The 72,089-nt window shown below is 37.8% G+C and overlaps 4 protein-coding genes and 1 non-coding gene across 5 annotated transcripts in view; 3 read left to right on the top strand and 2 right to left on the bottom strand.

The window, feature by feature from the left end:
* Positions 1-17,731: 17,731 nt before the first annotated feature.
* Positions 17,732-18,649, bottom strand: LOC138890551 (uncharacterized). Its single transcript, XM_070173946.1, has 2 exons — positions 18,254-18,649; positions 17,732-17,875 (listed from the first exon to the last, which is right to left on the bottom strand). The coding sequence occupies exons 1-2, from the start codon at positions 18,647-18,649 to the stop codon at positions 17,732-17,734; spliced, it is 540 nt and encodes a 179-aa protein (XP_070030047.1).
* Positions 18,650-35,786: 17,137 nt separating this feature from the next.
* Positions 35,787-39,036, top strand: LOC104231684 (protein SPA, chloroplastic). The gene is made up of 5 exons (XM_009784720.2): positions 35,787-36,070; positions 36,177-36,260; positions 36,642-36,693; positions 38,385-38,541; positions 38,715-39,036. The coding sequence occupies exons 1-5, from the start codon at positions 35,906-35,908 to the stop codon at positions 38,734-38,736; spliced, it is 480 nt and encodes a 159-aa protein (XP_009783022.1). The 5' UTR covers positions 35,787-35,905; the 3' UTR covers positions 38,737-39,036.
* A 4,936-nt stretch (positions 39,037-43,972) lies between these two features.
* On the bottom strand, positions 43,973-44,054 carry TRNAS-UGA (transfer RNA serine (anticodon UGA)). The gene has a single exon. It is a non-coding gene; the product is annotated as a tRNA-Ser (tRNA).
* Positions 44,055-44,148: 94 nt separating this feature from the next.
* LOC104231683 (probable diphthine methyl ester synthase) lies at positions 44,149-47,446 on the top strand. The gene is made up of 6 exons (XM_009784719.2): positions 44,149-44,370; positions 44,476-44,600; positions 45,406-45,635; positions 46,205-46,244; positions 46,331-46,422; positions 47,066-47,446. Exons 1-6 carry the CDS (start codon positions 44,221-44,223, stop codon positions 47,245-47,247), a joined length of 819 nt encoding a protein of 272 aa, XP_009783021.1. The 5' UTR covers positions 44,149-44,220; the 3' UTR covers positions 47,248-47,446.
* A 19,536-nt stretch (positions 47,447-66,982) lies between these two features.
* Positions 66,983-72,089, top strand: part of LOC138890550 (uncharacterized) — a 6,455-nt gene continuing 1,348 nt past the window's right edge. Inside the window, exons 1-2 of the mRNA XM_070173945.1 lie at positions 66,983-67,324; positions 67,423-67,602. Coding sequence (XP_070030046.1) covers positions 66,983-67,324; positions 67,423-67,602 — 522 coding nt within the window. The remainder of the gene's footprint in view (positions 67,325-67,422; positions 67,603-72,089) is intronic.

The raw sequence follows: 72,089 nt of genomic DNA, 5'->3' as shown, positions 1-72,089 counted from the left end.
ACGTGAAAATTTTTAAGAATTTAAAACAAAAAAAATAAGAACAATTTCATTTCTTTGATATAATGACAACAAATATGATTGACATTTGAGAATGACAAGAAAAGGCTGCTCTTATTTTCTTTTCTCTTTTTAAAGACACTAAATTTAATTTTTTGCTATTTCTGAAATATGAGAAAGTTACTAAACTTTTAGTCATAGTTTTAAACACTCAACTTAGAAATGACAAAATAGAACAACTTTAAATTTAGAAATGACAAAACAGTACAACTTTATATTAGAGTATAGTCCTTCAGCTCAAGAAAGATTATAATACTAAATTTGTATTTCATTTAAGCTCTCCAATTCACGTAATTTTTTTCTTGTTTTTTGCTAATAAAATTGCAAAATTAATTAAAATGTTAATTTGGTATAGTGACGTGATGGGCTACTATCTGGGGCCACAGATGGATTGGAGAAATGGAATTGGGATAAGTGGATAATGTGCAAAGTATATGAAAACTAAACCCTAATAATGGATAAGTATATAAAGTGCAAAGTATATTATTTAACCCTCTCAAAAGCGAAATATATAACAGAAAAAGAAATAAAGAAATAAAGAATATTCTTAAATTGCTGGGAAATTAGACTTCATTTTCACTCTTTGGTAACAACTGACAATACTTGCCCACCAAAAGTTATGTTGCATATGCTTCATTCCTCAATCAAGACTTTTTTCTTTCCCCACTTATTTCTTTAATAATATATTTGAGTTTCTTTTTTTATGTCAGTCTCAACCACACTTTTATTTGGAGCTTTTTCCTTTCTGTTCACTTCAAATCCGTTACATTTTTATTTTTTGTTTTTCCTTCGGTACTCGATAATCGTATTAAAGTTTTAATTAATTTGAATTTGCATCTCGTAAAGTTTATTAAAAGGGAAACGTTTTTTATTAGAATTTTTTCATTCCCGAAACTTGAATCCGGATTTATTTTTACTCTAACACTTGCATGCACTTGCTGAATACATTAAACTAAGTACTTTAATTAATCTTAAAAATTGTACAATATAACAACAATAACAAATTCAATATAATCTCGTAAATGAAGTCTGAGAAGGATAATGTATCCACAGACATTACCCCTGTCTCGTAAAAATAAAAATTGTTCCGATAGAGCCTCGACTATTTTTAAAAATAGTCACAAATTAAAATAATACTCAATACATATCACTCAATCATAATTATAAGTTTGGGGTAAAGACGGGTAATTTTCTCAATCCCTAGCACTTTCTTTGACTTTAATTTGTCATTCCAAACATTCATGCAATTAATTGTCTAAACTCTTTTTAATTAGTCTTTCAAGCATTCCCTTTTCCTTTCTTCATATCACTATTCAATTATTTTAATAATCTAATGTGGTAAATTTTTGCCAGTAAGCCTTCAATAGGTTCGTGTGCCTCTCAAGTTATTTTTTGAAGTACGTACTTAGGGGACAAATCTATACTATAATTTACCAGACAAGCTGTAAACAATATTATTGTGTGGTCGAAAAAGTTTCATCGACATTTGAGGTTCATTGGACGACTTTTATATGTTGTCGATCACACAACGGCTATATATGACATTCTAGAATCATGTGCTTTCATGTCTAGTTATTTTTTATAGAAAGAAATTGTAGTTGGGTACTAAAATATGTAAAGATAAACGTATCCTAAATAGTCTTCTTTTTTCATTTATCATTTTAGTATTTTTTTTAAAAAAAAAATTAAAGATGTGCACGTGATTGAAGTGATGAAATTGTATGGGTCAAAATCTGACCATGGAATGGTTGTTCTTAAAAGGAATGATAAGGGGTCGATCAAGCCGTAATCATACCTACGGGGCGTGATAGAAAAGAGCACCTCGGCCATTCCAGGGTCAAACCGTCGGAAAGCTTACATCACAGAACAAGCGTAATGTTTGGGCGAGCGATGAAGGATACAGTCATAAGAAAGTATGCCGGTCAAAGACTATTAGATAAATAAAAAAATTGTTAATATATATATATGGGAAGTTGAGCCCAGATCTAGAAGGGAGGTTTTTTTATAGCCATCACTATGGAGTCAACAAGAGGAATCTCTTAGTTATCAACAATTCTCTATCTTCTCCTTCTTTGCTTCCACGATTATGGTGCAAACCTGTCTTAGATGTAAGCCTATCATTCACATTTGATATACGATAATTATCTTAAGAAATATTACATGTTCTTGTTCTTCTTCGATTTTTGTACTCGACATATTTGGATCTAAAGTTAATTATGTTTGGCTAAGATTTATCTTCCATATCTATGATAATTAGTTTAACAAAAGGGTTTAGTACTTTTTTGGTCAAACAATTTGGCGCCGTCTATGGGGATTTCTTAGCCAAATTTCTTAGTTTCCGTTAGATCTAGAACCAGCGAAATATCACTACCACGCTGTCATGGCCTCACCATATCGGCATAATCACCCACTCGAAAGAGCGGTAGGTAAGCTTTCGAGATAACCGTACCAATCTAGGTCAGGTTGCTACATAAAATAGAAGTCGTAACCAATGTCTGTGCAAAAACCCACGCCTCACATGTAACGATGGGTTTGGCACGACATATGCACATTTAAAATAGGATCACGGTTGTCTGGCATGACCATAACCCAATTTGACATATCTACCTTACATATTGACCCGTATTCCCACCCCTTGGGAAGGGGCGACAGCCTGCCGTATGGTTTTTTGAAAGAGTGGGCACATCCAGCCCTACTTTCACATCCCCCCACACGTTGGATAATTTATGAATGAAGCATGACATGTTTCTCTTATTGCTTGTGCAAATCGGACGAAATTGGACTGGGACTCGATTTCAATACTTCAGCAAGTAAGGTGGACCCAACCCGTGAAAAGCCTAGACGTCGTTAGCAACGAAGCCGAACATGGACGCCAAATCTAAAACCATCGTTCGAGCACTAGACGAAGCGAGTAACCCTACGACGCCGCTCCTTCTTTCACCGGCTCGTTAGGTCGACGTAACAGACGATTCCATTTTGGTTTATATTCACTATTTTGTTGATTCAAACAGGAATGCGAGCACTCGTATGGGCACGCGAGCGAGGGACCGACACCTCCAAAACACCCCCAGAAATGGTTTCGTAGCATACCACCCCACAAGTAATGACGGAGCAAAACCCCCTAAACCGTAGCATATCTAACAGAAATATCTCGGTACTGAAAAACTATCAAAAAAAGGGAGTAACTCTTGCAAAAGCGAAGTTAAGCAAACTGGGACTCACCCAGGAAATGCATAGTATTCTCCAATGCAAGAGAATTTAAGCAAACTGGACTCACCCAGGAAACACATAGTATTCTCCAATGCAAGCGAAGCTAAGCAAAACTGGGACTCACCCAGGGAACACCCAATATTCTCTAGCAAAAATAAAATTGAGTACACCGGGACTCACCTTGACGTACGCATAAACGGTACGACGACCTGTAAAGTTCTCCAAAAGTCTACATAACAATGATGCAACGAGTTAACATTTTGACCTTTGCTTGAAATAACACCCTACGGCCAACGACCATCACCAAAAGAAGAATTTGACCTCGCTCGAATTATAAAAGGGTTAACATTTCGACCTTTGCTCGAAATAACACCCTTGCAGCCGACAGTCATCGCCAAAAGAAGAATTCAACCTGACCTCGCTTGAAATATAACGGGTTAACATTTTGACCTTTGCTCGAAATAACACCCCTAAGGCCAATGGCCATCGCCAAAAGAAGAATTTGACCTCGCTCGAGTTATAATAGGTTACTATCTCGATCTTACTCGAAATAATACCCTTACGGCCACTGGCCATCGTCGAATCAAATAGGTCACAATTCGATCTTGCTCGAATTAACACCTTTACGGCCATCGACAATTGTCAAAACAAGTAGGTTATAGTTCAACCTCGTTCGGAACAATACCTTTACAGCCGCTGACCACAGTCAAATAAAAGGAAGTTCAAAATCGTTCAAAAATAAGTCAGAAATTGACTTCGCCCGAAACGGCGACTCCAAATTCAAACTTGTTCAAATAAAGTAAGAAATGGGCCTCACTCTAGATGGCGGTTCCAAGTTCGACCCCGCTCGAGTACACATAAAAAAATTGACTTTGCCTAAGTTGGCAAGTTTGAACTTAATCCCACTCGAATGTTCAAGTCAAGAATGACTTCGACCAAAAGGGTGGATCCGAATTCAACCTCGTTTGAATCAAGGATGATACCGCCTAAAATGACAAATCAGAAGTTAACCTCGCCCAGGCGTACGAGTTCGAAGCGACTTCATTTGGACTCACGCGACAAGGCATTACTCGATCCGGTCAAGGTCGGATTCGCAAATCAAAAAATTAGGGACTTGTCACACAAAAAAAAATCCAAAGGTCTACGCCAAAACAAAAGATATGTAACAAGCAAGGGGAAGGGAAAGAAAATCAAAGGATATACAAAGGCGAAACAATTGTTTTGTTTATATATACGTGCGCAACAGTCGCACCTTACAAAAGGACAAAATGGGCCCAAAAAAGACGAAAATGAACAACACAAAAAAGAGTACTAAAGCAGTAGCAGCTTTTCACCCGTGTCATCACCGTCGTTCTCCCCATCATTGTCTTCAGGAAACTTCTCCTTAATATCAGCGTCCTCGCCGGCCTCCAGTGTCGCAGGGTCGTAGCCACAATTAACACAAGCCTCGTATGCCTTCGCCCGGGCTTCTTCAAAAGCAGCCTTAGAGACATTGCCCGCCTCTCACAAACCCTTGTATATGTCTCGTTGGGCCTCAGCATGGACCCAAAGCTCATGTAAGTGACAAGGAATGGCGGTATAGGTAGATTCAACTTGAGCCAACAACTGCACCATCTCAGCCTTGAGCGCCATGACTTGGTTCCCGAGGCTTGAAACCTCCCGATCAATCTCTCCGATGCGCTTTTCGAGTCTCGCCTTCCTTAGCGTGGTCGTTGCCCTCTCGGATTCCTACTCAGATTGAAGGACGCGGATAGTGTCCTCCAACGCTTTCGCTCTTGCAAAAGCCGACGCTCGGGCGTTCTCGGCATTCTACAACTCGGCTAATTTTCTCTCCAGCTCGACTAACTTCCCCATCCATTCTACACTCAAAGCTTCTACTCTAGCGGCATTCTGATCAAGTTCGGCTTGCAACAACAACACTTTTTCCTGAAGATGCTCTCACCCTGCAGCGACCCCCTTTCTGAACTCAAGTTCTCTACCCTTAGCACAAAGCAGTGCCTCAAGCTCACTACACCTGCGAATGGACTGCATTAGCTTCTGATCCCTTTTTTCCAAATCCTCCCGAGGGATTGGTTGTCAGTACCCGCCCTGAGCCGCTCATGCATCTCACGACATTTGTTGCGACAATGCCGATACTTTTCAAGCATAATCAGAATAATTTTGGCTCGAGTCTCGGTCCTGCGAGCACTCTCGATATCCAGCATGTAAGACTGAAAACAAAGAAAAAAGTTGATAAAGGCCAAGGCCGCAAAAAGAAAAGAAAAACAAACAAGGAAAAAGAACTTACCCTCAGGACCATCGCGGCCACACCATGTGACAATTCGGCGTCGCTGACATCCTGAAGAGCTCCGCTTTCTGCGGCAGAGCATAGAAGGTCGAACTACGACACAAAATCCACAGTGTCTCACAGAAGATTGAGGTCCGATGGAATTTCAAGTATTCGGGAAGGACCTCCCGCTCTTACCGCAGTTCGGGTAAAGCCCTCATCGAACATCCTAACGTCATCAGGATCGAGGTCGGAGTCAGACTCGTAATCATCAACCACGACACTTTTTCCCCTCTTTACAACCGAAGAAGAGGTGTGGTTTGGACGGGATGATGAAGGGCCGCCCAACACAGCAATGGCAGCCTCAGGACTCCATCTCTCCCCCACATCAGTTTGTTGATCGCTCACAACAGGCATAGCCTCTGCGACCGGGTTGGCACTACCGTCAATTTCAGGCATTGCCAAGGGAAGGTCGCCCCTCGAAGATGTTTTGGCTTGAGGATCCACTTCTAACACCACTCGCCATCTCTTCGACGGGCCCTTTCCACAATCAGCATGGGAAGATTCACCCATTGAGTGGATGGTAGAAGCCAGAGTCTCAGGTTGAGGAGGAGCCTTCGTGCACACGACTCTGACAACAGGTGCAGATTAGGTAGTTCTCGATGTAGGCCGGTAGCGACCCTCGACGCAGGCTGGGTAAGAGGCACCGGTTGACGGAACACGAGTGGAGGAGCCCTTATCCTTCGCACCTTAGCAAATAAAGACGATCATACAACGACAATATCAAACCATAAGGCAAAGAAAAAAGAACTACAATGGGTAAAATCACCAGTAAGAGGCTTACGCCCATATTTCTCGTAGAAGGACGCCGACTTGCGAACCCCCACTGTATGGGGAAGAATTGCATTTACCCACTCGCGAATGTCGTCAACTGGCAGGGGAGGCAGTCTCTCGGCTGCAAAAGTGAAAACAAGTCATTAGCAATGTCACCCAAAGAAGAACGATCAACGACCGCCTCGAGATGAATCACAAAATAAACAAAGTAAAACTTACGTGAGAAGTCCCATACCTCAGGGAACCCTACTGAGTCCGCCACAAGGTGCTCTATCCACACATAAAAATAACTTTCCTAGAAGCGGCGATTAGCCTTATCATCCATCTTCACCACCAAACTCTTGGTTCCTCGATAGCGCATGTGGATCATCGTGCCTCGAATAAATTGAGGGGCAAAAATATGAAGCATGTGCCCTAAAGTAATTCCTCGACCGGCGAGCTCCGTGTACTTGAGGAGCATGAGGAAGAGCTTGTACGCGTACGGTGAGAGTTGAGCCGGCACACTTCGTAGAAGCGGTAAAAGTCTACCACTAAAGAGGGGAGAGGAAGTGTATATCCGACAACAAAGGGATACACGTAAAAAGCGCAGTATCCCAGGCGGTGCAAGTGTACAATATCAATTCCCGTCGCCGGCACCATTTTGATATTGTTTAGAATTCCCCACTTAGTCTTGAGCGCCGTAATCACCGCTTCATCCATGGTAAAAGGGGCAGGTTCCGGTTCTTCTCCGGTAGGGTTGTTAAAGTCAGTCCATAATTTCCTCGGACGGGGCAGTATCTCAGCCACTGTCGGAACTCCCTCATCTTCTACCACCTCCACTCCCTCTCCAAGAGGAGGTACGTCATTTTCTGGTACCAGAGCTTCGACGAATCTGTCAATCTAGGAAGAGTACCAGCCATTTGTCTAACTTGATCAAAATAAACAAGAGTAATGAAGGAAAATATAGGATGGTCGCGTTAAATTCTGACGAAAGTAGAAGTATGACATCAAAAATATAAAATACTGAAGAAAGTGGAAGTTTGCAAAATTCCTCATGTGAATCGAAAAGCGTAACAATCAAATGGTAGGTTCCCCCTATTTATAGGAACATAAATGCCATGCGGGAAACCCAAGAGCCGCCAATCAAAAAATTAAAAGGGCAAGGGAAACGATACGGTGCCTAGGAAATGTGCGCCATAATGATGCATAATGGGTACCTATGATATCTCGAATCGATGCAATGATTCAGCTCCGAACTGAAATAACGGATCGATGATACCACTGAAGCATCACGTCGCCACCTCGACTTAAGGACCTCGTTCAACGCATAACGTTCAAATTTCTCCTATTTTTTGAATCAACAGAATCCGCCGGTTGAGCTCTCCAAAAAGCGACCCCGACATACGGAGGGACTAATTGTATGGGTCAAATTTGACCATAGGATGGTTGTTATTAAAAGTAACAATAAGGGGTCGACCAAGCCACAATCATGCCCACAGGCGTGATAGCAAAGAGCACCTCAACCATGCCGGGGTCAAACCATCGGAAAGCTTACGTCGCAGAACAAACGTAATGCTTGGGCGAGCGATGAAGGATATAGTCATAAGAAAGTATGTCGGTCAAAGACCATTGGATAAAGGGGGAAAATCGTTTATATATATATATATATATATATATATATGGAAAGTTGAGCCCACATCTAGAAGGGAAGTTTTTTGATAGGCATCGCTATGGAGTAAACAAGGGGAATCTCTTGGTCATCAACAGTTCCCTATCTTCTCCTTCTTTGCTTCCACGATTATGGTGCAAACCTGTCTTAGATGTAAGCCTATCGTTCACATTTGATATACGATGATTATCTTAAGAAATATTACACGTTCTTATTCTTCTTCGATTTTTGTATTCAGCATATTTGGATCTAGAGTTAATTATGTTTGGCTAAGATTTACCTTCCATATCTATGATAATTAGTTTAACAAAATGGTTTAATACTTTTTTGGCCAAACAGAAATATATGTTGAGACAATAATTTTTGATGGGACAATAACCACTATCAATTTGTGTGATTCAATGAAAATTTCCCGGTGAAAAATCATAAAACTATTTACTGTTCCTCGAATACCCTTTATTATATGGTACTACTTTTTTTGCTTTTCCACCCATGATATCCGATACTCGCATTGGGACCCACCTAAATTCGAATTCGCTCTGAAAGTTCCATATTAGGGGTAAAATACTCCCTACCAAAGGCGACTTCATATCTAGTGTTCGAATCCGAGATTAGAATCACTAGTTAAGGAAGAAGAAGTACTTACCACTTCACCACAACCCTTATTGGTTACTACTATTATATAGTACTTACCTTGAATTCCGAATTTTCCAAGAATTATAAACACTGTGACACTACCAATCAGGTAGCTTGTCAAATTTCCTCATTTGTCTTTATTTTCATTATTATACAGTCAGCCTAAATGAAGGTTAATTGTTACTACCAAATTAGATGGAAAAAACCAGAGAGGCTTTCATATTAGTTATGCCACTCCTATAACTTTGGCTATATAGGAGGAATAATTTAAGTTCGAGAAGAGAAGCAATACTAGTTTAAGAAATCATATTCATGGATTTTGTATTAACCTCAGATAACATGACTATGGTGTAGTAGTTGTTTTTATCCAGTTACTCCTTAAACGTACATTCCTTAGGTTTTTACAGGCTTTAGCACCAATAAAGAGTGGTAAAGATTAGAGAAGGGTAAATATTCTTTCACTATTAGTATGAGCGGCAAAATAGTTAAAAGAAAACAGTTAACTATCCATATTATCCACTAAAAAATGAGTTGGATAATGAACTTTTTAAAATGGGTCAAATATGAATAAGAACCATATTATCCATTTAAAAAATGGATAACCAATAGGTAACCAATTGATGATTATTGAGTTTAACTTTTACATTTGTAAAATATCAAATTGGGGTCCCTCAAATTAGGGAGACTAAGAATTCTCTCAAATGTGATCATATGTAAGAAGTCATGGATAATATGGTTACCCATATTATCCGCCGGTTAATTCATTTTTTATCCGTATTAAATATGGTCGGATCGGATAATTAATCCATTTTTTATTACTCATTTTCGACCTAAACCATATCCGACCCGACACACCCGTTTACCACTCCTAACTATTAGTTAGATATTTCGAGTTCGAACTCCATATTGTAAACATTTCATTTGGCAAATAGGGTCTTGGTTTAGCCAATGCGTTTCAACCATTATAAGTGCGTAGCCATGAAAAAAAACCACGCATTACTTTTAGCTCGAAAGATTATAGTATATACGAACAAGCAATTGAATTTACTTGGAATCTATGAATTCTAAGATTACTACTTGAAGTTACGATTATAGGAAAGCCTTGGATACCTCGTTTTGGAAGATTTTATTCGAAATGGTGACAATTCCTTAAAAGGCTATATTTGCCAATATAGTTACTATGAAATGATGAACTAAGGGCTATGTGGTCACACCAATAATCACATGCTTTACAATGATGGCCTGTCGCTTTCTCACACTTAACCCTTTGCTACCCACAACTCACTTTTACAAACAACCAGTCTCTTTTCTCTTCTTCAATTGACAGTTGGCTTCTTGCTTTTAGTGGCGGATTTAACTTAATACTACTGATAACGTCAAACTATGCCTTATACAAAGATACACATGGACGTAGCAAATATAATCTGAGTAATTCTGTCCAGAGTCGAACCACAGAGAATTAACCTATCAATTACTTTTGACGGATTTACTAAATTCACAGAATCAATTTCCCCAAACTTTGTAATTCACAAATGATGATATTTCTAACAACTAAAGTCTGAAAATAATTAACAGCTGAAAATTAACTATGCTTAATGTGTAAACAGTTAGAATAAGGTCTAAGGTAATGGTTTCCCCCGTTGGTGATTTCCTTGGTTGTATGTTTCTTACAGCGATACCTTAGTTGCCTCTATCAATCAAGAACTCTCCATCTATCATAAATCTCTCTCAAGCAATTATGATAATTTACTAGACGCACTCTCTCAAGCTACGCTAGCTAGATTCACATTACCGTTCTTTTAGATTGTACCTGAGGTATCGTTATCTCTAATCCAACCTCTAAACCCTCGGTTATGACTCTTGTCTATACTCTGGGAGTGATGTTGTTCAAACAACTACCTAAATATGCACTCTCTCTCAAGAAGATACATAATAAATAGGAACGGATAATTGAGGGCCCTTTCAACTAACCACAATCAAAACGTAGATGAACAAATAGAGATTAACAACCAATTCAAACTATATTAATATAACAACCAAGTCATCCCCAACGGGTTTCCCCAAAACCTTAGATTAAAGTATTTAGCTACTCATGACAACGTAAGAATAGACTACGAAAATATTCATAATGGAAAATTGCAAGAAAAATAGAAGAGAATAAGAACTATGATGTTTTGGGTGATCTCTCACACTTGTTCTTCTTGTCAAAATAATCTCAAAATAAGCCTACTTCTCTTGGACGAGTTTCCTACATCTTATAAGGGTTTTACAAAGCTTTCCTGAATTGACACTTTGGCCCCTTAAATTTCTGGACTGTGAACATGCTGCCGCGGCCGCGGCGTCGACCGCGGAGAACACTGCCTCCAACCGCGGCGCGGACCGCGGTGAGTATGCTGTGCCTTTTTGTCTCCGCGTTCCTTCTCTTTTTTTGCTCTTTTGTGTTTGAGTACTTCTTGAGTGGATGTTTTCTTCACGTTATTGCCTCTAAACACTTCATGTTGCTTCGTCACATCTTATATTCCCTGTGAAACCAAATAGCATTAATTAAAGCATTTTATTGGCAACTTACATTATAAAACAACAACAAAGCATGGGCAATTATGGTATAAATAACAACTATATAGCCTATTATCAACACCCCACACTTAAATTATTGCTAGTCCTCGAGCAATTCACCACACTCCATAAAAATTCATTCCCTATATTTTTCCCTCTACGACTCACGCCATGAATATTATACAAGAGTTACACCTAGTAGTGAGCAGCTTTTACCTCAAGAATCAAGTTTTTCGTACCCTGTAACATTTGCACTTACTCAAACCACTCTACACAAGATGCACCTTTCCTTTGTGAATCACATGCCCTCATATGACACAAGAGAGTAGTTCTATATATGTAATGATAGTGATAACAATTAGGAACTCAAATAGACAGAATTCGCTCACTCTCCAAAAAGAACATTCACATGCCACAAAGATGCACCATAGGCTTGCCCCTAGTGTAGTACTCGACTAATCGAGCCCCACTCAGTCTAAGATTAATAGGACTTTATTTGGTTGTAATGTAGGCTAAGGGACGGGTAGGATACATTTGGATATAGTGACTAACCTCCCTAAGCACTTTTAATACAATTACGTTGAATTTAAAAATCATCCTTTTGTAAGCCAATACTCCACCACATTTATTTAAATATCCCCATATATTAGGTGCAATTTGTACAAGTTACCACTTATCAATCACTACAAAATATATGAAATTTTATTTTTCGTGGTGCTTTTCTTTTTACGCTTCACATTCTGCACTTTTTCTCTATTTCCATGGTTCCACTTCAAAAACCAAACCACCACCCCACACTTTTGTCTTTACATAATCTCAATACCAATATAGTGCTTAGTGAGAGGGAGGAAAATTGGTTCAAACAACAGGCTATTCAAACAAGTGGTTAAGTTCACATTGTGGTTGCCAAAGAAACAGGCTTATAGGCTCAACGGGGTTAACTAAGATGTAATTCATTCAGGTGGGTTCACTTTATATATCTGGCTCAACAAATAAATGCCTATATCACTTCTAAAACCGAATGAAGCTACAATTTCGCTTTGCAAACACACATGGCAAGTTCTAGGCATCAAAAGTATAGTATGGAATACAATGATACTCACACCCACATGGCACATGACTCACTCCGGATTAGTTTATCAAAACATTCTCTTTTGAGTGTTCAAGTTAGGTACAAACGTACAATTTTAAGGCACTTAAACAAGATTCAACCCTTGAAGCTAAGCGCTGCACTCTAGCATTTATCGTTAGGTGTAAGAACGCTAAGGGTTTTTCTTCTTCAATTTTAAGCTCGTCACCCATTAATCCTAACCTAAAACAAAACAAAATCTATCTATACCTGGTTCAAGCTAAACTCTTGGAAAAGAACCGTGGCCCAAAGAAAAACCAAGGGGGAGTTACTACACTACCTAAAAAATAAAAAAATCTTTTTAGTGTTTTCTATAGACTAGCTTCCCTCAAGAAAATTGTCTAAAGAATCCGTCATTAGGAAGAGTCTTTATATTTTAATTTTTTTTCTCGACTTAGTTCCTCAAGAACCCCGCCGAAAGAGATCCATCGTCGGGACAAGTCGCTTCTATTTTCACTTCCTACAAAAAAAACTGTTACTCTATTCCTAAAGTCACTAACACAAAACAAGACTATGAACAACAAATAGATAATATTCACAAGTACAACATACAACGAAGTCCCCCACCCCACACTTATAATTAAGACATGTCCCCATGGCTTGACAATATAAAAAGCAGTGAGGTAAAGAAACTTCCCTGAAGGGTCACTCTTGATCTGAAACTGTGTCTGGGTTCACGTTGCAGGCGCGACCCAGTGCTCTCAACCAACCCATGAACTTCTTTTCCGACTTCACCTGTCGGTCAGCCACAACATCAATGCGGGACCCCAAGTCAGTGACGGAGGTCCACAGTCCAGTCATATCCCGCTCCAAAGCATCCATCCGAGTGCTCCGGCGTGGCTGTGACGATCCTGCCTCATCCCCTCTAGGAGGGGCTGTGATCTCAGTAGCTTCGGCAACATCAGAATCATCCTCAGACTCAGACTCATCAGACGAGTCATCATTGCGTCGTATTGGCTCTCTTCCCTCTTGCCCAATTTTTCTCGCCCGGAAAGGGTTTTTTATAGGTAATTTCCCATCAACTCAGGAGTTCTCTAGAACATTAGCAAAGCGGCATATACGGGTGACAAGCGAAGGGAAGTAGTGGCCTTTGCTTAGTTCGGGCGATCGGATGAACATTTCTTCAGAGAGGACTCGGGTGACATCAAACCCTTGGTGAGTCATGAAGAAGTAGATCATAGCGGCCCGTGGCCCATTTACATCGGTGGTATTGCTGGATGGTAGCAACCGAGTGGTGATGATAGTGAACCAACATTTGGCCTCCCAAGTAAGAGACTTGGAGTGCAGAGTCGTCGGTTGTGCTACCCATTTGGGCTGTCTTCCAGGTATACAGATGACCTCCAGAATTCTGTCCCAGTCAACCATCGGGCGACTAGCCATGATGTAATGATCATCACCCGTGAATGCGGGGAGGCGATACACCTTGCAGATGACCTCTATAGCAGCATTAACTGGGGTGTTGCGCACAGTCACAACCTTGTCCTCGTGTTCCGGCAGGTTTGCATAGAACTCCCTCACTAACTGAATATTGGCTTCCTCGGGAGCCTCAAAGAAGATGTCCAGCTGACACCTCTGTAGCTCATCAAACATATTAGGGTATTCCTTCATCAAAGCCTTCCTGTCGATATGGACCTCATGGAGTAACTTCTTGGCAAGTTTCTGATTGTACCTTGCCTCTGCTTCTGCAGAGATGAACCGAGTGCCATCAAATCGTGGTGCACTGGGTTGGCCCCTAGCTCGTGAGGAGACTCCTGGGCCACTAGTAGAGGACCCAGTGTTTCATTTCTTACGGGCTAAACTCATAATACCTGTCAAAACAAAGAAACACGTATTAGGATGAGCCTAAAATGTGTGACTATGGGTGGTTACTCATACTTTACCACAACCATGTCACAACATCTCCTTATATCACCATTGAGGCAATTTCTCAAATATATTGTGGGCAAGGCATTTTCTTCACATTCATGTCCCCAAGGGAATCAAGAAAACTTCCCCAATTCAACTATCTACTACACCCACAGATTCCACACTTTTTGTTAACCATCACCCACCAACAACACCATTCCAAACATTCAAAACATAGCCCCTTCACCAAACATATGCTAAAAACGAAATTACACTAAAAAGAAGAAGAAGAACTAAATAAAACAAAATCCTATTACTAACACTACATTAGAACAACATTAAATAGCATAATGCAACAAAAAAGAAAAAAATAGAAAGTAAAGAGAAGAGGGTCGGAATCATACCTTAGGGGGAAAAGATGGGAGTGATTGTGAAGGAGGAAGAAGAAGAAGAGAGTATGGAGGAGAGGGTTAGGGTTTAGAGAGAGAGAGGTATTAGTGGGGATTGTAGGAGGAATTGTTTATTTTGATATAGGGAATGGTTTTAAATATTAAAAGAAGAGTGGGAAAAAGAGAAAAAAAAATTTAAAATTTCTGCGGACGTCGCCGCGGTTTGAGACAGAGTCCCCCGCGGTCGTTACCGCGGTCTGAGCCGTGGCCGCGGTGAAAATTTAAACGTTCAGTGATTTCCGCGGTCCTCGCCGCGATCCACGGTCCACCCGCGGTCCTCGCCGCGGTCGCGGCTGGCAAAATTTTTTGTTTTGTTTTTTGTCTTCTAAACACGAAGTTACATACTACACTTACAACAAATTTGTGGGTTGCCTCCCACGCAATGCCTAATTTAACGTCGTGGCATGACGCAAGTGGTTGAGCCATCACTCCTCCTTCGCGTACTGGGGTTCTTTCAAATTGATCACTACTGTATCCCTTTTTTCTTTAACTATTCCAAGGTAGTGTTTCAACCTTTGCCCATTTACTGAGAACTTGTTTGTACCATCTTTTGACTCAATCTCAACAGCTTCACTTGCAAACATTTGCACCACTCTAAATGGTCCTGACCATTGGGACTTGAACTTACCCGGAAACAATCTCAGCCTTAAATTATACAATAATACCTTGTCACCGGGTTTGAAATTTCTGTCCACAATGTGCTTGTCATGCATCTTCTTCATTCTTTCCTTGTAGAGCCTCATGCTTTCAAAGGCTTGATATCTAAATTCTTCCAGCTCATGCAACTCTGTCAGTCGATTTTGTCCAGCTGCTTCGGGATCCATATTCAATTGTTTCAGTGCCCACCAAGCTCGATGTTCTAGCTCCACAGGCAGGTTACAGGCCTTCCCAAATACCAACTTGTATGGTGACATGCCTATTGGTGTTTTGAACGCAGTTCTATAGGCCCAGAGTGCGTCATCAAGCTTCTTTGCCCAATCAGTTCGTGTGGCATTCACCGTCTTGGTTAGTACACTTTTATCTACCTGTTGGACACTTCAACCTGCCCACTGGTTTGCGGATGGTAAGAGGTAGACACCTTTTGGCGTACATCATACTTTGCAAGCAATTTCTCGAAGGATCTGTTACAGAAGTGAGTGCCTCCATCACTGATGATTGCTCTTGGTATCCCAAATCGGGTGAATATATTCTTTTTCACAAAACCTATCACCACTCTTGCATCATTAGTGGGCAACGCTGTAGCTTCCACTCATTTAGACACGTAATCCACAGCAACAAGTATGTATTTATTGCCAAATGAGCTGACGAAGGGGCCCATGAAGTCAATCCCCCAAACATCAAACACCTTTACCTCTTGAATCGGGTTCATGGGCATCTCATGGCGACGGGAAATGTTCCCGATTCGCTGGCATTCGTCGCAGCCCTTCACCCATAGGTGTGCATCTCTAAACACTGTTGGCCAAAAGAACCCGGCCTCTAACACTTTCGTAGCTGTCCTGGCTCCTCCAAAATGTCCTCCATATGCTGATGCGTGACAAGCCTGCAAAACAGAAGATTGTTCTATCTCGGGGACACACCTCCAGATCATATTATCAACACAGATTCTAAACAAATAAGGCTCGTCCCAATAATACATGCAGCAATCACGATAAAACTTTTTCTTTTGGACAGATGAGAAGTCATGGGGAACAATACCGCAGACTAGGTAGTTTGCAAAATCTGCATACCATGGCGCATCCTCAAGACTGGCTGCGAGCAGCTGCTCGTCTGGAAAGGTTTCCAGGATCTCTTCGACCTCGACTGATTTTTCAGCTCCTTCAAGTCGCGATAAATGATCAGCGACTTGATTTTTTGTGCCCTTACAATCACGAATTTCGAGGTCGAATTCTTGCAATAGTAGCACCCAACGAATCAGGCACGGCTTATACTCCTTTTTCTCAATTAGGTACCTAAGAGTTGCATGGTCAGTGTATACAATTACCTTGGAACCAATCAGATATGATCGGAACTTGTCAAAAGCAAACACCACCGCCAACATCTCCTTCTCCGTCACTGTGTAATTGAGTTGTGCACTGCTTAGCGTTCTGCTTGCATAGTAAATCGGATGCATCAACTTATCTTTTCGCTGCCCCAAGACTACTTCTATAGCATAGTCGCTGGCATCACACATGAGCTCAAATGGTTGCTCCCAGTTGGGTGCAACAATGATGGGTGTAGTGATAAACCTCTTCTTCAGTTCCTCAAATGCCAACCTGCAATCATTAGAAAACACAAAGGGCTGATCCTTTTCAAGGAGTTTGCATAATGGGTTAGCAATTTTGGAAAAATCTTTTATGAAACGCCGGTAGAACCCAGCGTGTCCAAGAAAACTTCTCATCGCCTTGACTGAAGTGGGCAGTGGTAGCTTCTCAATCACGTCAACCTTAGCATGGTCGACCTCAATTCCATTACTGGACACTCGATGCCCCAGGACCATACCTTCTTGTACCATAAAATGGCACTTCTCCCAGTTTAGCACTAAGTTTGTCTCCACACATCTTTTAAGCACTCTCCTTAAGTTATGAAGACAGTCTTCGAATGAATCTCCCACCACGGAGAAGTCATACATAAAGACCTCCATAATATCCTCCACCATGTCTGTGAAGATGGCTAACATGCACCGTTAAAAAGTCACGGGTACATTGCAAAGCCCAAAAGGCATTCTCCAAAAGGCAAAGATGCCATACGGATAGATGAAGGACGTTTTCTCTCTATCTTCGGGGGCTATTGATATTTGATTGTACCCCGAATATCCATCCAAGAAATAGAAGTGCGATCGCCCAGCCAGCTTGTCCAACATTTGGTCAATGAAAGGTAAGGGGAAATGGTCCTTCCGGATGGCTGTGTTCAATTTCCTGTAATCCATGCAGATACGCCACCCTGTGAGTGTACGAGTTGAGATCAACTCATTGTTCTCATTTTTTACAACAGTCATTCCCTTTTTTTCGGCACACATTGGACAGGGCTGTCCAATTACTATCAGAGATGGGGAAGATGATTCTCGCATCTAACCATTTGATTACTTCTTTCTTTACAACCTCTTTCATGTTTGGGTTCAGCCTTCACTGGTGTTTCCTGGAAGGTCTGTGCCTCTCTTCCAGGAGAATCTTATGCATACAGAAGGCTGGGCTGATACCCTTTATGTCTGCCATGGTCCAGCCAATGACAGTCTTGTTTTCCTGCAGTACCTGTACGAGCCGTTCTACCTGCACATCTATCAAACCGGATGATATGATAACAGGCAAGGTCGAATCAGGGCCTAAGAACACATACCTGAGGTGATCTGGGAGTGGCTTAAGTTCCAACTTGGGTGGTTCCTCTATTGATGGCTTTGCTGGAGGAGTGGCCCTTTTTTATAGCTAAAGGAACTCGAACTGAGGTTCCCTTGACCAAAATCCTCGGCCTTCCAGTGCCATGACCCATTCAGCTAACCCTTCACCATCCATTTCTTTTAAATTCGTCAGAAATGCCTCTAATGGATCTTTTACAGTTAGGGTTCTATCATCTTATTGTAGGATTACATCCACTGCCTCCACTAGAGAGCAATTAGCATATTCACTGGGTCTCCTCATAGATTGTTATACATTGAATATGACTTCTTCATCGTTCAATCTCATTTTTAATTCCCCAGTTTCACAGTCGATCAGTGCTCTCCCAGTGGCTAAAAATGGTCTCCCTAAAATAAGGGGTATCTCCTCATCCACCTGACAATCCAAGATAACAAAGTCTGTAGGGAACACGAACTTCCCCACTTGCACCAACACATCATCAAGAATACCAGTGGGCCTCTTCACTGTGCGGTCAGCCAGCTGTAGCAACATCAAAGTTGGCCTAGCTCTACCAATGCCCAGTTTGGTGTACACAGCTAGCGGCATCAGATTTATGCTGGCTCCCAAGTCACACAACGCCTTTGCAAAGGCATAACTTCCAACTGTGCATGGAATAGTGAAGCTACCTGGGTCTGACATCTTTTGAGCCATCAGTTTTGCCACCACTGCGCTGCAGGTCTATGTCAAAGTTACAATGGATAGATCTTGAAAATCAAACATCCATGACATTAGATCTTTCATCATTTTATCATAACCGGGCATCTCTCTCAAGGCATCCATTAAAGGAATATTTAACTGAATTTGACGCAGCATCTCCATGAACTTCTTATATTGGTATGCCTTCTTTTGTTTGACCAGTCTCTGAGGGAAGGGTGCAGGTATCATCCTTTGTGCATTGCTTGCTGGCTTCTCTCTGTTAAAATTTTCTGCACAAGAGGTTCCACCTGTTCTGCAACTTGCTCATTCATCTTTTCTTTGCCTTTTTCCTCCTGACTCTGCTCAACCACCACTTTAGTAAGTTTTGTTGGTTCATCTACCTCTAATTGAACTGGAGTGGCTGGTGTAGTATCCTTGCTGGCTTGTGCAATTTCCTGCTCTTTGTCTAAATCTCTCCTATTCCGGAGACTTACTGCCATCAGTTGATTCGGATTTTGGTCCTTGGGGTTTATGTTTGTGTCTGCAGGTAAAGTTCCCTGAGGACGGTTGTTCAAAGCCATGGACAACTGACCCAGCTGCGTTTCAATATTCTTTATGGCTGAATCATGCACTGTCAATTTTTCCTGCACTTTATTATTTGTCCCAATAAGTTGCTGAAGCATACCCCTGATTTCCACCATGTTGTTATCTTGCTGCTGAGGGGGTGGTTGGTATGTCAATTGTTGCTGATTTTGTTGTGGATAGCCCTGTGGTTTCTGATATGGTACTGGCACCAATTGGTTTTGAGGGTGCATACCCCCAGACTGCTGCATATTAGGCTTGTACTACTAATTTTGCTGCGGTCTCCACTACTGTGCTCCTTGCCTCTGACCCCTATAGTTGTTAACATAATTCATATCTTCCATTGCCCCTTGATATTCGCCTTCTCCGCTCCATGAACACACGTAGGACTGATTAACACAGGGTGTACACAGTCCTCCATTTGTCGTGTCAACAATATGCACATGTTTGGTATATAGGTGTTTATCGGGCGGGCTGGGATGGGCTGGACACAAAAATGGTCAGCCCGTTAGGGTTACGGGCGGGTTGTTAGCGGGCTGAAGTTAACGGGCTGGTGGCGGGCTGGGATTTTTCGGGTTCTATAGGGCCCGTACGGGTTCGGGCCTAGCGGGTTCGGGCGGGTCGGGCTTTCGTTTTTTTTTCAACTATCTTATATTTTTCTTTTTCAATGTTATTGATAGTTAAGTACTTAAGTGTTTTCAAACTTTTAAGGGTTAAAATTAAAAATTAGAATTGAACTTTTAAGGGTTAGAATTAAAAGAACAATCTAAAAGTCTAAAACATAAAACATATTAACATAAATGCATAAGTCTATATAAAAAATATTGAATAAGAGTATAAGACATTATGCAATATAAAAAATTCATAATATTTAAGTAACTTTGATATTTTTATTGAATAATATATAGTACTTCTAATTAATTTGCAAGTTCTTTTTTGATTTTTTAAATATTTGAACTTGCAAATTAAAAGTTTACAACAATTGTTAAAAAAAAAGAAGTAATAGTAAATCAAATGTTTTGCATCATCTTTGTAAGCTCTTCCATGTCAATGTGAGGTGCTTGGTTTCCGGTATTATAATCGGTACCATAAACCATTATATCTCCAATCTCTCGGTCTTCCTCTTCATCTACCTCGTCGCGCCCTTGATTTCGCCGTTCTGATCTAATCCAATCTCTGAAGCACACTAGAACTTCCAAAGGGTTGCTGCCCAATGAATGACGGGTAGCTCCTAGTTGCTGTCTTGGTTGGCTAAATGTGCTCTCTGATGCAACTGTTGAAATAGGCACATTTAGAACGTCTTGAGTCATGGCCGAAAGAATAGGAAACTGATTTGTGTTGCTCCTCCACCAACTCAGAGGTAAAAAATCCTTTGTGAGGGGATCCAGTGACTTTTGCAAGTAGAATTGGAGTTCATCAATATTCCGGCTACTAGTTTGTTGATGCTCTCCTACTATAGACCAAATCAAATAATCTTGAACATTATCATCATCTTCCAAATTTGTTCCAGATGTTGAAGTATTACTTGAAGGAATATTTGCATCTACAACCGAAGAAGCATCAACAATGTTAGCATAATAATTATACAAAATTTGTAAATGTTTGTGCAGATCAGAAATACAAGTCTCAGTATCAGGAGTTTCAGTTGGTCCAATATCCATATAAGTATATAAAGCACTGATTAATTGGCGACACTTTATCATTTTAATAGTAGGGTTTAAAATAGCACCAATTAGAGAAAGTAGAAACTCAAACTTCAAATCTTCAATTGATATTTGATAACTTGATAATTAATGTCACACTTCACTTGAATAATTGAATTAGAAATTTATGATAATAATACTTTTGTAATGAAAGTATGAAACTTGTAAGTTGAAACTTGAAAGCTTGAAATAATGAGCAATTGAGAATATTATCAAGAGATAATTGAGAGATAATTGTGAGGAATAATGAAAAAGAAAGGGAGTATTTATAGTTTTTTAAAAGGATTCAATTGCAATTTATAAATTATAAAGGGGGGGGGGGCTAAAATATAAATAAAATACCAAATTTTGGCTGTTTTTGACAGATTTGGCCGTTGGCCAACGGTCATTTTTGAAATTTGACCATTGGCAACGGTCAGATTTAATTTTTAAAAAAAATTAGGTGATTTAGCGGGCTGTCGCGGGCTGAGGCCCGTTAAGAACCCGTTAAGGGATTAACGGTTTGTGGCGGGTTCGGGTACCCGTTTGGCGAAAACTTAACGTTACTAGCCCGCCCCCTGTCCAACCCGTCCCAACCCGCAAATATATGCACAGTAACGGGCTGGACCGGGCTGACCCGTGTTGAACCGGGTTGTTAGCGGGTCAGCCCAGCCCGATTAACACCTCTAGTTTGGTACCCATCTCATCTATCTTCTTTATCAAAATACTCACTTGCGTTAGAAGTGTGGCCATGTTCTCTACCTGCGAATTATTTGGCTCAAGAGGCACTGAATGCACTATGGGTGCCAGTGTTGTACCTCTAGTCATCCACCCTGAATTTTGTGACATCTTATCAAGAATAATTTTGCACTCCGTGAATGTTTTACTTAAAAATGCACCTCCAGCTGACATTTAAGTCAGCTAGCTCATTCCTGACATTTTCGTTGACATTATCTACGTCACCCATGTCAAATTCGAGTTGGTGTGATTATTGAGATTGTTGAAGTCTTTTGTTGGCACGGTTCAATGCCCTGAATGTTTTCTCGGGGTCTGAGAGTCCTTCTAGCAGTTCTCTAGTCCTCGAAGAACTTCTAGGCATACACCTACTTTCCACAAGAGTTCAAACGTTAGAATTTCAATGAAAAGATTGGGTATAGAGAAAACTGACTACCCTTAGAATTTTTGTACTCCTCTCAATTGTAATTGATAACACCGTTAATTTCCCGACAACGACACCAAAATTTAATAACGCCAAACTATGCCTTATACAAAGACACACACGGACGTAGCAAATATAATCTGAGTAACTCTGCCCAGAGTCGAACCATAGAGAATTAACCTATCAATTACTTTTGACGGATTTACTAAATTCACAGAATCAATTTCCCCAAACTTTGTAATTCACAATTGATGATATTTCTAACAACTAAAGTCTGAAAATAATTAACAGCTGAAAATTAATTATGCTTGATGTGTAAACAGTTGGAATAAGGTCTAAGGTAATGGTTTCCTCCGTTAGTGATTTCCTTGGTAGTATGTTTCTTATAGCGATGCCTTAGTTGTCTCTATCAATCAAGAACTCTCCAGCTATCATAAATTTCTCTCAAGCAATTATGATAATTTACTAGACGCACTCTCTCAAGCTACGCTAGCTAGATTTACATTACCGTTCTTTTAGATTGCATCCGAGGTATAGTTATCTCTAATCCAACCTCTAAACCCTCGTTTATGACTCTCGTCTATACTCCGGGAGATGTTGTTCAAACAACTACCTAAATATGCGCTCTCTCTCAAGAAGATACATAATAAATAGGAACGGATAATTGAGGGCCTTTTCAACTAACCACAATCAAAACGTAGATGAACAAATAGAGATTAACAACCAATTCAAACTATATTAATATAACAACCAAGTCATCCCCAACGGGTTTCACCAAAACCTTAGATTAAAGTATTTAGCTACTCATGACAACGTAAGAATAGACTACGAAAATATTCATAATGGAAAATTGCAAGAAAAATAGAAGAGAATAAGAACTATGATGTTTTGGGTGATCTCTCACACTTGTTCTTCTTGCCAAAATAATCTCAAAATAAGCCTACTTCTCTTGGGCGTGTTTCCTACATCTTATAAGGGTTTTACAAAAGCTTTTCTGAATTGACACTTTGGCCCCTTAAATTTCTGGACTGTAAACATGCTGCCGTGGCTTTTTACAAACAGCTTTTCTGAGAACACTGCCTCCAACCGCGGTGAGTATGCTGGGCCTTTTTGTCTCCACGTTCCTTCTCTTTTTTTGCTTTTTTGTGTTTGGGTACTTCTTGAGTAGATGTTTTCTTCACGTTATTGTCTCTAAACACTTCATGTTGCTTCCTCACATCTTATATTCCTTGTGAAACCAAATAGCATTAATTAAAGCATTTTATTGGCAACTTACATTATAAAACAACAATAAAGCATGGGCAATTATGGTGTAAATAATAACTATATAGCCTATTATCAACTACTATATAGTATTATTGATAAATATTTGTTGCCATATGTCAAGTTGGTGTACAAAAGTCATGGTATACCGTTTTGAATATAAATTTAAATTCAATTTGGGCGTTTGGTTCAAGACAAGTTATATTGCGATTGATTATTTATAAATTGTAATGAATTTATTAGAAATGCAGAAATTATAATCTAAAAGTTAGTAATGTGCAGACTGATCATGTATAATTGTAATGCAAGAAGTTATTTTATTTTAATCTAATACATGTATTGCAAATCATAACATTCTTACCGCACCTTTTAACTCGCATATAATAGTACATAAATTCCTACATAATTTTTGCATATATTATATGTTATCAACAAGTATAATACTAGTCTGAAGGAAAAAACTCTCTCTTGACAGTAATACCACCTTCAAACTGTCATGCAACAACTCATACAAAACTCAGACATTGATCTTGGAAATTTCATTCCCCCAAAACCCCTCGATATGACCAATGAATACGTTGGGGCAGAAGATCAAGATCAAATACCTTCATCCAAAGACAAACTCCTAGCTTATGAGATGATGACAGATTCTGAGACAATACAACTCGAGAATAATGCCAACCCAATTGATTTCCCACCCTCATGCTCAACCCAACCTATGGAGGAAGAAGAGGTCGAGGAAGAAGATTTAACTACACTGAATGCCAAAGGCATCAAACACATCCGATTAACCAATGAAAATCAAAACCGTATGTACTCTCCATGTGAGCCAAAAGTCTTGGCTCACATGTCCACAACTATAAAGCATGCTCCCATAAAAGAGGAGATTAATAGCATTCATACCTCTAATAAATTCTCCTCTTTAATGAAGGAAGACAATAACTCCTACAAATCTAAATTCCTAACGGATAATCTCAGTGACAAACATTCCCCCAAAACCACCTCTGTGTTACCCTCGATGCAGTCCTTATCTCCAAATAACACACAAGCCAATCCGGTTTTGCAAAGTGGTATAGCAAAACCATGCAACATACTAAACCCTAACCTACTGACACCTATGCTAAATACTACTACAAATCCAATTGATCACCCAAATCTACAAACAACCCATAATTTTGACATACACTTGGCCGAACCCACTGGCCAAGTGTCACCAAATCTTAAAAAATCAATCACCATTAATCCTTCTCCTCAAGGCACCTCAAACCACATGCAAATACAATCTTCAACAAAAGATTTTCAATCATTACCTCCAAACACTTACTCAAGCAATACTTTCTCCTCCTCTATATCAACTAACTCCACTCCTCACAACTCCACAAACGACTCTCACACTACTGCAAATCTCATAACAGTTTCTAATGGCAAATCCACCAAACTTCCTGCTGCAAATACCCTTCCACCCACCCACTTAATGTATCACCACCACTCCCTCTGAACCAAGACCCAATGTCTTTGATCGATCAAGGCCTTCGGGGACCTGCGACTTTCTTTCTCATGACCATAAACGGCCAGGAAGTGTGGATTGTTCTTCAAAATTCGAACTTCCTAGCCCAACTTATCTCTGAAGGAATGACCCTTGCCATGGAGAACTATATTAACCACATGTGGATGGCCAATGTGCTAGATCATCTAGCCTCCGCCATGGCTCCAGCATTGTTTAACAACATGCAAGCCCACTAGAACCTCCCACACCACTTCAATCCACTCAACAATATGAACATAATCTACCAACTCCCTTACTTTATGCCCGAGGAGCAAGTAACAAACAACCCCATCTTTTTCCCGTAGCATCACCCAATACCACTCAACATCCATCACCAACAACAACCCCCTCCCAATGAGCAAGAACAAGAGGAACTAGAGATGGAAGACGAGTTAGTAGAGGAAATAATAGTTCCTCACCGCAGGGGATCGTTCACCGAAATTTCAAGCATCAGAGAAGCATCTCTCATGCTCTTTCAGGAGATGGAGGACAAGAAATACGTATTCAAATGTCCAGTATCCCTCTACAAATGCTCCATAACAATACGACCTCCCATTCTAAAAGAAACAAGGAATTTCGTAGTGGTTCTGAGCCTATATCTGAGAATACACACCCAGATACTACAACAGAATCAACCACCCCCACAAATCTAGCTCACATGAATAGCCTATCAGTTTAGTTGTCTGTAATATATGTGGTGCTAATGACAATGATTTTAGGAGAAATTTTCTAGAGCTCCTTCATATGCACAACCCTTGCATGGTTGCCCTACTGGAAACAAAAATGGCTAACCATGTAGAGCATATAAATGCCTTTCACTTCAATGACATGCTTGAAGTCCCTGCTATTGGACTTACTGGAGGCATTATCGTCCTTTGATTTGGAAACCTTGTCAATGATAATCTCATCAACAAAGCACACGAGGAGATACACGCCATGCTTCAGGTACACTCCAATCACACCCCTTGTCTTCTTAGCATTATTTACGCTACCACTATTATTAATAGTCGTAATACCCTATGGGATAACCTCCGGTCCACTGCCTCCAACTATTCTAGACCATGACTACTAGGGGGCAAATTTAATGAAGTCCCGCCCTAGGGAGATAAGTGGGGCGGTAGAACCATAAACAATAATCATGTTTCCAACTTTTGGTCTTGTTTCAACCAATGCCGACTAATGGACCTAGGTTATAAAGGAGATAAATACACTTGAACAAACTGTAGGGTTAGAACCGATGGATTAATCTTAGAAAGACTCGATAGATTCTTAGCTAATGACCAATGGGTAGAACAATATCATGACGCCTCTGTAACCCACTTACCTAGAACTCCTTCGGACCACACACCCCTCCTTCTAAATGTTACCAGGAGACCTCGGCAAGGTAACAAGACCTCAGGCTTGAAACCTTCTAGTGTCACCATCATAGCTTTGAAAATTTAGTTAAAAATAGATGGCATAGAAAATCCTTAATGGAAGCTACTAAAACCTTCCAGCTTCTTTCTTCTAAATGGGCTAAAGTTACTTTTGGAGATACCCATAAAAAGAAGCGGTAAGTTCTAGCCAAAATTAATGGAATTCAAGCATCCCCGCGCTACCCCACTAGAACATTCCTATAACTCTTAGAAAAAGACCTCATTAGCGAATACAATAACCTTCTCCTAATTGAGGAAGATTACTGGAAAATGCGATCTCACATTAATTGGATTAACGACGGTGACGCCAACACAAAATTTTTCTATATTAATGTTGTTAACCGACGACGCACTAAAAATATTGCATTTTTAAAAAAAATAGTGAGAGTGGTTCCTAGATAACTGAACCGCAATAAATTCTAAACCATACCTTCACCTATTTCCAAAACGCTTTCACCTCTGAGCACATAGTCACTCCTCAGAAAAATATTCTCGACTCCCCTACTAGTTCTGATAACATTGACCTTACCTCGTTAGATTGCCCTCTACAAAACCATGGAATTGTGCGTGCCATTTTTTCCTTCAAACCACTTAAAGCACCCGACCCAGATGGCATTCACCCCTTTTTCTATCAAAAATATTGGAACCTTGTTAAAGACTCGATCATATCCTACTGTCACGAAGTTTTCAACACCCTCATTATTCCTGAAAACCTAAACATGACCCACATTTGCCTAATTCCTAAATTTTCAAATGCCAATAACCTCAATAACTTTAGATCTATAGGTCAATATAATATCATCTACAAGGTAATCACTAAAATCATTGTCAATAGGGTGAAACCTTTTCTGGATAAGCTTATCAGCCCCTACCAATCTAGCTTCCTAAAAAGAAGACGCACTAGTGACAATGCCATTATTATCCAGGAAATCATGAACCATTTCCGAATAATGAAGGGGCAACGGGGTAAGCTGCTCTTAAAAATTGACCTCGAAAAAGCTTTCGATAGACTAGAATGGTCCTTTATCTACCGAGCCCTTCTTTTTTTCCCATTCCCACCGCGCATAACCAATCTCATCATGAGTTGTGTCAGCACTTACCAGAATCGCAATCCTAGTAAATGGCTTTAGAACGGAGTTTTTTAGGCCAACAAGAGGTATTAGACAAGAAGATCCAATGTGTCCTTACCTATTCATACTATGTATGGAACTCCTCTCCAAATACATTTGCCACCAGGTCAATATTGGCCAATGGGACCCCATTCAACTCAGTCAATCAGGGCCACCCCTCTCTCACCTTTTTTAGGTAGACGACCTCACACTATCAGCAAATGCAAATGTTAAAATAGTCTAGACCATAAACCGTTGTCTGGCATTCTTTAGCCAATTTTCGGGTCAAAAAATAAACTCTAGGAAATTCAAAATAATCTTCTCAAAAAATCGCGACTCCTTTACCCGAAACCGTCTTGCTAATATTTTCAATATTAATAGTAGTCATATCTTTGGAAAATACCTAGGATTCCCAATCCTCCCGCATAAACCAAAAGCTAATGACCTCCAGTACATCATTGACAACATGAATTCCAGATTAGGTGGATGAAAAATAAACTTTCTATCCATTGCCGGTAGAACTACACTAGCCAAATACATTCTCAATTTTATTCAAAACCACTCCAAGCAATATATCCTTCTCCCCTCCTCCATCCTTAAAAAAAAATCGACAAGATCCAGCGTGACTTCATATGGGGTCCTACAACAACCAGGAAGAAAATTCACTATGTTAATTGGGATATTGTTACTCAATCTAAGCGAGACGGGGTCTACGTATAAAAAAAAGCAAAAGACAAAAACCTAGCTCTACTCTCCAGTATGTCTTGGCGCCTTTTCACCAATCCTACCTCTATATGAACCACCACTATAATCAATAAATATAGTCCTAAAAGGAACCCCACATCTCATTCCTTCATCTGGTCTAACCTCCTAACATGATGGAAGTACTACTCAAGGGGCCTTTCATGGATAATCGGACCAGAAAATATTAATTGTTGGTCATCAGCTTGGATTCCCAACATCCTATAACTCAGCTCCCTTGTCCAAGGACCTCTAACCCAACAGGACTCCATTCTCAAAATCAAAGATCTATGGGAAAATAATGAATAGGAATAATCTAAATTGTCCTTTGATCTCCCTCTTCACATCACCCAAAAAATCATCTTTATTAAGATATCAGAATTACAGGATGCAAAAGATATCCCTTTCTGGGCTCTCACGTCAAATGGCTCCTTTATCACCAAAACAGCCTATAAACTCATCTCCTCACAAAGCAACATTAACTACAGATTCCAATGGATCTGGAAGTTAAATAATCTTAACAAAATAAAATTTTACTTATGGTGATGCTTTCATAATCGTCTTCCCAAAAATGCTTATATATATCACATAGGCTTAAATATCGACCATGTATGATCAATTTGTAAAGGAGCTAACGATTCTCTAACTCGCATTCTCTTCGAATGCCCGATAGGCAAGGGCTTTTACGAGGAAGTAAGCCCACAAAACCAAACTCCGAATTTTAATCAGACCACTGGCTTATGAAGCTCAAAGAGTGGACCATTAATGTGGACCACCTAAACGTCACTTGGAATGAATTCTTCCCTTTTGCCATCTAGCACCTATGGCTTAACAAAAATAATAACCATTTCAATAACTTATGTAAGCTTCTTGCCCTAAACCTTGTAATGATGCGTTGTATGGAATACAAATACACCGCTTTATCTCCGACCAATAACATAAACACAACACCAATAACAGTAAAATGGATCCCCCCATTGTCAACTGACCTAATACTCAACATTAATGGGTCTTTCAAAGGCCGATCCCGTGCTTTCGAGCGATTCTTCCCGCAAAAGGCAGATCTTTTTCTTTCCCTATAGCAAAGGAGAAATCGATGGAATATTCCGGGATAAATCCAGTAACTAGATCATGGGCTATAAAATGCCCGCTTATGGCTACACCCCTATATACATAGAACTCATTGCGCTAAAAATGGTCTTCTTTTAGCAAAAAATAATAATTTTAACAACTTAGAGATTGAAACTGATGCTACTGAAATACCACAATTACTTTTCTGTAATAACTGTTCTCTATACTCTAACCTTATTAATGAGTGCAGATTGTTAATGATCAGACATAATTTTTGCGAAGGGAACAGACTCGCACACTTTTTGGCGAAAGAAGCAACCAAGCAATACCCCCTATCAATAATGCTCCATCCACCAAATATTTGTTGGAAGTTGTTCCAGGAAGACAAATCCGGGACAACTATTACTAGGCTAGTATCTTCCAATGTTCTAAACAATCTAGCCGAGCTTGGGACATTAATAGTTTTTGTAATATGACTAGCAGGCCTCCTGGCTCAGGTGTTTTGGGTGCCACTCCGGAGGCACCACCGATATGTAATACAACTACTTAACTATTAATATATACTTCGTCGTTCAAAAAAAAACAAGTATAATACTCCTTCCGGTCTGTTTTAATTGGATTTTTGGCCTTTTCTTGTGTTTACAATATTTGATTTTGTCATATCTTGCCTTTTCTTGTGTTCACAATATTTGATTTTGTCATATATCAAGAAGAAATTAACTCTTTTTTTTTTCCAAAGTTGTCCTGGGAGTAAAGAGTCCAGGAATATCTGTTATATTTTCAACAAATAAATTAAGACTAATATGGTCAATTTTATTGATTAATGCTAAAAGGTAGATTTCTTAATAAATGTGAAAACAATAAAAAAAATCAATTAATGTATGTCGGAGGGAGTACAAAACAATGTATCGTAATGCTGAAATTTATGCAAATATAGTTTTTTCTACCAAATATACTGATGCTGAAGTTTATGCAGAGTATTATACATGCAACCAAATTTGGCCTCACTGTACTTTGGGGTAGGGGATCATTTATGTGTCATTAATCCTCATCTGATTTCTGTAGATATTAGGTGACATCTAAATAGAACTTTAATAAAGACTGTATGCCTTGTTTTCTTTCTTCACTTAATCATGCTAACACATTCTCTCTTTATTATGAAGAATCTTTCCTGCAAAATACAAACAAATATACCCTTCGATCCATAATAATTGATTTTTTGGTCTTTGGCACATTCTTTAAGAAAATACGAACTCTTAGAGAAAAAAAATGTATTCACTAAATTCTCATTAATTAATATTACCTTGAGACAATGGGAATTTGAGATATGTAAATAAGGGTAAATTTTAGAAAAATTAAATTAATTCCTTCTTGATTATATAAAAAAATTATTTTAAATTAAAATAAAAAAGCCAAAGGATCATTTATTATGGACAGGAGGGGGTACAATATTAATTTTGTCAGATTTACATAAATATTCTTCTCCGTCCTCCCTCCATATTTTGTACACCCTCCGTCAAAAGAATAAAGCTGCAATAATTAGATTTTATTTTATTGAGAAAAGCTCCTTTAGCTCATCTTTTCACAATCGAAAATTAAGAAAAATGGAACAAAAGAAGACTGGGATTCGGTGTAAAACATGTTCCTCCTGCAAAAATATCAAATAGTCGAGCTTATTTTTATTGAATTTAACACGAATGTAGTGGAAATAATTAGGAAAAGATCGTGTGATTTGAATTTAATTAGTCAGATTGTTTTAATTATTGATGATTAACATTCCATTATCTAAAGCAACTATGTTATTGATTGCAACAAGTGACCAGCCAATCCCTTTCATAATTTAATGTTCAACTTCATTTGTATTATGTCTGTGCATATACGAATCAATCGTAATTAGTTACCTTAGCGTTACCGTCAATATCAACAAATGCATAAATTCAAAATGTATAAAGTCACAAGAATTCGAGCTACTTTCATTAATAGCACACTATTAAAAATATAATACAAAAGATTAACATTAATTAATGATTAACAAATATGGCAGTATAATATTTATATATATAGCAGATTTAATTCAATTCAAATCAGTAATAATCAAGTTGTTTAAAAAGGCAGTCCTAGTATTTAATATATTTCCCTATTTTTTCTCTTCATTCCATACCATGTTTTATATTTTCTTTAGAAACCAATCCATTCCATAACAGATTTTTCCTTTCCATACATGGACCTTTTTATATAATGTAATGTAGCAAATTATACATCTTTATATTCTAACAAATAAAATACATATATTTACGAAAAAATTATAATGTATGTTTGTGGTGTTTATACATTATAAATCATATATTTGTTTTAGGAAAATTCATATATTCATATATATATATATATATATATGCATATGTTGTTTATATATGTCTTTATATTTAATTATATATCATCGATCCATTCCATAATAATTTTTTCCCTTTTTACACATAGACCTTTTTATTCAACTTAATCCTAGCAAGATTATATATTTGTATATTCCAATGGAATAAAATACATATATTTCGTGAAAAAAAAAATATAATGTATGTTTATGGTATATTATAAATCATGTGTTTTTTTTTAGGAAAAATTATGTATATATGCATATGTTATTTATACACTTATTTATATTTAAAGAGATTTTATAAATATGCCATTTATATTTTGAACTAATATAACATGCATATTTGTACAAATTATCCGTATATAAATAGTATATGTAGCATATTTTTTTCTTCTATATACATATTAGTGGCATACTAATATTTTAGATTAAATTTTATGTACGGTATATGCTAGCAATATACTTTGAATAATATCAATATAATAATGTAGTATGATGTATATATAAGTTATATATGTGATATATATATATATATATATGACATATTGATGGAATATTTACATCGTAAATTATCACAATATAATATACTTGAAATATGTTAAATGTATATTTTTAGTTAAAATAAAATTGTACAGAAAAAAGTTAAAAATAAAATTGTACAGAGAAAAGTTTAAAACTCAAAAAAGTAAGAAATACTAAAATTCTCATTGTGTAGAGAGAATTATTTTTGAGATATTCTTCTTTCAGAATCTTTGATATATTTGGGTAAGTGTTATTTATGGAAGAAAAAAAGAAGTTATAGAAGAGTAAGGGAAAAGGAAATGTAGTAAAAAGTATATTAATGTAGAGGGATCCCTTAGTTAATAGAGTTATCAAAATGAAAGTGCTAAAAAAGTAAAAAAAAAAAATGTTATTTTTGGAATAAACAAAGTCTACTATCATTTATGATAATAATTTTTAAAAAGGGATCAAGCATGTAAAAATCTCCAAGAATTACCTCTCAATTCATTGTTATTAATGAGTTGAGCCCGATCGTGAGATTACATGTTGAACGTCTGATGGCACTTTGCTCCAACTTCAACTATAGGTGTTTATCGGGCGGGCTGGGATGGGCTGGACACAAAAATGGTCAGCCCGTTAGGGTTACGGGCGGGTTGTTAGCGGGCTGAAGTTAACAGGCTGGGATTTTTCGGGTTCTATAGGGCCCGTACGGGTTCGGGCGGGTCAGGCTTTTTTTTTTTAACTATCTTATATTTTTCTTTTTCAATCTTATTGATAGTTAAGTACTTAAGTATTTTCAAACTTTTAAAGGTTAAAATTAAAGATTAGAATTGAACTTTTAAGGGTTAGAATTAAAAGAACAATCTAAAAGTCTAAAACATAAAACATATTAACATAAATACATAAGTCTATATAAAAAATATTGAATAAGAGTATAAGACATTATGCAATATAAAAAATTCATAATATTTAAGTAACTTTGATATTTTTATTGAATAATATATAGTACTTCTAATTAATTTGCAAGTTCTTTTTTGATTTTTTAAATATTTGAACTTGCAAATTAAAAGTTTACAACAATTGTTAAAAAAAAAAGAAGTAATAGTAAATCAAATGTTTTGCATCATCTTTGTAAGCTCTTCCATGTCAATGTGAGGTGCTTGGTTTCCGGCATTATAATCGGTACCATAAACCATTATATCTCCAATTTCTTGGTCTTCCTCTTCATCTACCTCGTCGCGCCCTTGATTTCGCCATTCTGATCTAATCCAATCTCTGAAGCACACTAGAACTTCCAAAGCGTTGCTGCCCAATGAATGACGGGTATCTCCTAGTTGCTGTCTTGCTTGGCTAAATGCGCTCTCTGATGCGACTGTTGAAATAGGCACATTTAGAACGTCTCGAGTCATGGCCGAAAGAACAGAAAACTGATTTGTGTTGCTCCTCCACCAACTCAGAGGTAAAAAATCCTTTGTGAGGGGATCCGGTGACTTTTGCAAGTAGAATTGGAGTTCATCAATATTCCGGCTACTAGTTTGTTGATGCTCTCCTACTGTAGACCAAATCAAATAATCTTGAACATTATCATCATCTTCCAAATTTGTTCCAGATGTTGAAGTATTACTTGAAGGAATATTTGCATCTACAACCGTAGAAGCATCAACAATGTTAGCATAATAATTATACAAAATTTGTAAATGTTTGTGCAGATCAGAAATACAAGTCTCAGTATCAGGAGTTTCAGTTGGTCCAATATCCATATAAGTATATAAAGCACTGATTAATTGGCGACACTTTATCATTTTGATAGTAGGGTTTAAAATAGCACCAATTAGAGAAAGTAGAAACTCAAACTTCAAATCTTCAATTGATATTTGATAACTTGATAATTAATGTCACACTTCACTTGAATAATTGAATTAGAAATTTATGATAATAATACTTTTGTAATGAAAGTATGAAACTTGTAAGTTGAAACTTGAAAGCTTGAAATAATGAGCAATTGAGAATATTATCAAGAGAGAATTGAGAGATAATTAGAGAGAATTGAGAGATAATTGTGAGGAATAATGAAAAAGAAAGGGAGTATTTATAGTTTTTTAAAAGGATTCAATTGCAATTTACAAATTATAAAGGGGGGGGGGGCTAAAATATAAATAAAATACCAAACTTTGGCTATTTTTGACAGATTTGGTCGTTGGCCAACGGTCATTTTTGAAATTTGACCGTTGGCAACGTTCAGATTTAATTTAAAAATAAAATAAAAAATTAGGCGATTTAGCGGGCTGTCGCGGGCTGAGGCCCGTTAAGAACCCGTTAAGGGCTTAACGGGTTGTGACGGGTTCGGGTACCCCTTTGGCGAAAACTTAACGTTACTAGCCCGCCCCCCGTCCAACCCGTCCCAACCCGCAAACATATGCACAGTAACGGGCTGGACCGAACTGACCCAGGTTGAACCGAGTTGTTAGCGGGTCAGCCCGACCCGATTAACACCTCTAACTTGAACTATGCAATAACAAAATCTCCCTTGATTCTTGCCGTAAGTGTTTGACATCCCTAGTATGACACTCAAGATATGGCCTAACATCAATAAATAAAAATCATAAAAAAAATCATGATTCAAATTTTAAGAGCTAGTTTGGCCATGAAATTTTTTTTCCGAATTTTTTTCACTTTTTTTCAAAATCAGTGTTTGGCCATAAAATTTTCAATTTTCACTTGAAGATAAATTTTGGATTTTTTCGAAAATTTTAAAAACTCCAAAAAGTTATTTTTCAAAATTTTCACTAAGATTACTCACAAATATTCATAAACAACCCAAAATTATATTCATGTCCAAACACAACTCAAATTTTCAAATACCATTTTCACTTGGATTTTTTTCCCACCTTTTTCGAAATTTTATAATTCTTATGTCCAAACGCTCATTTAGTGCTGACATATTTTTCACATCTATCTAAATCTTGATAAACTTACTTATTCGGAATTTATGCTAGTAAAAATTATAGATAATTGATAAAATGTCATGGTGTTTATAAGTTCACCCTAAATATCACACCAAACTTAAAACCAATATAAAAAAATTGTTTATAGGGTAGAGCAAGTTCTCCTTCTAGACATCCAGCTCCAGGTCACAAGATGAACCATTTTCTCTTGAGCCGTATCCTACTGTTGGGACACATTCTTTACAAAAATAGCCGAACGAATTTACTTTTTATTTTTCTAATTAGTATACACATTATATATGATTATAAATATATATTATATATGAATTATATATTCATCGACTATTTTTAGTTTAAGTGGTCGAGTGAAAGGCTATTTAAGTAAATTCTTTTTTTGTGGAGTGGCCTCAGTTCGTAACTAGTAATACCCAGAACACTTGAGACCTTAACATTGTACAAATGACACCAAGTAGCTACTTTAAAGAGCTGTTATTTATGAATTAGTCAGTATGTCCTGAATTTTAAATTTTTAGGGATAAAAGTGTCCTGAAGTTGAGATTTTCAGTTTAAAATTTCAAGACAAATTAATACTGGCTAATCTCTAAATAGCATCCCTAAAAATGGCTATATGTGCACTTAACATTAAGGTTCACCCATTAACAAAAACAAAAGAAAAAGAAGAAGAAAACAACAATGAACTACTGACTGGTAAATATGAAATGTGACCCCACACAATCCAAAGGCCAAAATGGATAGCTAAAGAAAACACTTCGTGTCAGTTCACAATCCAAATGAACTGTCTTCGTTTTCTGAATAGCAAAAAGCCATAGCCAACCAAAGAAGCAAAACCAAAGCCATAACTGAAATATAGAATAGAAAAGGGGAAATGTTAACAGCACCTTCACTTTCCCGCTTTAAATCTCCATTTATTAGCTGCCCTCTTAAGCTCCCTTCTTCTTCTTCTTCTACTTTCTCTCAGAAATTTCATCAAACACATCGTTCACCACATTCTTACCCATGTGTTAGAGCTGTGGATCTTGATCAAAACACGGTTCTCTTCTTTATCAAATTTCCCTTTTTTGTGCTTTTCTTACATAATTATCTCTTAATTTTGGTTTTGATCATATTTTTTGTGTTGGTAATAATGTACTTGGCAGGTTATTGCAATTACGGTTGGGGTAGTCAGTGTTGCTATTGGAATTGGAATTCCAGTTTTTTATGAGACCCAAATCGATAATGCTGTAAGTTTTTTTTAATTTATTTTCATGATAATATACCCTTTGGATAAAAAGTTGTACCATTCTTGCTTGTTGCAATGACATTAACTATATGCCACTTAAGCAATCAAAGAGAAATGAATGACTTTTGTTTATTTATTTCATGACTCTTTCAGCTGAAATTTGATATATTCTCTGTTTAATCAGAGGTTCTGAATTCTACAATAGTGACTTCAAGTACTAATAATTGGATTTTAAATTTAAACTTTGCACATATTTAGTGAATTTCATAATACAAATACAAGATTTAGGAGAAACCTACTGGGTTTGGCGTTTGGCCGAACCTGTATGTTGCCTTCTAGCTCTGGCCCAGTGTTTAGTAGTTGATAAGTGTACATTTTGCAGGCCAAACGAGACAATACACAGCCCTGTTTCCCCTGCAGTGGCAGCGGTGCACGTAAGTTTTTCCGGAGCTAGAGTTTCTCATTCTCCTATATCTTGAAATTTTCAAATCTATTAGCACCAATGACCCTAGAAGGATAACGTTATGACTACAGACTACATATGTACTTAAAAATGTGATTACTACATTATTCATTGGTAGCACTCTTCAATAAATTTGAGCTGAAAGGCTGTTCAAGGAGCAGCAGAACTCGTCTGGAGGTGCAAAGTGTTTTTTTTCTATACATAAAATAAATTGAGGCTATTAAATTAAGAGAGAGTTCACTGTTCACCCCCAAATGCTTGGAAATTTAGTTTCTTTTCTCAAGCTTACGATAAATTGTGAAAACTAGTAATTTCTTGTTATTGAAAGAGTGCATTGGTTTAATACAAGGAGAAAAAAATTTGTGTGGTTGTATTGCTGATTTTATACCTGTAAAATGTAGTTTTTCCAGGTAATCATTCGCCATTTTGAAATGAGACGTGGGAAAACATCTTCTATAGAATAAGGGCAAAATTTTCAATGTCCTAAAGATAAAAGTAATAAGTAAATGTTCTGATTCCCTTATAAAATGAACTCTGATTCATGCCTTTAGATAAGAATACTATTGTACTTTTCTGATGGTTTTTGGCGACTAAAAACATATTCACCATCCTTGTTTTCCCGCTCTATTATGTCTTATAGGTCTTGGGGAACTCAAAAATGGTTCATTTGTGTATTCAATATTCAGATATAACTTATTATTTTCCCATAACAATGGGGCTTCCATTTGCTATAGATCTAGTCATGTTAATTCCCAAGAGAATTTAGATTTCGCTTTGAGCTTTCCTCAGCTCTTATCCTAATTATGTTGTTGCGTGTATCAATGATCAGAACATATGGAAGTCCAAGCAAAGACACTAAACTAAACCACATTTCAAATGCTTCCATAGATCTTCTGCTGGCTGACTGAAAAGTTTGTATATCTTTGAATTATTATGTATGACTTGTTGATCAAAATCGCAGACAATTCGATAGGGCAAATTGTGCATTTCTTATAAAGCTTTCCAAAGGGCTTATAGTATGTATTTAGTATTTTATTTTTTAATCATATAACTCGTATGACATTTCAGAGATGTCGTTGGAGGGCGATGCTCATCCCTTCAACTCCCAAGCATATATCTAGTTCCTTTAAGTAGTTCCCGAATTAAGCTGCCTACACGAACGGCCAATTACTCGATGAGCGTCTAGGATATCTGTGGCTCTGATCTAATGCTTTTGTATTTATTGTTACTTCATTCTGGCTAAACTTGAATTTCCCTCCATGAATGACATCATTGTAATTGTGAAGTGTTTTAGTGCTGACCATAAGGTAGTGGAATCTGCTCCGGAGTTGTTCGTTATGGAAGAGAGTGACAGAGAATGGTGATTTATATTTCCTTAAAATTTGCTCGTAGATTAATCTTGATAATTGCAATCTGAAACATCAAAGTGACTCTTGGGCGTTATGTGCCATCAATTAAGGTGTATAGGCAATGCAGCACGGAAGAAGAGAGGGGAATTGATTAATTGAACCATAAGATCTTAGTGAGGTTCGATTATTCAAAAACTCACTTCAGTAGATTTTCTGACCAATGGCTGTTGATCCAGCTAATCTTTAGAGGCTAACATCAATTTTGTGGACTGATTTAGAGCTAATACTTAAGAGGAAAGGGTTTATACTGCAGAGAAATGCAGATTTTGCTTGGGTACTGGCAGTGTGACAGTGGAGCTTGGAGGGGGTGAGACAGAAGTCTCTCGGTGCATCAACTGCGATGGCGCTGGTGGTTTGACTTGCACAACATGTCAAGGCAGTGGCATTCAGCCTCGGTACCTTGATCGCAGGTGAGTGACATTTCTTTACACCTCTTTAACACACACACACACACAAAAAAAAAAAAAAGAAAAAAAAAAACTTATAACTAATGCGACTTCTGTTCAAATATTGTATGATAAGGAGAACTAAGAACTCAGTCTTAGAGAAACTAATATCGAGAGTGCCATTTTCTCTTGGACAGGGAATTTAAGGACGACGATTAAGTGCAAGAACATTCACCATGGATGCCACAGCTTGTTTATTGTCTAGAAGACCTTGTCATTTTGACCTGGATATATTGACTAAATTTATGTAAAATTCAATTCTCCTTCTCCTCTCTCTACCTTTTGTCAGTTCAAATTTTTCCTTTTGCATTTTGTTCTTACATGTAATCATTAACAAAATGGAGTAATACAGTGATCTCAATACCGGCTTTGTCCAATTGCTAGCTGTTGTAAAAGAGCCAAAGATGGTTTGTTTGAAGAACCTTTGAGGCATGCAATGAAAAAGAGCAGTTGTGTGTATTGCATTTTCTCTTTGGATCTAACTTATATACACCAAGGGTGTAAAAGAATTTTTATATTCTCATTGTAATTTAATTTGTTGTAGCGAGGAGTCAGCCTTATTTTCCAAGTTAGTAATCCAATTTTCTCGTAACATAACCGAGTACTAATTGAGATCGCATTGAATGTTTCTTTTTTGAATTGGTTAATAGACAAATGGACTCTTTGATCAAAAGAACTTCCCTTTCCCACCTGCTTCTCTTGCAATTCACTTAGCAAGTCAATCACACATTGAAATATTATGCTGCCCCTCTTTAACACAAATTAATTGTTCAAACCACGCTCCCTAGGTGAAAGATATGACTTACAAAATTGTTAAAATAGATTAAGAATCAAATAGAAGAAAAATGTCTCAGAAGATGTACAAATATGTAGGATGTGTTTGGTATAACGGAAAATATTTTCTTGGAAAACAAGTAGTAATTTTATTCATTTTTTGGTGTTTGGTACGCAAATTAAGAAAAATAACTTCTCAAGAGTATTCATAAATAATTTAGATACAATAAACATGAAGCAATAAACTTTCGAACCAACAACCTTCCGAACCCACAAATTTCACAAACTTCCGAACCGCTAAACTTTTGATACCACAAACTTTCGAACTCGTAAACTTTATAATTTCTAAACCCGTAAACTTCCAAACACATAAACTTCCGAAATCATAACTTTGGAATTTGTAAAATTGCGAACCTGCAAACCAAAAGATGAAAAAACTAAAACTGAAAATATATTTTAAAAAAAAAAATCCGAGGGGGGGGGGGGGGGGTGTCACGACCCAAGTTCTCCCTCCATGAACGGTCGTGATGGCACCTAGTCTCTACGACTAGGTAAGCCTAACAAAATTTGAGAAAATAAAATAAAGATACGAAACTAACAATTTAATAGATAAAAATAATTAAGGAGTTTAAAATGCCGCTTGACATACACAATAGTAACCCTCTCGAACTGAACATAGCACTCCCAAAATTCGTAATTTCATGAAATCACACGCTACAGAAGTACATAGTGTTTAATCTCCAGAAAGTCTGACAACGAAGAAAAATACAGGAAGTCTGTAACTAAGGGAGGAATAGAGAGGGACTTCTAGATCTGCTGACGCGACAGGTATACCTCGAAGTCTCTAGATCGCCTCGCCTCACTAGAAGTATGGATGAGAAGAAGAACCTGGATCTGCACACGAAAAACATGTGCAAGAAAAGGCATGAGCACACCACAACGGTACCTAGTAAGTGCCAAGCCTAACCTCGATCGAGTAGTGACGAGATCAGGTCAGGGCCATATTAGTATATATATATATATATATATATATATATATATATATATATATATATATATATATATATATATATATATATAACAAGACAAAACGGTATGAAATATGACAGTGAAGATAAAAGCTAACAGTCAATGAAATGAAATCACAGGAAAAAATCACAACTAAGTACACAGAGAAAAATAGCAGGGGATCTCCCGGGATACCGCCCCGTAGTCCAAATCGTAAATGTGCAGGAGGATCTCCTAGAATACCGTTCGTAGTCCCAAAGTAAACATGTAGAGGGATCTCCCGGAATACCGTTCCGTAGTCCCAAATATAAATACACAACCCAATCAATACACACAACAGTCTCAACAAGAAATATACAGTTCTATTCAAGTTCGTATCAATGAGACAAGCAATTTCTACCCTAAACATGCTACACAGAGTCCAGGTAGACAGTTAAAGCAGATAAGACAGTTAAGGCACGTAAACATACTTTCCTACGCTAAACAGGAGGCTACATATACTAGTATTGCTCAATTAAAGGAAAACTTAGACATTTACTTAACGAAAACAGGATTTTTCAACAATTAGCACGTGTATGCACTCGTTACCTCACATACACGACATTCATATAACATCAGTACCAAAATCTTAAGGGGAGTTCCCTCCACAAGGTTAGGGAAGCAACTTACCTCGAACCGAGGCTCAAAATAAATCTGATATCACGCTCTTGCCACGAGTATCCAACTCCGAGTGGCCCAAATCTAATCAAATCAATTACATAACATAAATATAGCTACAAACAACTAATTTAGCTAATGAATTTAAAGCTAAAGCGAGAAAATAGGAAAACGCCCAAAAATCTTCCTTAGGCCCACGTCTTGAAATCGGGTAAAAGTCACAAATTATGAACACCCATTCACCTACGAGTTTAACCATACCAAATTCACTCAAATCCGATACCAAAATCTCGATCAAAATCTCAAATTCGGCCTAAGAACTTTTATCAATTTCCCCCAATTTTTCACCCCAAATCCGAAATTAAATGATGAATTCATGTTTATATTATTGGGATATAATTAAAAAGGAGTTAGGAATCATTACCCACAAACTTCCTCCGAAAATCTATCTAAATTTCGCCTTCTACCGAGCTCTCATTCAAATTTTGAAGTTATAAACTCAAACCATCATTTTGAACTTTAAAAATCTACCCAGTGATTTCCTTAATCGTGATCACGGAAACACCCTCGCGATCATGAAGATTAATTTAGCTGGCTCCCAAGTTTACACTATGCGAACGCTTAACATCCCACGCGAACGCAATGCACTCGCTGCGCAGACCTACGCGATTGCGGTTGACCTCACGCGATCCCGAAGAGTAGCACTCTACTCTACTGCTGCCTCACTCTTCTTCGCGGACACGGCATATCCCACGCGTTCGCGATGCACCACTCCACCATTACTACTCGTTCACATACTCCTGCCCGCGAACATGATGAACAAAACTTCCTCCGCCTCAGCTAAACCTACGCGATCGCGAACCTCCTCACGCGATCGCGAAGAAGGATCTTTTGCAACAGAAATATCATAAAAAATCTACCAACTTCTTAAGTCAAAAAATGACCCGTTGAGCATCCGAAACTCACTCGAGGCCCCCAGGACCTCAAGCAAACATACCAACCAATCCTAAAACACTATAAGAACTTAGTCAAGCCCTCAAATCACACCCAACAACGCCAAAATCATGAATCACCCTCCAATCCAAACTTAATGAACTTGAAACTTCGAAATTCTACAACCGATGCTGAAACCAACCAAACCACGTCTGATTGATCCCAAATTTTGCACACAAGTCATATTCAACACTACGGACCTACTCCAATTTTTGGAATCGGATTCCAACCCCGATATCACAAATTCCACTACCGGCCCAAAATTCAAAAAATTCAACTTTCGTCATTTCAAGCCTAAATGAGCTACGAACCTCCAAAACACAATCCGGATACGCTCCTAAGCCAAAATCACTCAAAGGAGCTAACCGAATCGACGAAATCTCATTCTAGGGCCGTCTTCACACTGTTCCAACTACGGTCCAAATTCTAATGCTTAAGCTCCCATTTAGGGTCTTAAGTGTACCAAAACACTTCGAAACTCAAAACGAATCATCCCGGCAAATCACAATAGCAGAAATAAATACGGAGGAAGGGGGGGGGGCAGTTAATAGGGGATCAGGGCTCTAACTCTCTAAGTGACCGACCAGGTCGTTACATCCTCCCCCTCTTAAAACATTCGTTCGTCCTCGAACGAGCATAGAGACATACATATCTTTGAAGCTTCAGACCTTTTAGGCTTAAGTTTTCTTGGAAAACACTAGCCATTTAGGCTAAAGTTTTGTGTTCGCCTATATCAGCTTGAAAACAACTTCATGCTATATTAGCAAGAAGTTTTAACTTATATATCCTTGAAGCTTCAGAATTTTTAGGCTGGAGTTTTCTTGGAAAACACTAGCCATTTAGGCTGAAGTTTCCTGTCAGCCTATATCAACATGAAACAACTTCATGCTATAAAAACATGAAGTTAGCTTATATATCCTTAAAATTTCAGAATTTTTAGATTGAAATTTTATGGAAAACACCATTCATGTAGTCTGAAGGTTCACGTGAGCCTATATCAACGTGAAACAAGTTCATGCTATATCAGCATGAGGGTTTTGCTTATATATCCTTGAAGCTTCAGAATTTTTAGACTGAAGTTTTCTGAAAACCACTACTCATGTAGTCTGGAGGTCCCTGTGACCTTATATTAACGTGAAACAACTTCATGCAATATCAACATGAAGTTTTAGCTTACATACCATTGAAGCTTCATAATTTTTAGGCTGAAGTTTTCTGGAAAACACTACTCATGTAGTCTGAAGGTTCCTGTGAGCCTATATCAATGTGAAATCACTTCATGCTATATCAACATGAAGTTTTAGCTTATATATCCTTGAGTCTTCAGAATTTTTAGGCTGAATTTTTGAGAAATACTTTTTGAATATTCCGATAATTTTAATGTGTTAAATTTGAAGTTTTCAATTTTTTTTAAAGATCTGTAAGTGAGGACAAGTAAATATGATTTGTAAATGACTGTAATTAGGATAAAATTATTACAAATAAATAGGTGTGAACTGAATTCAAATTTTGTTTCTTAAGTTCAACACTTAAAAAGTAGGACGAAATAATTGTAGAAACATATATCATGAAGCTCAATCAGTTGAAGATGAATCTAGTTCAAGTTTATGGTTTTTTGATGAAGTTGTTGAGAAGAAAAACTTAAGAGGAGAGGAGATCTTTGACGAGGGTTGAAGGAGATCTTTGACAAGGGATGGAGTGATGAATGATATCTTTCACAAATGAGGTTGCAGATCATGGGATCACTGCCTTATGCATGTTTTATATCTTTTGTCAGGGGTATTATTGTCATATTATTACGTATTTTTTGTCAGCTAGCTACCAATTTAATAATTTTTAAAAATAGGATACAAGTTAAAAGGTTGTACAAATATAGCAAATAACCCCCAGATACTTGGTGGGAAGCCCAAAGTCCAAACAAAAGAAGAAAAAAAAAGAATTTTAGGGAAATTTTGTAAAAAGACGTCGACAGCAGGGTTCGAACCTGCGCGGGCGAAGCCCAACAGATTTCAAGTCTGTCTCCTTAACCACTCGGACATATCGACGTTATTGATGTAGCTTTTCCTCGAAACTAATTTGGGATGAAAATATGTTAATGAAGGAATTTGTAGGGTTTAAGATTCGTCTTCTACATCTTCCAACTGACAAAAACTCCAAACATACTGAATTCAGTATAGGGACATTGGAAGTAAAAGCCAAGTAGAAATCATCATGCTGTATATAATAGGATTAGGACTAGGGGATGAAAAAGACATAACATTGAAAGGTCTAGAAGCTGTGAAAAAATGCAGCAAAGTGTATATGGAAGCTTACACTTCACTTCTCTCTTTTGGTCTTTCTCCCAATGGCCTTTCCAATCTGGTTCGACAAATTACTACTAATACAATTTTTATTGTAATTTCAGTTCCAATCGTTAGCTGTTAAAAAAGATATGATTTTGATAATAAGGTTTGGATCTTCTTTCAGGAAAATCTATATGGAAGATCAATTGCAATTGCAGATAGGGAAATGGTGGAGGAAAAAGCTGATGATATCCTTAATGAAGCTCAATCTTCTGACGTGGCTTTTCTTGTTGTTGGTGATCCTTTTGGGTATTCTTTACTTTTTCCCCTTTTATTTAGTTCCAGATTTTGAATATGCTTATCTATTTGAATCAACCCTTTTGTTTATTCAACTTTCAGTTGGTATGAGCTTTTGAACTTAGTCTTTTTTAGTTCAATGCTTGTTGTTTTTTTCAATCTTGTTTAACTTTCCAGTGGTTAATTTTTGTGAAAATGTAGATAGGCTATGAATGACTCCCCTTCTTGAGTAACTGGTACCAATTTTGAAGTTATAATTCATCTGAATTCTCTAAAACTGAGAATAGTAGTAGGTGCTTCTTTAAGTTTTGATTTTATGCTACAAATCATTGAACTTTGTTACGAAAGACCAAGTAAATTATCAATAGTTTAATGGTCATCTCGTAAATTTAACCTTCAATCTTTGGATGATTGTTTGGAATAAAGAATATTGTGTTGCTTCTAACCATGTTAACGCATTTCTCTTCCAATATTAGTGATGCCTTGTGTTTTGAAATTGAAATTGGCATTCGAAATCTCTTCTAGGAGAAATCATGTAAATTTTATGTTGAGCCTCTATCCCAGGATACTTAGATGTACGGGATGACTTGCATACTGATACATGTTTTTTGATTTAACGAGCTTTGTTGTTATATGTTGGTGAAGGCTTAATGGTAATCTTCCTTGAGCGGAGAAAATTTTCAGACGTTTTGTTTAGCTTATTGATTTGAATAAAGAAGTGAAAATAGCAGACATGATTCTTTTCATGCTGTCCTGTGAATGTTCTATCACTTATCTACTTCCTTTTCTCTCTGTCTTATGTCAATATTCAACGCAGAGCCACAACCCACACTGATCTTGTTGTCCGTGCTAAGAAGTTGGGTGTGGAGGTTAAGGTGGTACACAATGCATCAGTAATGAATGCTGTTGGAGTGTGTGGCTTACAGCTCTATCATTATGGAGAGACAGTTTCCATACCTTTCTTCACTGAGACCTGGAGGCCTGATAGTTTCTATGAGAAGATCAGAGAAAACCGAAAGCTTGGACTCCACACACTCTGCTTGTTGGGTAAGTAGCTATATAACTACTTTCTTTTCTTTTTGATCTTTCGTGGTCTGGGTTAATTTGCATTCACCGATGACTAAACCACCGAGCAGCCTATTTAGCCCATAAACACAGGTTATCAACGTAATCCTGCCTATCAAGATTGGAGTAGATGGGCTCACAACAATTGCGTAGTTGGAATTAGTACATGAGATCTCGTTACTCCCATATCTCAACCACTAGACCATCCCCTTGGGTATAGCTAATTAAGGACATTATAAGTATTGTTTTACCAAATGTATGCCATATTGAAAATAAAATTCTAATTGATGGCCTTTCATCTTTCGCTTCTACTGGAACCATTCCACTCATCATACGCACTAGTTTTGAGAGGGATCAGTTCTCAAGCATGGAGACTGCTGTAGTATCAACAATGAGATACTCTACTTGAAACTAGATGTTTCTAGTTATGCCTTTGTAAAACTTTGCTGATAACTTATGGAGCTACAAAAAGATGCGAGTTTGATCTTTTATTGCCCTACGTTTTTAGCAGTCATCTCCATTTAATGGTGTCTTCATCTTCTGATTTGCAGATATACGAGTGAAAGAACCCACCATTGAGTCTCTTTGCAGGTTAAACTTCAGTATTAGTGTATTACTTCCATTTGTTTTTAGATGACTTACTCATTAAATGGTCCATGACCCGATTTTGTTCTCAGAGGGAAGAAGCAGTATGAACCAGCCAGGTTTATGACAGTTAACACTGCAATAGAGCAGCTCCTAGAGGTTGAAGAAGCCCGTGGAGAATCTGGTACGTTCACGAGTTTTATGCTTTTGCTTGAGAAAATGATAATCCTCCAACAGAAGCTATCTTGGCTCTGGCAGTTGACTAGTAATAGCCTTTTTCCTAAAGGTGAAAAAGTGACTATTAAATATTAATAACCTATTGCACATAGTTCATAGTTCGTCCAAGTTTGCAGTACTTCACTTTGGCGATTTTACTTGTGATAAAGATGTGATTTACTCGATTTAGAACTTTTAAGAACTGCACCTGCAGTATCTCCATGCTTCCTTGTAAAGATCCACGTTTGTGCTTGGTTTGTCAATAAATTTCATTTACAGTTCAATCATATCCACAATGCTTGTATAATTGTTTGCCCTAACATGCCTATACACCATCCATATGATAAGTTCCCTTAACAAGATTGAGAGCTTGCAAGTGATTTTCCCATTTTTATAAGCACATCGAAGATATCGCTCTGAAGTCAGCCAGTATGATAATGGACTTATGGACATGGTTTAGGTTTAGACTCTGTAGGATGCAAATGTGCCTCTAACCCTGGCTTAATTTGCAAAGATGACACATTCATTGTGTATAATTGATATTACTTCGAGTTTTAACCCCGGTTTTCTGACTGACATTTCATTTGCTATCTCACGTTTTGAACTTGCAGTATATGGTGAAAATACAATTTGTGTTGGTTTTGCGCGGCTGGGGAGTGAAGACCAGAAGGTGGTTGCTGGTTCAATGAAACAACTTCTGACAATTGATTTTGGGGCTCCATTGCATTGCCTAGTCATAGTTGGCAAAACACACCCTGTTGAAGAAGAAATGCTGGAATTTTATGGGCTTTAGAAAACTTATATTAACATGAAAGAAGGTTCAGTAATAGCAAACTTTAAAAAATGTTGTATTCATGGTTTGCCTTTTGTAACATTCCATTCTTTTTGGTGACTATCCATTTAGGCATTAGATGAGTATGATATATTTTTCTCTGTAAACTCTTCCCAAGTTCAAGCAACTTAATTTATTTTCAAGAATTATTGTAGCTGTATCTCCAGATTGTTCGTTATTTTTATTATCTTTCACAAGTATTCTTATTATAATACCAAGATATTTTGGTTATAAAGTAATATTTGTTGTGCCAAAATATTCTTATATACTGATTCACGCTTTGTTAATGCTAATAATTTAGAAAAAAATTTGTAGATAATGTCTTTTCTTCCAACCAACAGAAAGTTTCGGACATTTCAATATTAAACACTTAGAAGAGCCTTCATCTAGAGTTTTCTTGCAGCTTTCACCCCATTAAAGTAAGGATTTAAGTTATATACTTGACCAATTATTACAGTATTAGTATAGTTTAAGCTATTACAACATTTAAACTCTCAAAGTAATACATTTGCAAGAGACAACACAGACTAAAGGCAAAAGAGTCTCCAATTTTATAGATGCTTTAAGACCAATTTGCCGATTGCCATGACCGACTTTTCAAATTGATTTTTAACTCCAAGTGGGTGTACACATGGGTGAAAGTGAGAGAGTACCTCTTCCTGGTGGGAGGTAGCAAGTATCCCGTCGAAATACACGTAAACTGGCGGGGACACTATAATTATATATAAAAAAGGGTTATGTTAGTTTTGACCTTACAACAATAACATACTCAGTGATTGACCTTGTTTTCAAATTAACTACTAAAATCAGTGGTGGGAATTCGATTATATTATTATATGTAGTGCTTTTGTATAATATCTACAATGCTCAAAGTATTGTAGTATCATAATTTTTTGCATTTACATTACCAACAACAATAATTGACAGATAAAGTAGCTAGTTCATCAGTTAGAAAATATGTGATCTAACTATATTCTCTTTATTCGTATTGTATCATTTTTTTAATTGTCTTTTAATATGTGATCATTTTAAGTATATGTGATGATCTCACTTATTTCAAGAATGTTCTCACAATGCTACCAGCATATAGATTAGGTGTAACATAAAAATCTAGTTCCATTAGTTCCATCATGCAATGAACCCTATTTATTGCAGTTGTTGAAGTAAACCAATCGATAGTAATTAAAGCAACAGAGACAATGACAGTTTACCATATTTTCACAGGTACCAAATGATATGCTCGACATGAATTATTTTCTTCACACAATCATAAGTAGAAGAGATAAAGAAGTACCGGAGAGTAAGAGGGTGTTTGGAATTGCTTGTTTTAAGTGCATATTGGCTTTTAAACACTTTTTTAATTTGTGTGGTGTTTGACAATGGTAAAAAGTGCTTAAAAGCACTTACTTTTAAGCACAAAAAGTACAAAAATAAGCCAAAAGCCAAAAGTTGGATATTAACAACTTATGGCTTTTGGCTTTTAGCTTAAAAGCTATTTTTTATAAGCCAATCCAAACACCCTCTAATTCTCCTAATCATTATGAGATAAGCGATGCAATAGATTTTCAAATAACCCGCCATTAGATTAGGGGTCTGGAAAGTCACAAGGTAATTGGAATTGGTGTAATTACTATGATAGTAATTACGCAGCCTAGTAATTACACAGTTGTGTAATTATGACGGCCTATTTGTTGTCATAGTGTAATTACAAGTTTACTGTTTGGTTGCACAAGTGTAATTACACAGTTAAATTAAATTTTAAATGAAGTATTTATCAAAATTCAAAAGTTAATATAATAAATATATGCCTATAAATTTTTATAAGTATAAATAATTGTATATTTGGTATTTAAGATATATATTTTTACGTGGATATACACTAATTAGTAATCATATATTTATAACTAATATTGTAAAAATAATTTATATATATTTTCCAAATTAATAATATTTAGTTTAGATAGTTATAAAAACTAAAAACATATATTTTGTAAGAACATCATGGAATTCACGTTTGATAAAATAAATTAATATTTATAAATATAATATCATAACATTATTCAAAATGTTTGACAAAACTAATCTATCAATTCTAACTAAAAAATAAACAACATGCAATGTGAGCCAATACTACTAAAATAAGTAAATTGGAACCATGAAATAACACTATTTCAAAATCCAAAAAAAAAAAAATAGTTTAACATATGTCAAATTCCAACGTAGTAATAGTAAGTTCCAAACTAAACATTTTTCTTAGCAAACCTATGTAATTGTCGTCCCTCTTCCATTGAGGGTTTTCTCTCTCTACAACTGAGAGCCTTTTCCCCTCTGTGGGGTTTTATTCCTTGACCAAACTTATCAAATCTACAAGAAATCACTTCAATTTCACGTCTCAAACAGATTTCAACAAATAAACCTATCAAAATTGCTAATTTCATCCTCTATATTCCCCAATTTTGGCACACTTCCGTTCTCTATACCAAACCCTAAATCATAAGTATCAGAAATTTTACAGAGCAAATATGGCGGAAGAAGTTACGTAACGCCTTCATAAATTTCTTTTAACGGAGGAAGAAAAGGAGGTTGTGGCAATAGAGTTTCCGGATATTCAAGCAAGCATGAAAGAATGTGAAGTAAGTCTTCTTGGTAAGGTAATATCTGACAAAAGGTGAATTTTCATGGAATTAGGAATGCTAGGGAAACCCTATAGGATTACAGATTAGAGAAATCAAATGGAATTTTTTCTAGTTCATCTTCAAAGACAAGGAAAATTTAGATAAAGTTAAACTTGCTACTCCATGGTTATATGATAGATACCTCCTCAATATTCATCCTTGGAAATCAGGATTGGAGAGTGACTCTCCAATATTTAACGAGAGTAATATGTGGGTGCAAGTTTGGAACATTCCTTTACACTGGATGTCAAAAGATGTTGGTCGGAAAAGTAGGGCATGTGTTAGGAGGTATCATAGATATTCTCATTCCTGAAAATGGAAGTAAAAAGGGTAAGTATATGAGGCTTAAAGTCAAGATAAATATTAATAAGCCATTTCTTAGAGGGAAATGGATCAAGTTAGGTTTTGAAACTATATGGGTTGAATTATGCTATGAAAATCTACCTTATGTTTGTTACTATTGTGGCGTGCTAGGACATAATGTTAAAACCTATATCCAGAGGGAACAATATTTACGATCAGGAAATCTTAGAAGCGACCAGTTCGGGACATGGCTACGAGCAGAGAACAATGCATCTTTCTCGGAAAGTCAAAAGCATCAAGATTTTAATAATGATAGAGCGGGGCATACAATAATAAGAAATCGTAAATATAAATTGGTTGAGGAGAAAAGAGCTACAGGAACTAGAGAAGATTTGCAACATATGGAAGACAACGAGGACTCGATGGATACGTAGGATGGTATAGAGAAAGAGAATGTCCAGGTGGAGCAAAATGGATCACAGGGTAAGGAAGTTATGGATTTGAAAGCAAATGACGATGATAATTTGAATGACAAAGAGGAATTGAACCTGGTACATTATCTAGAGGAAGAAACAATCCAAATCTATAACAACAGTATGCCACTTGCTGATTCACAAAAAAAAGATATTGGCCAGCTCCACACGAATACTTTGCAAAAAACTAAACTTCCAGTATATTCATATTCGCAATCACTTTTGAAAGGATAAGGAGATATTGCAAGAAATCTTCATGATGCTGCGATTATGCCAAGTAAAGGGTTAGTTACTGATGTTTGTATACATGAGTTTGGGAAAGAAGACAAAGAGCAGGATGGTATTGAGAAGACGATGTTACAGAACCAAGACAAAGCTACTGGTGATGAACATAATGGAGTAAAGGTGAGTGATGTTGTTTATGGGAATGAAGCAGTCAATTTAAAAGAGCCTAATATGCTAATTGATATTCCGATTATGGAAGATTTCGGTTTAATGGGGGTAAAACGGAAAGATAAGGAGATAGTTATACCAATAACTATTGCAAAACGTCAAAAGAAAGAGGTGGTGCGAGAGGCCAGCCTGGAATGGTCTCCCTTGATGAAATGAAGTTGCTGGAGTGGAATTGTCGAGGGTTGGGGGGATCCTTGACAGTTCCCTATTTGAAGGAGAAAATGTATCTCCACTCCCCGGATTGTATTCTTCTATGTGAGACAAAGAACCAACAATCACGACTTCAGTGGCTACGACAAAAGGTTGGGATGCAAAATTCATACATTGTGGACCATGTTGCACTCTCTGGTGGACTCGTCTTACTCTAGAATGAATACACTCAGATAATTAACATTTACTCTTCATCCTATTTCATTGAGTTCTCCATTTATGAAAATGAAAAGAAGTTAGTTTTTGTTGTATTTTTGTATATGCTAGCACAAATAGAGAAACTAGAAAGAAACAATGGGTTGAACTTATTACTAGATCAGTATCTTGGGGAAACCATTGGATGTTGCTAGGGGATTTTAATGATATTATTGATAATTCTAAAAATCTGGGGAACTACGCGGGCTCCATGGACTTTTAAGGATTTTAATAGCCTTATTTATATGCTAGGAGCGATAGACCTTGGTTATAGAGGGAAACCTTGAACTTGGTCTTGTTACAGAATTAATGAGGGACTTATTCAAGAATGTTTAGATAGAGTTTTGGTAACTCCTAACTGGAGATTAAAATATGATCAAGTTACGATGCTTCATATTCAAAATGATGCTTCAGATCACGAATTAATTCTTTATTCCACAGATGGACTAAACGATCGCTGGAAAAAAAAATTATTTTGATAAAAGATGGGTTTGGAAACTCTGAAGCCCATGAATTAATTAAACAATCTTGGGTAACTGATTCTTCTGGTGATTGTCAATCTAAGGTGTGTTCAAAGATAAGAAAATGTCGAAATTCTTTAATCTTATGGAGAAAGAAGGGTGAATCAAACTCTATGATAAAGATTAAGCAACTGAAAAAATATTCTTAAGTTCACACAAATTAATCCAAAAGGACCTGGTCTAACTGTCATATCAAAGCTTAAAAATGAGTAAGTTAAAGATTATAAGGAGGAAGAAATTTATTGGAAGCAAAAGTCTAGAGTTCAATGGTTAAATGAAGGAAATAAAAATACTTCTTTTTTCAAATGTCTACTCTTCAAAGAAGAAGGAGGAATCTAATTAAAGGATTTGAGAATGGATCAGGAGAGTGTATTTGTGACAAAAATGATATGGTAAAGGAAATTGAGGGTTTCTATAGAGAACTATTTACTACTTCTAATCTTTCCTCTTTATCTCATGTTCTTCAGTCTATTCCCATTTCTATCGATGAAAACATAAATTTGGGCCTGATTAGTGAAGTAACTAAGAAGTTGTTTTCTATATGCATACTAATAAATCCCCTGATGTTAATGGAATGACTCCACTATTTTTCCAACAGTTTTAACCATTAATTTCTCATGATGTCTGTTTGGCAGTAAGGTGCTTTTTGAGACAGGTCAACTTTTACCCATTTGGAATCAAACTTTGATAACGTTGGTACCAAAAATAAAAATACCTACTACAGTAAATCACTTTAGACCTATTAGCTTATGCTCTACATTGTATAAGATCATTACAAAAATTCTGGTAAAACATATGAACCTTTGATGCCTTTACTTATCTCATTGAATCAAGCTGCCTTTGTTGGAAAAAGACAAATTGTAGATAATGTCGTGTTAACACATGAATTTATGGGGGTGCTGAAAAACAAACGAAAAGGAAAAGATAAGTTAATGGATTTAAAGTTAGATATGTCTAAAGTATATAATTGTGTGGAGTGGCCTTATATCCAGCAAATGATGTTACAAATGGGTTCTCACCAAATTTTTGTAAATTGGGTTATGACTGCTTCTTTTTCGTTTAACTTCAATGGAAAGGTTAAGGGTTGTGTAAAGCCATCTAGAGAATTAAGGCAGGGTTATCCTCTATCACCTTATTTATTCCTAATATATGCTGAAGGATTATCTGCTCTATTACACTCAGCTGAACACCAAGGAAAATTAAAAGGTTTCACATTAGGGAGAAGTAGTCCTTCTGTTTCCCATTTATTTTTGCAGACGACTCATTTATCTTTTGTAGAGCTGATATGAATAGCGTCGCTATGATTAATAAAATTTTGGATATATATGCAAGATGCTTAAGACAGATAATTAATTTTGAGAAATCTGCAATTTTTTTTAGTAAGAATACTATGGAGGAGGTAAAAGTTATAATATGCTCTTCGTTGAATAATATACGAATGTGTGAAAGGGGATGTATTTAGGATTGTCTGCTATTATGGGAAAATCTAAAAAAGAAATGATTGCTTTCATAAAGGATAGAATTTTATCTAAAATAAAGAGTTGGAAAGGAAATTTTCTAAGTCAAGCAGGGAAGGAGGTTTTATTAAAGTCTATTTTAGCTGTTATTTCCTCATATGCTATGTCTTGTTTTCAGATACCTGATGGGCTATGTAAGGAGATTACTAGTTTATTTTCAAACTTTTGGTGGGGTACAAATAAAAATAAGAGAAAGATGCATTTTGAAAAGTGGAAAAAACTAAGTGAACCAAAATTTAAAGGGGGTTAGGCTTTCGGGATTTAAAGGCTTTTAATATGGATCTTTTAGCCAAACTAGCACGGCGAATTCTGACTGAACCGGATTTGTTAGTTTCTCAAGTCCTTAAAGGTAAATATTTTCCTAAAGAATCTTTCTTACAGGCACCGACCAATAGATCTACATCTTGGGTATAGAAAAGCATTTTATGGGGGCAAGATCTATTAAGTAGAGGTGTTAGATGGAATGTTTCAAATGGTAAATTTGTAAGAGTATGGAGAGATCCATGGCTTCCACGAGATAGCTTCTTTTACCCCTTAAGTATGATGAGTGGTACTGCGACAAATATAAAAGTATCAGAACTAATTGATGACAGTACTAACACATGGAATATGCAGATTTTGAATACTTTATTTAGCAAAAATTTTGTTGAATCTATTTTAACTATTCCAATTTCATCTATGGGGGAAATGATCGACTGATTTGGCATTTTACTAATTCAGGTAAATATGATGTGAAGTCTGGTTATTATTTGGCGAAATTGCTCCTCACAAATGATAGAAGTTTGGCTAATCGTGCGGAAAGTAGTTCTCACGTGTTCCCGAAATCCTTTTGGAACCAATTATGGTCTTTAAATACTAAAAACAAGCTCAAACATTTATTAAGGAAGTGTGTCTTAAATACATTGTCTGTTAAGAATATTATTTAAAAAAAATTCACTCTATGGATGACATTTGTCCTATTTATGAGATGGAACCTGAAACTTTAGAGCATATGTTCTTTAAATGTCCTAAATCAATTAATGTGTGGAAAATGAGTTCGATTGGTTGGCCAAATTTGCATCTGATCTCTGATTTTGCTATATGGTGGTATAAATTAGTGTTAGACACTAAAAGATTCTCAGAAATTAATACCTTATTACAACTAGCAGTATCTATTTCATGGATGATTTGAAAGGCTAGGAATGATTATATTTTTAATTCGGTGATATGGAGTGAAAATGATGTTTTATCTAAAACATTATTTGATTTTAATGAATTTACAGTTGCAAAGGAACATGTTAACACTATGAGAGATGCTTCTACTAACCCACCATTACTAACTCTTTCTTCAAGGAAAATATTGCTTTATGTAAATGCAGGTCTGGATCCAAAGACTCACAAAGCGAGTATTGGAATGGTATTCTTAAAGGCTATTGGTGGCGTGCTTTATTCCTATGGTAGTTTAATTAATTTTGTTGGAAAATCCATAACAGCTGAAGCGTTGGTAATAAGAAAAATAATTCAACTAGTGGTGAAGTATGGATGGAAGAATATACATATCTTGTTTAATTCCTTAACAATGGTTCAAATGCTTAATGGACGCAGAGATCCTTCATAAGAGGTTAATACTGTTTGCGAAGATATTTGGGCACTTCAGCAACATCTAAGTGATGTATCTTTTATGTATCTAAGTAGAGGGTTCGATACTTGTAGTCATAAGTTAGCTAAATTTTCTTTCTCACTACTTAGTGAAGTCTTTTGGTTTGACAACTTTCCTGTTTGGATTGTCAACGAGGGTTCATCTGGTTTTGTACCATTGATTGTTGGGTTTGATTAATGCATGCTTTGTTTTTCCGAAAAAAAAATAGTAAGTTCCACTACAACTTAAGATTAGGAAACACAATAAGTTTTACCACATTCAACAACGAAATTACACTTTAATTGCATCACTCATTATTTCTAATATTAGGAGGTGTAGTTTCAAAAAATAGAATAATAAAATATAAGCAATTACACGAAATCACAAGAAGTAAAGATAGAGAAATAAAGATAAATAATGTACAAAGAAAATATATTTTAAAATTTCAAAAGAAATTAGAAAATAAAATAATAGAAAAAAAAGTTATAAAGAAAATAAATTAAAATAAAAACAAAAAGGCAAGAAACTAAAAAGCAACCTTTTACACAATGTAATTACCACCAATTCTCACATCCCCATTGAGAATTGGATAGTGTAATTACACCCCTTCAATTACACTCAATTCCATGCTGACCAAGTAATTACTTGACCAAAATAAACACGCCAAACTGTGTAATTTCATCCAATTACACTCAAATCCAATTCCTAGGTGGCTTTCCAAGCAGGCTCTAGAGGAATTACAAAATTTAACAAATAAATGCAAAATTTAGCGTAACTATTCTACCTGTTTTATTTTATATACTCCACATTGTTAAACGGAACACATAACTTAAGAAGAATTAAAGAGAGAGACTTTTGATACGAACCACAAGTATCCTTAGCGGTCGTTTGGTAGGGTGTATTAGAATAATGCAGAATAAGGTGTATTAGTAATGCATGAGTTAGTAATGCAAACATTAGTTATGCAAATATTATTTCTTATCTATTGTTTGGTGTGTTGTATTAAAAATTATAATGCATTACATAATTTTTTAAAAAAGTAGTTGCTTACAAAAGTGTCCTCTATATTCTCTACCTTTAAGGGACTTTAAGGATAATTTGGTCTTTAACCATACAAATTCATGCATTAATAGCCTTGGTATTACTAATGTCATGGTTTTCTATGTATTACTTATCCATAGGATAATACCAAGTATGATATATAACTAATACAAGTATTAGTTATACACATGTTAAAAAAATACCAAACAAGGTATTAGTAATGCACAAATCTAATGTTTGCATTATTTTTCCTAATACCTCCTACCAAACGACCCCTTAAACTTTATAGTTTTGAACATCTCATGACATTTCTTTAGCTACAAGAGGTACTTGTGATGACCCAAAATGTCATCTTCTATCTTAGAACTCGATTTCGTGTTCTGAGGCCTTAAAAACCTCATTTTATCTCTCCTCGATTTGTGTGCATAGTCTGAGCGTATATCCGGAAAGCTTTTATGTGAAAAATTAAGGAAATACTAATTTTTGGCCTAAAAAGTTAATTTTTGATGACTTCGGTCAACGTTTTGGGTAAACTGACCCAGACCCGTGTTCTGACGGTCCCCAAAATATGGGACCTGGGCGTATGCCGGAATTGAATTCCGAGGTCCTTAGCTCGAGAAATGAATTTTTGATAAAAATTGTAAAACTGGAATTATAAAGGTTTTAAGAATTTGGTTAATAATTGATCTTGTTGATATCGGGTCCGTATTATGGTTTCGAAGCCCGGTATAGTTCCTTTATGATATTTATACCTTATTTGTGAAATTTGGTGAGAAACGGGACTAATTTGACGTGATTCAGACCTTTGGTTGAGAAAATAGAAGTTTTGAAACTTTCTTGAAAATGTTATGCAATTTGGTGCGAAATTCGTAGTTTTAGGTGTTATTTTGGCGATTTGATCGCCCGAGCAAGTTCGTAGGATGATTTAAGACTTGTGTGCTTTGGATTCCCGAGGGCTCGGGTGAGTTTCGGATATGCTACAGGATGTTTTAGACTTAGAAAAATTTGGTATTTTGCTGCAACAGTTGTTCTGATATGCCCTTCTTCGCGTTCGCGTAGGTAGTATTGCGAACGCGAAAGGAAAAAATGGGGCAGGGGAAAATTCTTCTTCGCGAACGCGGAGCACCGGGGGCTTTACCCTTTGCGAATGTGACCAATCTACTACGGACGTGAAGTATGGGACCTGGGGGAGGGGAAATAACTCACCGCGAACGCGACACTTGGCTCGCGAACGCGGAGGCTAGGGGGATATGCCTTCGCGAACATGATGGGTTACTCGCGAACGTGTATGCCAATAAGGCCATAGCTTCACGAACGCGACAGGCCTCTCGTGAACGCGAGTAAGGTCTGTCCAGTGATTTTAAAACAGAACCAAAGACGAGATTTCTTCAAAAATTCATATCTTCTTCACTAGAACTCGACCTAGAGCGATTTTTGAAAAGGGATTTCAACACCAAATCATAGGTTTGTGTTCATTAACTCATATCCTTCAATTTCCATCAACACCCATTAGATTTCTAACCTAAATCTTGTTCATTCATGGTAGAATTAGGAATTTTTGGATGAATTAGGGATTTTGCAAATTTGGGAATTTAGACCTTGATATGGGGTCGGATTCCGAAACTAATTACATATTTGGGCTCGGGGGTGAATGGATTTTGGTCCAAACCGAGTTTTGACCAAGCGGGACCGGGGTCGGTTTTTGACTTTTTGGAAAAAATGTTGGGAAACTTATAATTATACATTAGAATTGATTTCTTTAGCGATAATTGATATTATTAAGTTAATTATGACTAGATACGAGTGGATTGGAGGTGGAATCTAGAGGAAAAGCGGTGATTGAGCCTTGAGTTTGGCCGTGGAAGCGAGGTAAGTGTCGTGGCTAACCTTAGCTTGAGGGATTAGGTATTACTTGCTTATTTGTTATGTGTTTGGATGTTGAGTACAACATATAGGTGAGGTGACGAGTATCTATACGTTGTTGTCGAGTCATAACACGTGAGTAACTCTTATTCTTATAAATGTTATATTTTTTATCATATTATTCATGTTTAGATTATCTATTCGATGTGTTGAGCCATTTCTTATGATGTTCTACAGAATTTGGTTTTGATTGAATATTAACTCAAAGTTGAGATTGGTATTGTGAGACTAAGTGTTGAAGTAAGAATTGAAATTGTCATTTCTATCCCTCTATTATTGTTGTCTCTTGCTTGGGTGAGGTTGAGTATTAAAGCACGAATGGTGATATCGTGCACGTTCTTATCATTTATATGGCGAGGATAAGTGATAAAACACGAAGGGCGATGTCATGCATGTTTCTATTATTTATATGGTGAGGTTGAGCGATAAAGCACGAAGGATGATGCCGTGCACGTTCCTATTATTGATTACCTGGTGAGGTTGAGAGTAAAAGCACGAAGGGTGATGTCGTGTATTTCCTGTTTGTTGTGTTTACTTATTATTTCTGGTTCAAGGTGTACTAGCTGTTTAAATTCCTCTATTGCTGTGATTCTTTATCTTCCAACCCCCTTAGCATGCTTCCGCTCCCGTTAATATCTGCTTAGCTTCTGTTACTTGTTATTTCTGTTAGTATATGTTTTAATTGCACAAGTTTATGTATGTGTCTTGTCCTAGCCTCGTCACTTCTTCGCTGAGGTTAGGCTCGGCACTTACCAGTACATAAGGTCTATTTTACTGATACTGCACTCTCCACTTTCTGTGCAAATTTTGGTACTGGACCGTGTTGACCCGAGTGGGCTGCAGCCTTCAATCCAATAGGAGACCCAAGGTAGATCTGTCGGCGTTCGCACACCCTGGAGTCCCCTTCCAGTTATCCTAGTTTCCTGTTTTCTTTTACTTCGAGAACAATTGTATTTTCTTTTAGCCAGTATTTATAGTGACTCTTAGAAGTTCGTGGATTGTGACACCAAATTTTGGGTAGTTGTGTACTAGTACTTAGATTATTATGAGATTCCGCACTCCTTTAATATGTTTTGGTTTAATTGCTGTTATTTACTGATTTTGTTAGTGGTTAGTGTATTATATCTCTATCTGTTGGCTTGCCTATCATTCGAAAAAGTTAGGCGCCATCATGATCCCGATGGTGGGAAATCCGGATCGTGACAAGTTGGTATCAGAGCACTAGGTTTTCTAGGTCTCATAATTCACGAACAAGCTAGGCAAAGTCTGAGGTATTGGTAGATGTCTGTACTTATCCCCAGAGGCTATAGAGTTTAGGAAAAATTTCACATCTATTCTTCTCTGTCGTGCGATTTGATCTCTCAATGCTAATTAAACTCTCTACTCTTGTTCTTTTGCAGATGGCGAGAACACGTACCGCTTCTTCAGCCGAGTAGCATCCAGAGCCCCAGTGGCAGCTCCTACGATGGGCATAGGATGAAGCGAAGTCGTGCAAAGGCCGAGGCAGGGGCAGAGCTCAGCCCCGAGCTCGAGCAACAGCGCCAACGATGGAGCCTCAGGTAGAGTTTGATGAGGACCATTCCAGCAGGGCCAACTCATATTCCAGAGGGGTTCATCACTACCCCAGTACTTCAGGATGCTCTGGTCCATCTAGTGGGACTTATGGAGAGTGTTTCTCAAGCCGGCACATTTCCTATAGCACTAGCCATCTCTCAGGCTAGGGAGGAGCCCAAACTCCCGCTACTCACACTCCGGAGCAGATGGCTCCCCAGTTTCAGACTCCAGCAGCTCAGCCAGTTGGGGTAGTTCTGTCGGGTGTTGCAGCACAGGCCGGCAATGGATCAGCTATGTCTTTTGAGGTTTTATGGAGATTGGATGTGTTTACCAAGATTTTCACCACTACCTATGGTGGTACATCTTTAGAGGATCCACACGATTATCTGGACAGTTGTCACAAGGTGTTACGGAACATGGGGATAGTGGAGAATAATGAGGTCGACTTTGCTGCCTTTCGTCTGTCAAGTTCTACCAAGAAATGGCGGAGGGATTTTTGTTTGGCTAGACCAGTTGGGTCGCCTGCTTTGACTTGGGACTAATTCTTCAGATATTTCTCGAGAAGTTCCTTCCTGTTACTCTAAGAGAGGACTATCGCAGGCAGTTCGAGCGTCTCCAGCAGGGCAGCATGTTCGTTACTTCGTACGATACCCGCTTTATTAATTTGGCTCATCATGCTCTTCTTATACTTCCTAAACGAGAGAGAGAGAGAGAGTGAGGAGTCTTATTAAGGGACTTGCTTAGTCTATCATATTGCAGACGGTTAAGGAGACAGGGAGCGAGATTTCTTTCCACGATGCAACCAATGTGGCCAGACGAGTTGAGATGGTTTTAGCTCAGAGGTGTGGTCAGGAGTCTAACAAGAGTCCTCGTCACTCCGGTGTATTCAATGGGGCCTCATTTGGGGGTCGGGTTACTTTTGGCAGAGTCCATCCTCTCAGGCCATTTCATTCAGCACTTCAGGCTTCTCACGGTGCTTCACGTGGTCGTGGCTCTCATATGTAGTATTCCGATCAGCTAGCTCACAGTGCACCACCAGCTCCTATCAATGCACCCCCGATCCAGAGTTTTCAGGGTGGTTATTCAGGCCGACAAGGTCAGTTTTAGGGTCAGCAGTCTCTGCCCCCGAGATCTTGTTATACTTGTGGCGATCCGAGACACATTGCTAGGTATTGCCCTCGAGCATCAAGCAGTTCTCAGCATTATGGTTCTCGTTCCATAGTCCTGGAACCGGGTGTTCCACTGCCCGCTCAGCTAGGTAGAGGTAGGGGTCAGACAGCTAGAGGTGGAGGTCAAGGTATTAGAGGTGGAGGTCAGGCCACTAGAGGTGGAGGCCATCCAGACAGGGCCCATCCTCGAGATACAATTTAGAGTGGTGGAGCCTAGCCCCAATGTTATACTTTTCCAGCCAGGCCTGAGGCTGAGTCAACTGACGCGGTTATCACGGGTACAATTTCAGTTTGCAGTAGGGATGCCTCAGTATTATTTGATCCGGGATCTACTTATTCATATGTGTCATCCTATTTCTCTTCATATTTGGTTATGCCATGTGATTCTTTGAGTGCCTCTGTGTTTGTGTCCACACCTTTGGGGGATTCTATTATTGTAGATCATGTCTATCGTTCGTGTGTGGTTATTATTGGTGGTCTTGAGACTCGTGTAGATATCCTACTTCTCGATATGGTTAATTTCGATGTTATTTTGGGGATGGATTGGTTGTCACCTTCATGTTATATTGGATTTTCACGCCAAGACAGTGACCTTAGCCTTGCCGGGGTTGCCTCGATTAGAGTGGAGAGGGACTCCTGGTCATTCTACCAGCAGGGTTATTTCTTATATGAAGGCTCGACGTATGGCCGAGAAGGGTTATCTAGCTTATTTGGATTATGTCCGTGATTCTAGTGTGAGGGTTCCTTCCATGGATTCTGTACCAGTTGTTCGGGAGTTTACAGAGGTATTTCCTGCAGACCTGGGGGGGATGCTACCCGATAGGGATATTGACTTTTACATTGATTTGGCTTCGGGCACTCAACCCATTTCCATTCCGCCATACCGTATGACCCCGCCAGAGTTGAAAGAATTGAAGGAACAGTTGCAGGATTTGCTTGATAAGGGCTTTATTAGACCTAGTGTCTCACCTTGGGTGCGCCGATATTGTTTGTGAAGAAGAAGGATGGGTCGATGAGGATGTGCATAGATTATCGGCAGTTGAACAAAGTCACCATGAAGAACAAGTATCCATTGCCGATGATTAATGACTTATTTGATCAGCTTCAAGGTACCAGGGTATTTTCAATGATTGAATTGAGGTCTGGTTACCATCAGTTGAGGATTAGGGCATCTGATGTCCCTAAGACAACTTTTCAGTCTCGGTATAGGCATTATGAGTTTCTAATGATATCATTTGGGCTGACAAATGCCCCAGCATCATTTATGGTTTTGATGAACCGGGTGTTCAAGCCCTACCTGGATTCCTTTGTGATTGTTTTTATTGATGATATCTGTGAGCATGTGATTTTTGCCATATATGAATTACTCCCATAAATTCAAAAAAATAAATTTTTTCCATTGTTTGCAATTTCATGGATTTTTGTAGCATTTTTGTTAATTGTTTGCATTTGTCTACACATGTTTAATTTTGTTTAATTCATGAAAATACAAAACAAATATATTACATTTGCATATAGGACTTAATTTTACACTTTAGATTAATTAGTAAATTAATTTGTTTGACAAAAATAGAAAAATCACAAAAATGACTCATTTTTGCATTTTTATTTAGTTTTGAATTTTGTAGCTTTCTTCTAATTTGAAATTAATTAGTTGTGGTAAATATTATTTTGAGTAATTATCTTAATTTGGTAAAATATTTAGTTTAAGAGTAATTTAGGATTTGATTTAATTTTGAAAATGAAAAAGGAAAAATTGATTAAAAGAAATGAAAGAGCCAAATAAAAGGGGCTGTGATTTGGATCATTTGGGCAGGCCCAAATGAATTTCTTCCCCATAACCGCCCAAGTCCGGCCCAGCCCCACCCCAATACCCGATCTAGTCCCCAAATCGAAATGGCGTCGTTCCGTGAAGTAGAGATCTGGTCTGTTGATCTCTTTCAATCCAACGGCCAAGGAACGCCCCCCTTTCGATATAATTATCCGAAATTCACAGAGAAACATACTATCTCTGTACTTCAACTCCTTATCCTTAACCCTAAGACCCACCGCCTTGAATTTCTCCACCATCTCCGGCCGGCGGCGGAGCTCAAACCACCACCAAAATCCAACCATGTAACCATCACCCCTCCCTGAGCCCCAATCCACCACCATTTCTCCCCAAATCCTCACCAAATTGGGTCAATTTCAAATCTAAAAATGAAGAAAGGAAAATCCTGGAAGCTTTCAAGTTTTCTATGAACGATGCGGCTTGAAACTAGTATTGTTCATTTGTTCACAAAGAGAACATGCGGGTAATACCAGTTTCGGGTCAAATCGAAGTCGCCTAAGGTTGTCAAGCCCTGTCCGTGTGGCCATCTAGGTATTTTTATTCTTTTCTCCTTCGTTTCTGTCTTCTGTTTTGTTCGTCTCTTTTTGTTTCTCCTCTTTTCTGTCTTTCAAATATTTTTAAGTCATTTTGTGTGCATGGTTATGATTCTGAATCTTCCTCCTCTTTAATTTGGGGTTTATTTTGAGTTCAATTAAATGGTCATTAGCGTATCAATGTCTTGGTATAATTAGTTGATTTAATTGCTTTAAATTACTGTTTACGAGCATCTCCATTGAAATCTTTTTCTGCTGAAAACTCAAAGGTTTCTTTGTTTGAAAGATTCCGACTAAGTCCAGAGTTTGAAAATTCATGTTTGGGCTATAGTATACATACCCATGGGTTTGGGATTAATTCGACCCAATGTGGTGGCCTAAAAGTAATTAGTAGCTGTTTAAGGGGTAGTTTAGGGAGATTGGGTAGGAGAATCTCTTGTAACTGATTGAGGGAAGCTTCCTAGAAGCTGGCTTTGGGACTTTACTGAAAATTCTGATTTTAATCTAGGGATTGAATAGCAAAAATGAAAATATCAAAAGGTTTAAAGTGCAAATAAGAATCCATTTTATGCTGCCCTAAGACTTGCCTATAAAGGCATCTTTTCTTCTTTCACAAGTCAGAACTGGAGAGATAAAAAAAATACAGAAAAGAGAAACTGCTAAATAATCTTAGTGCAAAAGACTGTTCTATTGAACTTCATCAGTGATTTTTTTTAATTTCTGAAAACAATAGTTACAGGTTTTATGATTTAAAATAGAGTGACATTGGGTTTTGAGAAGTTGTTGTGGTTGAAGTTTTTGAGGGTCACTATTCCATCGGGTTTTCGAGTTGATTGTATGGTCCTAATTGCTGAATCTGGGTTTGATTGTGGGCTAGAAATGGTTTGAAAATTGTTTTGCTGTTTGGGTCTTGGGTTTAAATCATTGAAATATAGTTCATTTTCACTGGTTTAGAGTTGTTTTCCTTCATGAGATTTTCTACTGTTTTATTGGTTTTGTGAGTTGATTTCACTGCTCAACTAGTCGAATATGGGACTGTCATCTGCTATTGTTTCTTTGCTGACTATTCGCCTCTATTCTTCTTTGTGCAAATTCCAGGTACATGCGCTGAAACCTGCATAATGTGATCTTCAAGTTGAATGTGAAATGAAAAATGGAAGTTGGAAGTTTGATATTCAGTCGTGTGTGCTGTTTACGTGTTAAGCTTGATATTCAAATCTTCTTCTCTATGTAAATATTAGCTTGTCATTCTAAATACTAATGTTGTTTAAGTTCCTATGCGTCTAATGGGTACAATGTATAGATACTGTTAATTAGATTTAGTAGTAGCCTATTCAGTTTGAGTGGCTTCTTTGATTACTGAAGTCACAAGGTTTTTACTGCTATAGATGCATATTTGGTAGGCACTTTCAGGATTTTGTTAAAACATGTATGCTGACTCTTAGGTGTAGTAGCTGAACTCTTATCGATCTTGAAATATGGACACCATTAAGGAATAATGCATAGGTTGTATGGTAGCATTGTGCTGACTTTCAGTTGTTAATGAGGCCTATTGTCATGTTTTGATCACATGAGTGAAAGTAGGAAATGTTCTGATGATTGTCTCACATCAGTTTTTGAATTTTGGGTTTGATTGCGATTTTACTTAGTTGGTATGTTACTTCTTCAATTGTTGGTTTGAAATCAGTAACAGTTCGGGTTAATTCACAAATTTGAACAAAACAAAAATGGAATCATGGGCAATACACGTTCGTTGGTGGATTTGTTTGTTTGGACTGCCGCTTTTCACTAAAACTTGGGATCATTCAGGCCCAAGCTTGAAGGTTCAATACTGATTCGCCTTTGGTAGTTAGCTGGGTTCGATACTGACCCCCTCTTTAATTATTGCTGACCTTGAATGCATTCCAAGAGACTCAATTCGAGTCTCGCTCCTGCTTTCTCCTTAATTTGGGCCGAGATGTTTGCAAAGTAGGGACACAGGTTTTTCATGGTTGGGCCTTCCCCCCTTCATGCCTTTGGTTCTCTTAATTATGGCACAAGCCATTCGTTGTTTTCAAACAGTCAAATTCGTTTTCTCTCTTCAATGCAAATGTTCTTTCATAAGGCTGGCCTGAACTTGGATTTATTGTTTTAAAATTGGTTCAAACTTTTAGCTTAAGCAGTGGTGACATTTTTCCTTTAATCCATTAGTGGAGGGGAGTTGTACTAGATAACACAAATAGCTTATGGCCCCTTCAAATTTTTAGTTTTCCTTTAAAATAAGTCGAGGTACGCAGCGCCAAATAAAATCTCAAATGCGTGGCCCTCAATTATTTATTTCTTTTAAATCCTTAGAACCCGAGGCGCGCCATTTAGCAAATTTCCCATGACCCTCGCAAAGTTAAAAACACGTAGTTGCTTTAGGCGTGTTATTTTAATAATATTACCTTCCTAAACTCGGATGTGCATTTCATGTGACTCAAATCCAAATCTCAACAACGTTAAATAAAATGTGTCGTAGACCACGAGTGCATTTCATGTGGCGTGGTTCAAGACATATTTTAGATAACGTTGAATCTTCCTAAAATTAATTTAAAGTGTTTAATAAGCTAAAATATACCATAGGCTAAAACATGTATTAAATCAGATAACTATGCCAATAATAACAGTTGAACGACCGTGTTAGAACCACGGAACTCGAGAATGCCTAATACCTTCTCCCGGGTTAACAGAATTCCTTGCCCGCATTTCTAGTTCGCGGACTGTGATACAAAGTCAATCTTTTCTTCGATTCGGGATTTGAATCGGTGACTTGGGACACCACACAATTATCCCAAGTAGCGACTCTGAATTTAATAAATAGATAATCTCGTTTCGATTGTCACTTTAATTGGAAAAACTCATTTATACACCCTCTCGGGAAGTAGTAAAAAAGGAGGTGTGACAATGTCTTGATCAACTCTCGCAGCCGATGAGCATGAGCAACATCTTCGGATCGTTCTTCAGACTCTGAGACAGCCAGTTATATGCTAAGTTTTCGAAATGTGAGTTTTGGTTGAGTTTAGTTGTCTTCTTGGGTCACGTTGTATCATCAGAGGATATTCAGGTGGATCCTAAGAATATTGAGGCCATTTAGAATTGGCCTCAACCTACCTCAGCCACAGAGAGCGGGTTGTTACCGTCGGTTTATGGAGGTGTTTTCATTCGTAGCAGCCCCTTTGACCAGGTTGACTCAGAAAGGTGCCCCATTTAGATGGTCAGACGAGTGTGAGGCGAGCTTTCAGAATCTCAAGATAGCTTTGACTATGGTGCCAATGTTGGTGTTACCCACGTGATCAAGGCCTTATATAGTATATTGTGACGCATCTTGTATTGGACTTGGTGCGGTATTGATGCAGGGTGGCAAGTTTATTGCATATGCTTTGCGGCAGCTAAAGATTCACGAGGAAAATTATCCAGTTCATGACTTGGAGCTAGCAACCATTGTTCACGCGCTGAAAATCTAGAGGTACTATCTATATGGCGTGTCATGTGAGGTGTTCACGGATCATAAGAGTTTGCAGTATTTATTCAAACAAAAAGAGCTCAATTTGAGGCAGAGAAGGTGGTTGAAGCTATTGAAAGACTATGACATCACCATCTTATATCATCCCGGGAAGGCCAATGTGGTGGATGATGCTTTGAGTAGGAAGTCAGCCAGTATGGGCAGCCTTGCGTACATTCTAGTCGGTGAGAGAACGCTTGCATTAGACGTTCTGTCCATGGACAATCAGTTCGTGAGGTTGGATGTTTCTGATCTCAGCCGTGTTCTAGCTTGTACAGTTGCTTGGTGTTACTTGTTTGAGCATCTCAGGGATCGACAATATGATGACCCTCATTTGCTTATCCTTAGGGACATAGTGTGGCACGATGATGCCAAGAAGGTTACAGTTGGAGATGATGGAGTTTTGAGGATGCAAGGTTGCATTTATGTGCCTAATGTGGATGGGCTTTGTGAGTTGATTCTAGAGGAGGCCCACTATTCCAGATTTCTATTCATCCGGGTGCTGCTAAGATGTATCAGGACTTGCGATAACATTATTTGGGGAGGAGGATGAAGAAGGATATTGTTGCATATGTAGCTCGGTGTTTAAATTGTCAGCAAATAAAGTACAAACATCAGACATCTGGTGATTTGCTTCAAAAGATTGAGATTCCTGAGTGGAAGTGGGAGCGTATCTCTATGGATTTTGTTGTTGGACTCCTACGGATTCGGAGGAAGTTCGATGCAGTTCGGGTTATTGTGGATAGACTGACCAAGTCAGCACATTTCATTCCTGTGGTAATTTCCTATTCTTCGAAGCGGTTGGCAGAGATTTATATCCGTGAGATCGCTCGTCTCCAAGGTGTTCTCGTATCTATAATTTTTGATTGAGATACACAGTTTACCTCGTATTTCTAGAAGGCAGTACAACGTGAATTGGGTACGTGGTTCGAGTTGAGCACAGCATTTCATCCACGGATGGACAGTCTGAGCGTACTAATCAGATCTTGAAGGATATGCTCCGCACCTGTGTTATTGACTTTGGAGGTTCTTGAGATCAATTCTTGTCGTTAGTAGAGTTTTTCTACAACAACAGATATCAGTCGAGCATCCAAATGGCTCCCTATGAGGCATTGTATGGTAGACGGTGTCGATCACCGGTTGGATAGTTTGAGCTGGGGGAGGCTCGGTTATTAGGTACAGATTTATTGCAGGATGCCTTGGATAAGGTTAAGATCATTCAAGATAGACTTCGTACAGCTCAGTCCAGGCAAAAGAGTTATGCCGACCAAAAGGTTCGTGATGTGGCATTCACGGTCGGAGAGAGAGTGTTGCTTCGGGTGTCACCCATGAGGGGTGTAATGAGATTTGGTAAGAAGGGCAATTAAGCCCTAAGTTCATCAGGCTTTTTGAGATTCTTGATCTGGGAGTGGGGGTGGGAGGTGGCCTACAAACTTGCGTTGCCCCTAGGTTTATCAGCAGTACATCCAGTGTTTCATGTGTCCATGCTTCGGAAGTATCACGACAATCCATCCCACGTGTTAGATTTTAGCACTGTTTAGTTGGACAAGGATTTGACCTACGAAGAGGAGCCGGTAGCCATTTTAGACTAACAAGTTCGTTAGTTGAGGTCGAAGAGTTATCTTTCGTTTTGTGTGCAGTGGAGAGGTTAGCCTATTGAGGCAGCTACTTGGGAGTCCGAGCCCGATATAAGGAGTAGATATCCCCATCTTTTCACCGGCCCAGGTACTTTTCTATGTTCGTTCGAGGACGAACGGTTGTTTTAGAGGTGGAGAATGTGATGACCCAAAAGGTCATCTTCTATTTTAGAACTCGATTCCATATTCCAAGGCCTTAAAAACCTCATTTTATCTCTCCTCGATTTGCATGCACAGTCCGGATGTATATCCGAAAAGCTTTTATGTGAAAATTGAGGAAATAATAATTTTTGCCCTAAAAAGCTAATTTTTGTTGACTTTGCTCAACGTTTTGGGTAAACGGACCTGGACCCGCGTTTTGACGATCCTGATAGGTCTGTAGTAAAATATGGGACCTGGGCATATTCCCATAATCGAATTTCGAGGTCCCTAGCCCGAGAAATGAATTTTGATGAAAATTGTAAAACTGGAATTGTAAAGGTTTTAAGAATTTGGTTAATAACTGATCATGTTGATACCGGGTATGTATTGTGGTGCGGAGCCCGGTATAGATCCGTTATGATATTTATACCTTATTTTGTGAAAATTGGGTGAGAAACGGGACTGATTTGACGTGATTCAGACCTTTGGTTGAGAAAATAGAAGTTTTGAAACTTTCTTAAAAATTTCATGCAATTTGGTGCTAAATTCGTAGTTTTACGTGTTATTTTGGCGATTTGATTGCGCGATCAAGTTCATATGATTTTTTAAGACTTATGTTCATATTTGGTTTGGAGCCTCGAAGGCTCGGGTGAGCTTCAGATAGGCTACGAAATGTTTTAGACTTAGAAAAATCTGGTATTTTGCTGCAGCAGTTGTTCTGATATGCCCTTCTTCACGTTCGCGTAGGTAGTATCGACAACGCGAAAGGTAAAAATGAGGCAGGGGAAAATTCTTCTTTGCGAACACAAAAGACTAGTCGCGAACGCGGAGCAACGGGGGATTTACCCTTCGCAAACGCGACCTATCTACCGCGGACGCGAAGCATGGGACCTGGGGGAGGGGAAATAACTCATCGCGAACACGACACTTGGCTCGCGAACGTGGAGGATGGGGGGATGCCTTCGTGAACGTGATGGATTACTCGCAAACGCGTAGGCCAATAGGGCCATATCTTCGCGAACGCGAATAAGGCCTGTTAAGTGATTTTAAAATAGAACCAAAGACGGGATTTCGTCAAAAATTCATATCTTCTTCACTAAAATTCGACATAGGGCGATTTTTGAAGAGGGATTTCAACACCAAATCATATGTTTGTGTTCTTTAACTCATTTTCTTCAATTTCCATCAACACCCATTAGATTTCTAGTCCTAAATCTTGTTCATTCATGGTAGAATTAGGGATTTTTGGAAGAATTGGGGATTTTGCAAATTTGGGAATTTAGACCTTGATTTGGGGTTGGATTCCGAAACTAATTACATATTTGGACTTGGGGGTGAATGGAGTTTTGTCTAAACCCCGAGTTTTGACCAAGCAGGTCCGGGGTCGGTTTTTGACTTTTTAGGAAAAATATTGGGAAACTTTATAATTATGTATTGGAATTGATTTCTTTAGCGATAATTGATGTTATTAAGTTAATTATGACTAGATACGAGTGGATTGGAGGTGGAATCTAGAGGAAAAGTGATGATTGAGCCTTGAGTTTGGCCGTGGAAGCGCGGTAAGTGTCGTGGCTAACCTTAGCTTAAGGGATTAGGTATTACTTGCTTATTTTGTTACGTGTTTGGATGTTGCGTACAACGTATATGTGAAGTGACGAGTATCTATACGTTGTTGTTGAGTCATAGCATGTGAGTAATTCTTATTCTTGTAAATGTTGTATTTTTTAATCATATTATTCATGTTTAGATTATCTATTCGATATGTTGAGCCATTTCCTATCATGCTCTACTAAATTTGGTTTTGATTGAGTATTGATTCAAAGTTAAGATTGGTATTGCGAGACTAAGTGTTGAAGTAAGACTTGATGTTGCCATTACTAAGTGTTGAAGTAAGACTTGATGTTGCCATTTCTATCCTTTTATTATTGTTGTCTCTTGCTTGGGTGAGGTTGAGTGTTAAAGCACGAAGGGTGATGCCGTGTGTGTGCACGTGAATTTTGCTTTATGAGAACTACTCCCAAAAATTCAAAATAAAATGGTTTTGTGTTGTTTGTGATTTATTTGTATTTTGTCTGTGCATGTTTATTTCTACTTTAATTAAGAAAAAATACAAAAATATGTGTTGCATGTGCATTTAGGATTTAATTTTACAATTTAGGAATTAATTAAACAATCAAGTTTGTTTTACAAAATGGAAAAATCACAAAAAATATGTACTTTGCATTCTTGCACTTAATGTCCAAATTGTGTGATTTTATCTTTATTTGATGTTTAATTTCGTGTGATAGCTATTATTAAGAGTTAATGTTTTAGTTGATTGTCAATTTTATAATTTAATTAGGATTTTTAGTTGAAAAAGGAATTAAAAGAAAATGAAAGAAAAAAGAAGAAAAGAGTGAAAATTGGGCCAAGTTCAATGCAAAAATCAGGCCCAAATCACCCATGAACCAGGTCTAGTTGGCCTAGCCAGAGACGTCTTAATACGACGTTGTTTGGTCACTCTTAATCGAGGTCGTTGGATTAAATCGATCCAACGGCTGAGATTCAATCTCCCTTACCCATTCCCTGGGTCGACCCGTTCCCCGGTTCAAACCGCCCCAGTACTACTCCAAACGACGTCGTACCTATTAAGTGAATTGATCCAGGCCGTTGGTCGTGCTTGATCCAACGGCCAGGATTAAAACACCCCCCCCCCCGTATATAACCCTAATTCCTTACCCCATGCCCTCAAAGCCATACCCCCCCTCACCTCTTCGTCTCTGAGCTCTAGAGACCAAACAGATCCCCCGCCTCTTGCCACCGTGCACCGCCCACCGGAAATCGCCTCACGGCGGTTCCGGTGGTCCAAACGACCCCATCTTTTCACCACTGATTCCGCTCGACCTCCCCATTCTGAATCCCTAACTCTTATCCCTCGAATCCCAGCCGTTTGCTTCGAATATTAGATCAAAAATCAGGCCGGAACCCTATCTCGTCCAATAGCCTCCAATTTCACACCATAGCTTCCCCAAGACTTCCTCGTTCCAGTCCCACGCTCAGTTTTCTTCGAAACACCCCCGAGATCCTCGAATCTTAGGTCAAAGGAATCGACCCAAACCCTAATCCGTTCATATGCCACCAAACTCACACCCTGCCACCCCCTGACCTCCCTCGTTCCCAAACCACCCTTAGTTTGCGTCGAATCACCCCGGAAAGTCTCGAATCAAAGGTTTTAGAATGGTGAGCTGAAGCTAGTTTAGAGACTGAGGTCAAAACGGACCTTAGTTGAATGTGTTCTCGTTTAGGAACACTCGACTAGGGTCCGTCTTGGCCCCAAGTCCAAAAGGCATCGGAGGTTCAAACCCAGGCCCCGTTTAATTGGTAGGTTTTCGTTTTATCTTCTTTTTCTATTAGTTTTTGTTCAATAAATTCATCCTCTACTCCTTTCTTATTTTTTGTTTAAATTTGAATGTTTTGTGCTTACTCTGTATTTTGTTTCTTCTTTGT

Source organism: Nicotiana sylvestris, chromosome 4, assembly GCF_000393655.2.
Source record: "Nicotiana sylvestris chromosome 4, ASM39365v2, whole genome shotgun sequence".
Classification (NCBI taxonomy): Eukaryota; Viridiplantae; Streptophyta; class Magnoliopsida; order Solanales; family Solanaceae; genus Nicotiana; species Nicotiana sylvestris.
This window is presented reverse-complemented; position numbering and strand designations above follow the sequence as displayed.

Excerpts from the sequence above, each read along its gene's own strand:
- LOC138890551 (XM_070173946.1), bottom strand. The coding sequence starts at position 18,649 with ATGGCTCAAAAGATGTCAGACCCAGGTAGCTTCACTATTCCATGCACA. Across the intron at positions 17,876-18,253 it reads ATGAAGAAGTCATATTCAAT|GTAGAACGGCTCGTACAGGT; the intron begins GTATAACAATCT and ends ATAGATGTGCAG.
- LOC104231684 (XM_009784720.2), top strand. The coding sequence starts at position 35,906 with ATGTTAACAGCACCTTCACTTTCCCGCTTTAAATCTCCATTTATTAGC. Across the intron at positions 36,694-38,384 it reads CTGCAGTGGCAGCGGTGCAC|AGAAATGCAGATTTTGCTTG; the intron begins GTAAGTTTTTCC and ends TTTATACTGCAG. Across the intron at positions 38,542-38,714 it reads CCTCGGTACCTTGATCGCAG|GGAATTTAAGGACGACGATT; the intron begins GTGAGTGACATT and ends TCTCTTGGACAG.
- LOC104231683 (XM_009784719.2), top strand. The coding sequence starts at position 44,221 with ATGCTGTATATAATAGGATTAGGACTAGGGGATGAAAAAGACATAACA. Across the intron at positions 44,371-44,475 it reads CCAATGGCCTTTCCAATCTG|GAAAATCTATATGGAAGATC; the intron begins GTTCGACAAATT and ends ATCTTCTTTCAG. Across the intron at positions 44,601-45,405 it reads GTTGTTGGTGATCCTTTTGG|AGCCACAACCCACACTGATC; the intron begins GTATTCTTTACT and ends TATTCAACGCAG.